Below are 72089 nucleotides of genomic sequence, written 5' to 3'. Positions count from 1 at the left end.
GTCTCCTCTCTCTCTTCCTTCTCCATTCTTCTGCCATTCATCTTCCAAGAAGCAAAGGAATCCATTGATGAAGAAGATCCTAGGCCTTCAAGCTCCAATGGAGCTTACATCAAATACCTTCTATTTTGTCATTTCCTTAAATTTCAAATGTTAGCAATTCAAATAAAGAAAGGCAAAAGTTAAATTCAAAAAGTGAGATCGTGCATTTCCTTTTATGACTAACATAGTCCTTTAGTACCTTGTTGGACGTCACTTCTGAGGATATAAAAAGTGTAAGTGATTTAAAGTCTAGTGGTTGTAACTAAGGAAAACTCAGTGTGAAGACACTGGTTTTCACAATAAGTGGTCGTGGTTGACTTAACAGTGCGTTAGACACTTAGTATATCTTAATAGAACTGTTTTCTATTTTAAGTATGGATGCAACTTAACTAGAGTTGTAGATGTGGATATAATAATGAGTAAGCTCTTGTACATATTTAGTCCTATGTAATTAACAACAATTCATTAGTTTATCAATAATTTATATTTTTATAAACATTAAAATCCAAGGTATGGTAGATCATCGAGTGGTTAGTGGATCATCCAGACCTAACAATCTCCCCGTTTTTTATGATGACAAACAATATAAATTTTGATTGAAATAAAACATAATCAATATAATATTGAATATAGTAGGACATGATTATGAGATATGTAGGAGTGCATATATATATATATATATATATATATATATATATATATATATATATATATATATATATATATATATATATGTAAAGCGTTTATAAACTCCGATTGAGTTCAACAACTTTAATGCATGATGATGTGATGAGAAAGAATGCTAACCATGCAAGCATATATTTGTAGCAATAGCGGAATAAGCAATAGATGCTTGAAAACTACAAAGACCACATTTCCATTAATAAAGAGTTATACTTTACAAAATCAAAAATTTTTAACCTTTTTCCCTATTTTTTCATAAACAAAAAGACTAAGGGTTCAAAGAAAGAAATGATGATAGCACATCATAGTCACTCTTGAACTTGAGGTGGTGGAGGATTCGTAGGTGGTGCTGAAGATGGTGGTGGTGGTGGTGGTGGTGGTGGTGGTGGTGGTGATGGTTCAACAAGTGGAGGTTGTTGCACGAGAGCAATGTAGGGAAGTAACAACATGTGCAAAAGCAACAATAGAACCCAACATTGGCATTTGGGCTTGTTACAAGTTTTGGAGCAGCACAACACCAAGGTTAGAGAATTGTGTGGTAATGGCATTTTACATGAAAGCCTGAATTGCTCATTCACCAGCCTTTGTCATTTAGCAAATGTGTCCATTGCTTGACCTATCATCTCCTAAAATTGATCACAAGTCACAATAGTGGGTGTTGGACAAATGGCCTCAGTTATCTTAAGAAGGGATGAATTAATTTTCCACTAATAAACTCTTAACCCCCTTCTAAAAGAGATAGGTTCAAAATGCAGAAGAAACAGCAATCAATTTAATAATTTTCTTTAAACATGCAAGACACAATTGATTGCAACAAAAATAAATAAGATAAGGGAAGAGAGAATGCAAACACAGTTTTATATTGGTTCGGCAAATTCCGTGCCTACGTCCAGTACTCAAGCAACCCACTTGAGATTTTCCACTCCCTTTGTAAAAACCCTTTACAAAGTCTGAACCACACAGGGACAACCCTTCCCTTGTGTTTAACATTCCTTACAACTTAAGAGACCCTCGGTCCCTTAATCAATCTCTTTGAATGAGAAGAAAGAAAGAAGAATTCTCTCTTGAAGAGAAGGATATTACAATTGAAGTCCATGGAGAAACTCTTAATGGATTTGCAAGTGTTTGCCCAAGAGTTTCTTTTGAGAGAGCATTTGGCAATGTAGTTCTCTTGGAATCTCTCTCATTTTCTTTTGAGAGGATAAGACATTCTGGACCATCAAAACTTTCTACCAATTTTGTCCCAAGTCACACATATATATAGGCCTTTGATGGCCATTCAAAATCCAAATGATAAGATGTGACTGTTGGCAATATTCCTTGAAAATTCTCTCTGGTAATCAATTACAGCATTAGTGTAATCAATTACATAGTTATTTTTCTTGAACAGTTGTGACTCTTTATTTAAAATTTGAATTCCCAACGTTCAGAGTCTCTGGTAATCGATTACATATGATGTGTAATCGATTACACACTTTCAAAACATTGGTAATCGATTACATGTGCCTTGGATGACTTGAAACCTTTCGTTTTGAGGCAATGCTTGATCTTGAAGAAATCTTGAATCAAGGCTTTGTTTGTTGAAATAATCTTGTATTAATCTTGAAGCAAATGAGCCTTGTTTGATTCTTCTTTTGACATTATCAAAATCATGTATACATACATTCACAGTGGGGGGGAGTATAATTTAAAGGATTAGGTCCTGAACTAGTGGAGTAGACAATGATAGCGTTAGGTGCATCCTTCTCCCTTGATGTAGCTTCATTTGAGGTTGTGGACTGCTTGGAAGTAGGTTTTGTTTTTCTTGGTGAATCACCTAATCAGTTGGAGCAGCTCTGAACATCTCTGGGGTTTCATCCATAACGCAAGTGTTAGTGAGATCAATGATGATTTCAATAACAATGTTATTTTCCACAACCTTGGTTGAAGCCTCGACTTGGGCTATAACAACTTGCTTCCTTGCGGCTTGAGTGGAAACTAGCTCTTCTTCCATCTTAGTTCTTCTTTCTTGTTAGGAAACATGGAGCTTAGTCACATGATCTATGAAGTCTTGTTTGTCCATCATAGAGAGATCGTAAGTAGTCTCATGGAATATGGTGGGTAGGTTCTTTAAGCAATTAATGGAAGGTGTGACGCCCTCTACCCCTCACATATATGTACTAATAATAAAAGGAATAAGAAATCAGAATTAATTAAAAGTTTTTAAAACATATTTAAATAAAATCCTTTCAAAAGGGTAAAAGGCTCACATTCAATTTTCTAACATCATAATAAAACTTGTCCAAATAAATAATAAGTCATCTCGGTTCAAAACAAGGTCATCCAAGATTTCATGCAAGGTTCGAGATCATCACAGGATCCAAACGCAAATAGCACACTGGGAGTGAGTTATCACTTTCCTAGCTAATAAAGAGAAATAGGACAACATAGATATACATATCATATAAATGAGATGCAACTTATTTAAACATTGCTCACATCATTCCACCACTTTGTCGCATAACATCACATCACAACACATGTCTCATTCATTTTTGCAACATTCACGTACTCAAAGATCAAAACACAATATTACTAAATCAATCAATATCGATCAATACACAAGCGTTATGCAAAAAATACACTAAGACTCAATCCTATATGCAATGTGGTACCATGTCAGTGAAAAACCTCATCGGCCACCTAGGAGTACATGACAAGACAAACCACACACTAGAAAGTCAGGTCACTCTCACTAGGTAAAATCATAGGGAGACCAGTCAGGGTCACACTGTTTTGCGAGAATGCTCCAACCATGTGGGATTGGCACATGCTTAAAGGAGCACTCAAACCGGGTGTATTTACCCCCAAGGCCTATACTCCGAAGAGTCTGTCAGGGCCTCTCTCTCTTGATTCAGGTTCAACCCAGAAAAATTTTAACACGCAGACTCTACCTATGAATTGTACAAAACACATGACTCCTCAATTGTTTTCAAATTAATTTTATCTCGTCACGCTTGTGATTAAACTCGTCGGGTCCCTTCAGTGGTTCCCATCACAATACTCATCGCGCATTAACTCGTTGCCTTTAAAGGGTCTTATAGTCATGTGATTGTACAATTCATAGCTTACAACTCAATGCACACAACATCTCAATGCACATATATATTATAAGTCAATACATACTCAATTTATCACATACACTCAGTCTCAATCACAATGGTACATCCCAATTTAACATGTTATCACACCTCATAAGTCATATACATTTTACCTATGAACTATGCAATACACACGACTCCTCAATTATTCTCAAAATAATTTTATCTCATCGCGCTTGTGATTAAACTCATCGAGTCCCCTCAGTGGTTTCCATCACAATACTCGTCGCGCAAAAACTCATCGCCCTTAAAGGGTCTTACAATTGTGTGATTGCATAGTTCAAAGCTCATAACTCAATACACACATCTCAATACACATGTATTTCACCATTCATCACAGGTTCAATTTGTCACTTACTCATAATTTGAATCACAATTTCATAATCTCAATGTAACAGTTTATACAAAATGCTTCTCACAACATGGGGAGTAAAACCCCTTAAACAATTCCACACAATCATATTAAAATCAATGAATCAAATCATAGGTCAAAAATATGAAAACACCAAGAGCACTCAAGTTTATCAACCAACTCACATTAGAACATCAATTGGTCCATCAATGCAACAATATTGTATTTATAATTGTAAAGGAAAATGATAATTCAATAAACATCCCAAAATAAACCTCAATTTGATCCCCTAAGGATTTCTACACATGTTCATTCTAACCCCAATTGCAATAAACTCATCTCGTACCTCTAAGTAGGCTCATGTGTGTATTCTGACAGCGATAGCAGGATCTCTAGCAATTTCCTGAGATTCCTCAAGCTTTTCCTCTGATTTGCTCTGATAGGGTTTCCAAGTGTTAGAGAGAAGGAGAAGAGATTAAAGCCTTCATTTTGTACTGTCTTCATGAGATTCACTTTTCTCTCTCCATCAACATTATCTCGCAAATCCCAATGGTTCAAGTGTGAAGAATTGCATTTCAAATCAGGTGTTTAAATTTCACGATGCTCCAATGGTTAACGAGTCTAGGAGCATAGTTTTACTAGACAAGTTTTGAGTCTCTGCGGGAAAGGAGAAAACTACGATGAGAATGGCATTTCTCTTAGCTCCGACATTTTATCGCAATTTTCAATGATGAGAATTTTCAAAAATGAGTTGCAAACCTGGTGCTGAAATATCACAATGATCCAACGGTTAAGGAGTATAAGATCGTCATTTTACTAAGACAAGATTGAGTGTATGCGGGAAAAAAAGAGGGTTTTGGGAGGGGAAAAGAGAAAACAAAATTGAGAGAAAGAGGAGGCGTAGAGTCTATGTTAGTCTGAAAATTGACCTAACATATCTCTATTTATAGCTAGCATACCCACAACCTATTATTTTTTCTATTTATTTATTTTTATTATTTTATAAAAAGGAACTCTATTTTTTTTCCTATCAAATGAATAAATCAAATATTTTTTTCCTTCAAACCATTATTTTAATATAGTTATTTCTCATTATTTATTTAACTATAAAAACCTCACCATTTTCTAAAACTCTATTCTTTTAACTAAAAACCTCTTTGATTTATTTATGAAAAAATGGGATGTTACAGAAGGAGTGGCTGTCAGCATCCTTGGTGAAGCACGCATAAGCATCATCGAAATGATACGTCCTAACCAGATTCAACACTTGAATGAAATCATGGTGTTGAAAATTGTCACTTCCATCATAACCGGATGAGGAGGCTTTCAATGTGTCAACCCACACAATCTGAATCCATAAGATTTTGGCGTCAAAGGCATCTAAAGCTTTAACCAGCTTTTTCCCACTAAAAAGGGAACTCCAATTTTTGGAATTGTTGACCACATCCACTTTCATCTATTTTGTGGGCATTTCTTTAGAAAAGAAGAGTTTGAATCCCTTTTTCTTGGCAGCATCCCAAATAGGTAGTCGAGGGCACACCTTGTCTACAACAACCTTGATAACATTGTCCTCTTCATCATCATCAGTTTCATTGAGGTCTTTCAACCTCTGAGGAGCTATCTTTTCTCTAGTTCGACAAGCAGGGTAGGACGCACCAGTCTACTCATGCTTCTTCTTCGTTCTATGCTCTCTAACAATCAATTCCTCCTCCTCCTTTTCCCTATGATTTCTTTCTTGTCTTTTTCTTCTTTTGTCGTTCACTAATGATTTTTTGCATCTTCTTCGCAATGTTAAAGTTATGTAGGCCCTTGCCTTCATCTGTGATAGCCTTAGCAAGCCTTTTTTTGTTTTCTTCTATTGATGGCCTCCTCGTCCACTTAGGGGTACTTGTTTAAGGGATTGATCTATTAAGGTTGGTTTTGTTGAACTTTTGTTGCTTAGCAAGAACCAAGCATTTGAATGTGATGGTATGCTTGGAGACATCGTCCATCCTATCAAATACATGCTAGACTCCTTGATCCTAGAGAATCTTGTTTATCAAGGCGGCATAGTATATGTCATCTAGTCCTCCCAAGCCCCTCAAATGGCGAAGGATGTTAATGTAAACAATATGTGACAATTCAAAAGGTAAATTTTCCATTAAATGGGAGAGAACAAACTTGTGTAAGTCTAAAAGACTTGTCTTTCACCCAACTTTGTGGAGAACACTTTTGTTGAGGATGTTGGCCTAAATCTTTGCTCTTTCTAAAATCAGGTTGTAGATAATGGTCTTTTTCTCAATAACCTTCTCAGTATTGTCTTTGTACAGAGCCCTGGTTATATGGGAGTCATAAGCCTTCTCCCATCCCTCATGATAAGTGTTTCCTTCATGAAGGTATCTAGTGGCCTTAGAAATGGAGTCATTGGACAAGGTTACCTGGACTCCTACAACCATGGATACTATCACTTTGTTGTTTCGCAACACAACATTCCTCAAGAACACTCTAATGGGTTTTGGGTAAAATGCCTTGTCCTGTAGAAGAGAAGTGCCTCGTTAAGTTTGAGACCAACTTTTTCAAGTTCTTGAATATCAAAGAAGTGCTCTACATGGATTGAAGGTTCATTATTAATGTGGATGATGGTTCTCTCCATGGTGGGAATGTTTTATATTATAGGTGAGCTCTAATATTAATCAAGGCTAGGGTTTGTGTTTCAAAGATTAAAAATGAAGTTTTTTTTATAGAAAGGTGAAATCTATTTAAGAGTTTCTGCATAGGGTTTTGTAAAGGCTTTTGAAAGGCAATCAATAGGACCGTCATTCAAAACATGATGTAGCACATACGCTACAACGTTTACTTACAAAAATGTTGTGTTTTACTTAATTAATGCAAATGTTAAGTGAATGTCCATATGTTGAACGATGTTGTGTGTGCTAACAGACATCAGATGATATGTCCTTTTATGCAACAGTGGATGACATATAAATACTAATCCATTCATTTATACAAACCATTCCAAGTTGATTTCTTAACAAGCTGATCATTAATGGGTACAAACTGTAGATCCATTGTCCTCCTCTAAACATCGTCTCTTATAAAATGATGCTTAATTTATGTGTTTTTCCCTTGAATGCAATGTTGGATATTTTTTTTTAAAAGACTAATGGAAACTTTGTTATCACAAATAGATTGGAATTTTACTCTCATAGATGTTGTAGTCCTCAAGTTGGTTCTTTATCCAAAGGAGTTAAGCACAACAGCTTGTGGCTGACATGTATTTTGCTTCAGCAGTGGACAATGCAATTGAACCTTGCTTCTTACATATCCATAAAACCAAGTTTCAACCAATGAAATGATAGCTTCCACTTCTGCTTTTCCTTTCGACTTTGTCTCTAGCATAGTCATCAATATTGGAACTTATGAGCCTGAAATCTTCCCTTCTTTTGAACCATAGACTAAGATTAGAAGTTCCAATTAAATATCTAAAAGTGCATTTAACTACAGATAAATGAACTTCCCTTGGTTATTGTTGAAATCGCATACATAAGCAAGCATTAAACATGATGTCGAGTCCATACATTGTGAGATATAGCAGTTATCCAATCATTGCTCTATATTGAGTCCCATGTATCTTTCTTAATTAAGAAAAATACTATTTTCTTCGCAGAACAATTGAAAATTTTCATTCTCAAATTTTCCCACATGATCACTTTTGATTGCAGTAATACATTCTCCTTTTTCATTTTAAAATCTTTTACAGAGTTTAAAGAAAACACTAAAAGACTCATCCTTGTGTGCTAGGAACATGACCCATGTCCATCTAGAGTAGTCATCCACTATGACAAATCCATCTTTCTTTCCACTGCTGGAAGTTATGATAGATGGACCAAACAAATCAAGATGTAACAGCTCCAAAGTTCTTGAGGTGGAAATAATGTTTTTACTAGAAAAAGAGATTTTAATTTGTTATCCCTTTTGGCATGCCTCAAAAAGTAAATAATCTTTCTATAAAATACTTAGCAATCCTTGTACAAGGTTATTGTTCAACAGTTTGGAGATTAACCTCCAACTAGCATGACCAAGTTTTTTATGCCATAACCAATGATTTTCTTTGACAAACAATAAGCATGATTCATTTTGATTTGATAGTTCTCCTAACTTAATCTTATAAAGGTTACCTTTTCTCTTGGCAGAGAAGAGTGGGGACATATCCATGTTTTGAAAGATACACACATCCTTGTTAAAGGAAACAACGTATCCACTGTCACATAATTCAACAGATTGTGTTTGAGCCCTTCAACAAACAAAACATTATCAATAAAGGGATATGGATGAATACCTATCTTACCTCCACTCCTGTTATTTTTCCTTTTTATTCACTCTGAAAGTGATGGTTCCACCATTATAGGGAGTCAGCCATTGGAACAGACATCTTTCTCCTATCATGTGACGTGAGTAACCACTGTCTAGGTACCATGATAGGCGTTTGCTTCCTGCTGTCAAAGACATCTACAATAGGAATTATCCTTTTCTTAGGTACACAAATTTCTTGGGTCCTCCCATGTTAGCTTTAAATGCATTGGACGCACCTATTCTAGGTTGATCCCTGCAATTGGACATCAAATGTCCAACTTTACCACAAAAATAACAAATAATAGTGTCTTCATCATGAACATAAATATTTCCTTCATATCTATTACTAGATTTGTTCGAGGAACATTTACTTTATCGTAACAGTTTGTCAAGATTTTCTATTCCACTAAAAATTTGGCCAATGTAGATTTTAAGGATTCAATTTCCTCATGAATTTTTACAGCATCCTCAAGTTGACCCTTAAATTTTTCATTTTTTAAAAGCTTTTCATTTAAGAATTTCATAAATCTTTTATGTTCTTCATATTCCACCCAAAGATTATGTTTACTTATTTTAAGGTCCTCATAAATCTTTGTGTGCTTGTGCATGTAACACCCAATTTTTCGTAAAATAAATAAAAAGAGTTTTATTTTAAAATAAATAGAGCTTTAGAAAAAAAATTTGTAGAGAGAGCAATGCTCCTCACACAGAGCTTGGAAACCCTAATAGAGCAACTAGAGGAAAAGCTTGAGGAATCTTAGGGAACCCCTAGAGACGCCACTATCGCTACCGGACTACACACGTGAGCCCACTTAGAGGTAAGGGATGGGTTTATCGCAATTGGGGTTAGAATGAACATGTGTAGGGATCCTTAGAGGATCAAATTGAAATTTATTTTGGGATGTTTATTGTATTGTAATTCTGCCTTTATGATTATAATCATGAGATTGTTATGTTTGATGGGCCAATTGATGCCCTTATGTGAATTGGTTCAAAAAATTGAGTGCTTTTGGTGTTTTCGTGTTTTTGAACCTATGATTTTGATTCCTTTGATTTTGATATGATTATGTGAAATTGTTTGAGGGGTTTAATCATATGAACATAACATATTAATATTATTACTATGTGACATGTATATGATGCATGAGGCGTGATAACATGTTGCCTTAGGATTATGGAAGTGTGATGAAATGTGTGTAAGTGACAAGTTGAGTATATGTTAAGTTGTGAAATCACATGTGTATTGAGATGTTGTATGCATTGAGTTATGAGCTATGAATTGTACAATCATACAACTATAAGACCCTTTAAGGGCGACGAGTTAATGCACGACGGGTTTTATGATGGGCTCTATTGTGGGAACCCAACAAGTCTAATCACTTTGAGGCACGATGAGTTAAAATCATTTTGAAAACAATTGCATAGTTGTGTGTATTGCATAGTTCATAGGTAAAGTCTATGTTTGTGTCATGTATATATTAATACTGTGTGATTTGTATATGATTCATGAGGTGTGATAACATGTTGCTTTAAGATTATAACATTGTGATTGAGATTAGGTGTATGTGATAAATTGAGATACATGTGTATTGAGATATTATATGAATTGAGTTGAGCTATGAACTGTACAATCACACAATTGTAAGATCCATTAAAGGCGATGCATTAATGCGCGACGAGTATGGTGATGGGATCCACTGTGGAAACCCGACGAGTTTAATCACTTTGAAGCGTGACGAGTAAAAATTATTTTGAGAATAATTAAGGAGTTGCGTGTTTTGTATAATTCATAGATAGATTCAGAGTCTAGGCTTTGGGGATAAATGCACCCGTTTTGAGTTCTCCTTTAAACCTGTGCTGATCCCACATGGTTGGAGTATTCTCACAAAACAGGATGACTCTGACTGGTCTCCCTATGATTTCACCTAGTGAGAATGACCTGACTTCCAGTGTGTGATCCGTCTTGTCATGTACTTCTAGGCACCCGATGAGGTTTTTCACTGACATGGTACCACATTGCATATAGGATTAAGTCTTAGTGTATCTGTTGCATAACGCCTGTGTAATGATCATTGTGACTTGTTACGTAATGGTGTGTAATGAATTGTGTGAGTGTGAGATGTTGTGTTATACTTGAGATGTGTTTTTTTGAACACGTGATTAATGTGAAGGTGTGGAATGTGATTTTGTGATTAAATCCTTGGGACAAGTAATGTTACATAATAAATGCTAAAATGATGTGAATTATGCTAAGTTGAGCTTGGTATACTTATATTATATGTGTGTGTGTGTGTGTGTGTGTGTGTGTACTTTCATTTATCTCTACCTATTTAGGAATGTGATAACTCACTCCCTGTGTGTTTTTTGTGTTTGGATCCTATGATGATCTTGAACCTTGTGTTTGTGGGAGTAGATGGTTAGGTGAATGACTTTAAAGAACCTCGTTCTAGAGGACACTGGGATGCAGCGCTCTAATAAGATGTGGCATTAGGCAAGGATTTCTATATTATTTGCATAATGTTCTGAACATGTTACTTTATGTTGTTCTACTACTTAACTTGCTTTTCTTTTGTAAAAAAAATGGACGGCCTTGTTTTTGGCCAGAGATGTTGTCATACCCTTATTTGATAAGTTTTTGATTTGATGATTAACGTGGATGTGAACCTTTTACCAATATGAACTCTTTTATGCTTAGAAAATAAAATATCTTTTTATGTAACTCCACCTTTCCATGCATTTTATTATATAAATATGTATATCAAGGTAGAGGGTGTCACACTTAGTGGTATCAGAGCAGGTCAAACCTTTTGACCAGTGTGTTATGTGCTTAGCATATTCTATTATGCACTCTGTGTGATTTCTTGTGATTATTCTATTGTTTATGTTAGAATTATTGCACGTTTTTCCTTTTCGCATGATTGCATGAGACTAATTGATGCTTGTGATATCCTTAATGTCCGTTGTACCAAAATTCAACTGTTGAGCCACGAGCTATGAGACCGGCCATCTCTATAACTCGTGAACTGCGGTAGGACATTATGGCAAGTCGTTAAGTGATGTAGGTAGTCTTGATATTGATTAATAATGCCTTAATGGGCCCTTATCTTCCTGCGTGTATGTTGTTAAAAAGCTTATTTCTCTCTTGATGTATATAGTGTTGTGAAAACCTTTTGAACTGTATATATGCCTTAGATGAGTGTGCCTCTCTTGAACGGTATATATTCAGATTTGAAGTGTTCAAGTTTCTTGCATGCATAGCATATTATGGAGTTTTGTCTTTATCTTTCCTTTCCTTGAGCACTCTTTTTGGGAGTTATTCCATCTAAATCCGCCTTTGTTTTTCCTCATCTTTCAAAACTTTTGTGAGATGAAGGCAAGTTCATCTTCATTAGACACTTCCTCATATTCTTCATTAGAAGAATTTTAACCTTTAAGGGTGTTAAACGAGCTTCTAAATGCTTGCTCTCAAGAAAATGAGACCTTCTTGGTCTTTTGATTGTTGAGAGCCAAATAATTTTCTTTCTTAAGTCCTTCATCCTGCTAAATTTCTTGTTCATGAACCTTGAGACTACCAATTAATTCTTCAATGAACATAGAGTCAAGATTCTTTAAAGCCTTTAGCATTGTTACCTGTGATCTCCATTTTCTAGACGAACTTCTAAAGATTTTTTCAATATGATCATAGTTATCATAAGTTCTATCTAGATATTTTTAATTCATTAAGAATGGTTTGAAAGCATACAAACATACTTTGTATGTTTTTGCCTTCTTCCATAGGGAAGAGTTCAAACTTACGAGTGAGTAGACTTAATGTTTTCCTTTATACTTGTGACATTCACAAGATTGCTTCCATATCATCATAGTTATCATAAGTTATGCCTAGAGATCTCAATTCATTAAGAATGGTTAGAATCCAAACATACTTTGTATGTTTTTGCCTTCTTCCATAGAGAAGAGTTCATACTTATAAGTGAGGACACTTAATTTTTTCCTTTATACCTATGACATTCCTTTGTAGGTTACAACTAGAGTGTCCCACATTTTTTTGGCACTCCTGAAGCTATGTACTTTGGAGTATTCTTCTGATAAGGTGCAAAAAACATCATTTTGAGTGTTCGAGTTGAGTAGAAATTTCTACATGAACAAAAAATAAATTCAAGCATAAAGGTAGTGTGAACATGTTTTCATCAGTGGCATGACAATCATTGTCTATTAAAATATTATTAAGTTATCATTTTATTACTTGAAACAATGTCTATCTCGACACTGAATAATAGCTCCAATTAATAGTTCTTTTTTATTTAAATAAATTGAGAAAGTCTCATTGTGCAAATTATATGAAGAGAATTTTAATTTTCACGTTGTTTGGATATGTGGGGTGAAAATAGTGTCTAAAGAAAAGCTACATATTAAAATCGATATCTATGGAAACCCAAACTCTAGTTTGTCATCAAGGTATAAAAAAACTTAAACCATAATGATGATGTAGCCATACATATTCACTACTTATTGCATAAAGAACATCTACCTAAATTACTTTACCTCAAAAAAATGAAAAAAAAAATGTCTTAAGAAGGAAGCAAACCATATTTTCCACATTAAGTAGATATTTAGGGACTGTAAGTAGATATTATATAACTAAAAAATATACAAAATATTTATCTTGTAGGGAATTGCAAACTCTTGTTTTCTGCGAGAGCAAAAACAATCCCCAAATGATGATATTGTTGTAAACACCAAATTTTGTACATAGATTATTTACCTAAAAGAAGTTGTTTTATCATCAGCATATAAAACAACAAAAAAACTATTTAGAAAATGTAGAATTGGAATATCAAAAAGGGCTAAGGATCCTACTAAATCCATTAATGTTGGTGAAGAACCCAATCAAGTTTTTCCTATAAGGCAAGAATGACTTTCGCTTATTGGTTTCCTTTCTCTTTTTATTCATCACATAAAACTTCTCGTGAGGTGACAAGGTTGTTTTGCATTTCCCATCTTTTCCTCTTTTTGAAACATTACTTTCTTCCTTTGCCTCAATGGACTTCATTGGCATTGACCCCAAAGGATTCAAGAGAACAAAAGTGTGTTTGCCATCACTGTTGCTTCGAAGCTTCGTGCTTTTGGGCAGTCTACATGTGTTTGAGAAACCCATGGATTTGCTCTTCTTGCATTTGTTGTTTGATGTCTCAACTTCAACTGTTGCCATTTTTTGTGAATTCCCATTGCACGATTCTTCCAATGTACCTTTTGATTGTGAGAAAAAATTGTTGAGTTGTTCACCAACAAAGAGCTTCTTCAATGGTGGTTGAAGAGCTAAGGTGTCATTGTCTTCTTCTATGGTAAAACCAACCGAATGGTCAGAAGTAGTAGATGCTAAACGGATCTTGCCATTGTCAAGTATCTCATCAGCAAATGTAAGTATTCCTTGAGTACTGAAGCATGCAAAAATGAACTCTTGTTGTTCTTCAAAATTTTCTTCGTTGTCAATTTGGATTTCATTTTCACCAATGAAATTTTGGTTGAGCTTCAAAGAAATGGGAGCAACGTCTTTAGACTTGTGAAATGAAGGGGGCATTCGGAGAATAGATAGAGCTTGCATTTTCAATTGCATAACGCTTGAGGTTTCATTTTGCATGTTGTTCATGCTTTTAATTAAAGTTATTGAATGTCCAATGAGGTGAAATGAAATGATAATAAAATTAGAAATGGGAGTTATTTATACATGTGCTATAATGTGAGGTTATTTTTTCTGTTAAAATGGCATTAAGATGGTTATCGGATTTCAAGGAGGTGGTTGGGAAGGGAAGGTGAGGAGAAGCATAGCGGCGGTTGGCGGGTTATCCTTTATGTTAGTTAGGTAGCATTATTTTAACATTAATTTTGTTTATATAAAAATAGATTAAAGTTTGTTGTAAATTATTTTCTTTGTTTTCCTCACTTTGCAATGGTTTTGCATGTTACTAACCCACACTTACAAATTACAACAACAACCTAACCAAAAGTATAACTTTCTATAATTTGTTAACTCCCTTGTTGCTTCTCACTAGGGATGTCCGTTGAAAGTTTTGTTCTCAATTATAATCTTTCACGTTAAATTTTCATATTAAAGATACGACTATAAGAAAAATGTAGGTTGAATTAACAATAAAAAAATAATAAAAAATTATATTTGTTCATAATATTAATGTGAAAATTTGCAAATTTATGGAAAATATATGTTTACAATATAAAATTGGATTTTTTTAATATAAATTGTTTAAAACTATGAGCAACATTAACTATTTATAATCAAGTTATCTGTGAAACTTTAACTAAATGTTAAAAGAAGTCATTCTTTCATTATATATTAACAGAAAAAAGAAATCCAGTAGTAACATAACTTGGTCCATTTGGCTTCTTGGTTGTTTCTCCTTAAGCATGCCCATTGCAATGTTTCCTATTTATATATCTACTCTAACATAGTGTTTAAAAATAAAAAATTAATGATATGCATATTCCACTAATAACATGAGGATAACATATTCTAGGTGATCAAATATTATAATCAGAACGCTTTTCAGAAAATTAAAATTGTATTTCGAAACAAAAAAGTTTGCAAAGTTTATCCAAAATAATTTAATATTTAAAAGGTTGAATATTTATATATAACCGATATGTATTTTTAAATTAATATTTTCAAAAAGTCATTATTGAATTCAAATTTCAAACCTATTGGAATTGGGTGAGTAGATTAATAAAAATAATTATAATAGTAACAATAATAAATAAAATTGTTTAAATTAGATTGAGTAAAGAAATCCAAAGAAAAAATTTATATTGAAATTGTTTTGCACATGAACAAAAAATAAATTCTAAGTATAAAGTTAGTGTGAACATGTTTTCACCAATGGCATGTCAATCATTGTCAATTCAAATTTAATTAAGTTATCGTTTTATTACTTGAAACAGTGTCTATCTCGACACTGAATAATAGCTCTATTTAATAGTTTGTGTTTCTTTAAATAAACTGAGAAAGTCTCATTGTACAAATTATATGAAAAGGCATTTTAATTTTCACGTTCTTTGGAAATGTGAGGTGTAAAATAGTGTCTAAAGAAAAGCTACACAGTAAAATTGATATTAATGGAAACCGAAACTCTAGTTTGTCATCAAGGTAAAAAAAACAAAACACTTAAACTATAATGATTATGTAACCACACATTCGCTACATAGCACATAGAGAACATCTACCTAAATTACTTTATATTTAAAAAATGAAAGAAAAAAAAATCTTACGAGGGAACCAAACCATATTTTCCACATTAAGTAGATATTTAGGGTATGTAAGTAGATATGATATAACAAAAATTATACAAAATATTTATCTTGTAGGCAATTGCAGGCTCTTGTTTTCTACAAGAGCAAAACGAATCCCCAAGCAATGATATTGTTGTAAAAACAAAAATTTGTACAAAGATTATTTACCTAAAAAAACTTGTTTTATCATGAGCATATAAAACAACAACAACAAAACTATAGAGAAAATGTAGAATAGGAATATTAAAAAGAACTAAGGATCCTACTAAATCCATTAACGATGACGAAGACCCCAATCAAGTTTTGCCTATAAGGTAAGAATGACTTTCTCTTACAGGTTTCCTTACTCTTTTTATTCATCATGTAAAGCTTCTCTTGAGGTGACAAAGTTGTTTTGCATTTCCCACTGTTTCCTCTTTTTGAAACATTACTTTCTTCCTTTGCCACAATGGACTTCATTGGCATTGACCCCAAAGGATTCAAGAGAACAAAAGTGTGTTTGCCATCAATGTTGCTTCGAAGCTTCATGCTTTTGTGCAGTCTTCATGTGTTTGAGAAATCCATGGATTTGCTCTTCTTGCATTTGTTGTTCAATGTCTCAACTTCAACCGTTGTCATTTTTTGTGAAGTCTCATTGTACGTTTCTTTCGATGTACCTTTTGATTGTGAGAAAAAATCATTGAGTTGCTCAACAACAAAAAGCTTCTTCAGTGGTGGTTAAAGAGGTAAATTGTCAGTCTTGTTCAGTGGTAAGCCCAAGAGAATGATCAAAAGTAGATGTTAGATGGATCTTGCCATTGTCAAGTATCTCATCGGCAAATGTAAGTGTTCCTCGAGCACCGAAGCATGCAAAACTGAACCCTTGTTGTTCTTCCAAATTTTCTTCGTTGTCAATTTGGATTTGATTTTCACCATTGAAATTTTGGTCAAGCCTCAAAGAAATGGAAGCAACATCATTAGATTTATGAAATGAAGGGGGCATTCGGATAATAGATAGAGCTTGCATTTTCAATTTATTAACGCTTGAGGTTTCATTTTGGATGTTGTTCATGCTTTTAATTAAAGTTCATGAATGTCCAATGAGGTGAAATGAAATGATAATAAAAGTAGAAATGGGAGTTATTTATACATGTGTTATAATGTGAGGTTATTTTTTGCTGTTAAAATGACATTAAGATGGTTATCGGATTTCAAGGAGGTGGTTGGGAAGGGAACGTGAGGAGAAGCATCGCAGCGGTTAGCGGGTTATCCTTTATGTTAGTTGGGTAGCATTATTTTAACTTTAATTTTGTTGATGTAAAAGTAGATCAAAGTTTGTTGTAAATTATTTTTCTATTTTTCTCACTTTTCAATGGTTTCACATGTTACTAACCCACACTTACAAATTACAACAACAACAACAAGCTAACCAAAAGTGCAACTTTCTATAATTTGTTAACTTCCTTGTTGCTTCTCACTAGGGATATCCGTTGAAATTTTTGTGCTCAATTATAAGCTTTGACATTAAATTTTCATATGAAAGATACCACTATAAGAAAAATGTAGGTTGAATTAACAATAAAAAAAATTATATTTGTTCATAATATTAATGTGAAAATTTTCAAATTTATGGAAAATATATGTTTACAACATAAAATTGGATTTTTTTAATATAAATTGTTTAAAACTATGAGCAACATTAACTATTTATAATCAAGTTATCTGTGAAACTTTAACTAAATGTTAAAAGAAGTCATTCTTTCATTATATATTAACAGGAAAAAAAATCCACAGGAAAAAAAAATCCAGTAGTAACATAACTTGATCTATTTGGCTTCTTGGTTGTTTCTCCTTAAGCATGCCCATTGGAATGTTCCTATTTATATATCTACTCTAACATAGTGTTTAAAAATAAAAATTAATAATATGCATATTCCACTAATAACATGAGGATAACATATTCCAGGTGGCCAAATATTATACTCCGCACTACTACATATATTACATTTTACGACACAGTAACTACCATAGTTACTGAGAAACGTCGTTGAAGAATACGCGGTGGCATTCCTGTAATTTTAATGATTGCATACGACGATGGTTGTTAAATAACCGTTTTAGAAAGTAAGTATGAATGATTTCAGTGACGTGTTGAGAAAGACCGTTGTAGTTATATGAAGTTACAAAGACGGGTTTATCCTTTTGATCGTCTTTGAATATTCTACTTTTTAATTTCCCACAAATATTAATATTTAATTAGCACAGCATCCACCACCGCAAAAATCACACGCTCCCTTGGCCCCTCCCCTCTCTCACATCACATCCAATGCCGCCAGCAATCCTAGGGTTCCGGTGACAATGCTCCCCTACACTTCCATCTCGAAGGTCGCGGCGGTGTTGGGCTGCAACATCACCTTCGCGGAGACCCTCTGATTCAACTACTTTGCCGCCAAGTCCGATTACTTCCTCTAGTGCCACAAAATTTTGTTCCTCTTCCTCATCTTATCCCTCATCCCCCTCCCCCTCGTCTTCCGTGAATTCAAGCACTTCTTCTTCGTCTCTTGCCACAAGATCCAACCAAAAGTCCGCTCATCGCTTGCCGAAACCTTCAAGTGCTACAAAGCCGTCATGCACATGTTCGTTCCCCTCACCGTCACCATCATCGTGCTCATCGAGGGAAGAGATTTTTTAATCACTATCTTTTTTCTCACAGAGGATTACACCAATTATTGGTTCCACAGGTTTTTACACAAAAATTGGGGGGACGAGAAGATTCACGGCGTCCACCACGAGTAGCATGCGCCCATTGGATTCGCCGCGCCCTATGCCCACTGGGTTGAGATCTTAATCCTCGGGATTCCCTCCTTTCTTGGACCTACACACCATGGTTCCTGGCCACATTATCACCTTCTCGCTCTGGATAGCCCTGCACAAGATTGAAGGCATTGACACGCACAGCGGGTAACCAAAATCTACTTTCGATCTCTAACAGTGCCTTCCTTGCTTTATTTTTCTTTGATTGTGAACCCCCCATGGGTCCTAGCATCTTTTTCTCACCTTTTTACTCCCTTTTTCTTTTCAAACCTTCATAGCTTTATTCTAATTTTCCGCTGATAAAATGCTTTCCAACTTTAATAGAAATCTTTTAGCTAATGTGCTACATTTTTTAGGAAGAAATGTGGATTCTCTGCATTCAATTATGTCCATTGCAAGCCCAAACCATTGTTCTATAGGCAACATAAATCTTCTACAATTAGTTCAAATACATAAGAATTGAAAGCATATCTAACTTGCATCTAATTGCTAGTACTTCAAAGATAGTGAATGATCTGCTCTATAATTTATGTGCTCTTAAGTCCTGACTCCTATTACTGATAATCCCTCATACATTGGAAGCAATTTTATTATGTTCTTGATCTGCCATTTATTGTATCTCTTTACAATCCATATTTGCAGAACTTGGTCCATCCGTACACTCTGGATTAACTTCAAGTATGCTCAGTCCTAGTTGAGCTCTCTATGTGGGGTTTTACTTTTACTAATAAATTTCTTAATACTTTTTATATTTCAGAACATTGTTTGATTTTTTTCTTCTCCAGGGTGATGTTCATCACGACATCTTTAGATGGTCAAGCAAGTCTGTTAGAGACCTCATGTAAGTAACTTGCATTAGGAATTTTTCACATAAAGTAAATGTGTTTCCTCAACTGAAATTATTCAATTGATTAACTGCAGGTATCTTTGTCCTCAAAGGGGTTGCAGAGAAATCAATGGCTATCCTAGAGATTGTTCGTAAGTAAATTCTTAACTCTTGGTTAATGATTTGTGCCTATATATCCTTGCTTTCATCTTAGTTTTAACTGCATGTTCATTGTTCAATATGAGAAAATATTCATTCCAGGTAAAGCTGCAAGTTACATACACTCACTTGAGTTTTTTTTTCTTGATTCATAACCAGATTTGGACAAAATAGCAGCTAGACAACGCAAAATAGTATACTTTGCTTCTTTATCGAATGTTTAGAGATATGTGAATAGCTTTGTGAACAGCTGAAATATGGGCTTTTGGTCCAAAACAATTTATCCTACTTTTGTTTTTGCTTGTCTTTTTTTAGTGCATTTTTTTGGATTGGACTCAATTGGCATGTTTTCATTTTTCTTCTTATTTTTTTTTCTTTCATGCATATGTATTTACTCATTTTAGTTACTGCATAGTATACTAATTACGCATTGGTAAAAATATTAATTGTGGGGAGCTATGCTTAACTTTCTGTGTGTATTATGACATTTAGTTGGGATGCAAGTCGAATGGCTTTGAATTGAAATGGCTTTGAATTGCTTTGGAGGTTAGAATCTTATTGTATACTATATAGTTCTCACTTACAACATATCACTTTAATAAGCACCATTATTTATGCTATTTAAATTTATTTGTATAACCATGAGATAAATTTATTTTAAGGCAGTGATTAAGTTAACAAATTCTTGTGCTATTTAAATTTTTCTTTGAACCATACTCCTGTTCTTTCCCTTATTTTGCTCTCGTGGCCTTTGAGGCTGGTGGAATTCTTAGGCTTTTGTTCTATGTCTTGGCTTCCCCTATTGTTGTCTTGCTCTATTACTTCATCTCTGAGTCCGCAGGCATTCAAGGACAGGTTCTCATCTTTTTCTTTTCTGTTGATGATTTTTAGATGATTTCTTTTTTCCCGTAAATACTTATCAGAGAACAAAATTAGAAGATAAACTATATTGAGTTTTTCATGATAAAATCAACTCATATAATTTTATTTTTGAAGATACAGAAAGAATGGACAAGCCAGCGTACATGACGTGCGAGCAAGGGTTCAAGCTCGTGACTTACTTGTTAGTTACGTGAAGTACTCTGCAGATTTATATATATATATATATATATATATATATATATATATATATATATATATATATATATATAGTGTTTATTTAGCCGAAATAGAAAATTTATGCTAGTTTTTAACACAAACTTTTATTAAGTGGGATATCAAAATACAATATCTAATTAGAGCCAACATTAATTAAAAATACTTAATTACAAAATTATTTCAATTTTATCTAGTTTCAATTGAATTTCTCCTTTTATTATTGATCAGGATTTTTTAATTTTTGGACTTTGGATAATTTTGTTATTGTGTAGTTGGATGAGCTGAGGCAAATATATGAGGAACAGCCGGAATTTTTGGAAGAGGTGACTTTTGGTGTAAATATTAATTGAGTAGAAAAATTATATATATTTTCTTCATGATACATCTTTTGCAGGTTTCATCATTGCAACTTTCTTATACATTAAGCCATGGGAGTATTATAAATACTTTGTTTTATAGAAAATGCTCCTTTTTAATTGGTATACTACCATTGGATCTTACGTTTAGTTCTAATATCTCTTGCATAGTTTGTGGAAATTTCAAATTTGCATGGCATAGTTTGTTAGCTGGATAGTACTTCAAGCCTTTTTCTTCACTTCGCTGCATGCAGACCTTTTTATCTTAAATTCATATACATTGTTAATATACTAATGATTGATGACATTGTAAGCCCATGCTAACCGTAAGTTCATAAGCCCACTTAACTTAATATTTCTAAAATAAATATCCAAGCAAGTTTTTATTTTCATTTTCCCATCTCTTTCACTATTTTTTGTTTTCTCACCACAAACTTTTTACATTCATTCGTATATGACTAGATGTGGAATGCATGTGGCATATACTCATATCACATGACTTGTCCAGTTCTCCTTTTGCCTCTGTATTATGTTTTGTTCATCTCTTTCTCTCTAATTCTTTTTTTTTCTTCTTATTTTCTATTTTAAAAATTAACATCTTTGAGTTTCTAATGTCCAGCTTCCATGAGTAAAACATATGCATGATTCTATTTGATTAAAGCTTCTTTTTTATGAATTATGACTAACAGAAACTGCACAAGGCTGGAAATACCAAAGTTCTTTGTATTCTTATTGTGGTTTCACTAACAGAAACTTATTGAACCTGTAGTACTATATTTCCCGCCAGAGTTCTTTGTATTATTATTGTGATTTCACATAGCATCATTGTTTCTCCTAACTAGTAAATTACTTGATACAGGGCCTTCCAGGAGCATATACTGAGGATGCAGTTTTGAACGCATATCCAAAATGTGAGACAGTGTCATGTGAAGACTGAGACTTCATTCAAGGTTTCATATGAAATTTATATTCTTTTATCTTAGTTTCTTATAATAGGATATCATAATTAGTAATTATAAATACTGATTTTAATATTAGATAATAATATTTATTGATTATACATTAGCAATATTGATAATATTGTAATTATAAATACTAATTTTAATATTACATAATAATATTTATTGATTATTATCAATATTAATAATATTGAAAATATAAATTTTGATTATTAATTAACCTACATTTTAATTGTAGGTTATTTAACATTTAACATGGGTTGTGACGTAAGCACGATGTTAAAACACACCTTTTTTGCATCGTTTACGACTACAACACCGATGTAGAAGGTCTAATTTCAACAACGGTTATGATATCAGCAACGATGTAGAAGGTCTAATTTCTACATCGGTGGTCAGGACAACACCGATGTAGAAAACATTGTATTTCTATAATGGTCAATTGAGGACCGATGCTGAAATTTTTAACTTTCAACGACATCATATTCAAAAACGGTTGACCACCGATGTTGAATGTCGTTTTCGACCGATGTAAAAAGTGTGATTTCTAGCAATGTTGAATGCTTTTAAGGAAATTAAAATTGTATTTTTAAACAAAAAGTTTGCAAAGTTAATCCAAAATAATTTTATATTTATAAGGTTAAATATTTATATATAATCGGTATGTATTTTTAAATTTATATTTTTTAAAAGTCATCATTGTATTCAAATTTCAAACCTATTTTGAAAAAGGAATTGGGTGAGTAGATTAAATAATAATAATTATAATAATTACAATAATAAATAAAATTGTTTAAATTAGATTGAGTAACGAAATCCTAAGAAAAAATTTATGCTTAAATTATTTTGCACATGAACAACAAATATATTCAAGTATAAAGTTAGTTTGGACAGGTTTTCAGTGATGGCATATCAATAATTTTCAATTAAATTATTATTAGGTTTTCCGTTCTTTACTTGAAACAATGTCTATCATGACACTAAACAATAGCTCCAATTAATTGTTCTTTTTTCTTTAAATAAACTGAAAATGTCTCATTGAGAAAATTATATGAAAGGCATTTTAATTTTCACGTTGTTTGGATATGTGGGGTGAAAAATAGTGTCTAAAGGAAAGCTACAGAGTAAAATCGATATGTATGGAAACTCACTCTAGTTTGTCATCAAGGTAAAAAAAAAAAAAAAAAAAAAAAACTTAAACTACAATGATGATGTAACCACACATACCTTTCAAATAATCCGTTAATTTTACTTTAAACAAAGAGGTATACTCATTTATTATTAATGTTAACTCAAATATTAAAAAAGGTAGTGGAAATTTTTGTTGAAAATAAAAAGTTTTAAGTTAAATTCAAAGGAAATTATTTGATCTTTAAATCGTGCGAGTTAAAACGTAGTATCTGTTTAACGCATTAAAACTTGAGGCAACAAGTAAATAGGAATAGAAATAAATCATACATGCTTAGAGAAGAAATAGATTAAGATAAACCAGTGAACCTCCATGGTCACAAAATATAATAATAGCAATAAGTATTATATGGCAAAAAAGTTAACAGAAAATGTATCTCTCAATTGGACCAGGGAGTGACATTTGAAAAAGAGGATGGTACTCACAAACCAAGATGGGGGGTGAATTAGTTTTCAAAACAAAATGAACTTTTAAAATCGGAGTTACAAAAATTTATTTTGCACAGATCATATCACAAAACTTTCATAAATTGAACTTAATTAATATTGAATCAATCCACCATTTACACAAGATCCTTGTTAAAAATGAGAAAGAAAGATAAGATCAAGAGAAGTACACAACCTTTTTGGTTCACTCTCTATCGCTAAAGAAGCTAATCCAATTATCTAATACAAACCCAAATTAGATTTCCACTATGCATATAGAATTCTTATAGGCAATCTCAGTTCTCACCGAGAAAAAGAGACTTAGGCACCCATCACTAGGGTCCTCTGTGAATAAGAGCCTAAGAGAAACCTACCCTTAGCCTAAACTAGAAACACCTATTCTAGTATGCCTTCAGAAATTCATGCACAAACAAGAAATGTGTAAAACCATACATGAAAAACTAGAGTTAAAGATAAACACAACCTGATCAATCCATTATGCAAAACCTTGCTTGACTAAATAAGGTGGCTTCTTGAACTCAAAAAAAGTAACATAACTCACTTATCACAAAAGATCTTCACAATCAAAAGATTTGAAGTTGTGAGTTACTATTTATACGCACTTTTCTTCTCTTCTTTCCTTAACTAATAACAACACATGATCCTAGCTCACGCATAAGCTTATTTCGTTGTGTTTTTGTAGTGTTTAGGAGAGAACACAAGGTGGTTATTTATAGAGAAAATAGTTATAACTGTCTGTAATCGATTAAATCTATAAGGTAATCAATTAATTCAATGAAGTAATCGATTAGATTATCTTTTTAATCGATTAAAGTGTTATTCCCAAAAACTGGAAACAACTCAAGAACAATGTAATCGATTAGATACTCAAAGTAATTGATTAAAGTGTTCTTGTTCACTTCTAAAACACTTATAGAAAGAGAAGTAATCGATTATATCTCATGATAACCGAGTAAAGCAGAGACTCCTAAATAAATCAATCATTGTCTAAAAAAAAACTATGTAATCGATTACGATAAGGCTATAATCAATTAAACCGATACGAGACATAACTTTGCAAGCTTGAAACAACTTGTGTAACCGATTACGATAAGGTTGTAATCGATTAAAATAAAGAGTTTTGCCTTCTGAAGAAATTTTCTTCTCACTCACACATGGTGATGCATAATGCACAAAAGATATAATATGGATTGAGATGCAACACTCAAAATAACAACCAATACAAATGCCACTCAAGAGAGTTGGGCATGTAAAAGACGACAAAACTTCTTCAAGCTTCAAGCTTAAGTCTTCATGTTGCTCCCCCTATCTCTAACAACATTAACAACCCAAAATAATAATGTAAATAGTAATGATTGATAATTACAAAAGGTCTGAGCCTAGGTCTACCCATCTCCAAAATACATATATAAGGGTAAAACCTAAAAACTCAGAGCAATCATCTATACCGAAGTCCTAAAGTTAGCCATATCCACAAAAAAAAATCAATCAAATCAGATGCAAGAAGGCCTCCTAGTAAGACTCCTCAAATGAATCCTGCAAGGAATCCTCCTCCATGATCTCAGGCTCTGTGGCAGGGTCCTCCTTGTCCATAAATGGATCCTCCTCGTATGATGTATCCTCCTCTGAATCCTCTCCCTCGTTCTCTGACACAAGATCCACCTCAGGTAGTACCCAAGCCTCAGGCAACATCGAATGAGGATACATTAGAGTGGGAGAGGCGGTATCAGTATCCTTGGATGAGGAGTCAAAATCAGCAAAAGACATTGCAATGTCAGTAGACGACAAAAGGGACTCGAATGGAATGACCACCTCCAACACGGGTGTTGCAAAGCGATAGTAGGACGGTGTAGGCTGGGTCCATGAAAAGAAAAATTCAATAATATGAATCTCATCTCCTGGTACATTTGGCATATGACGACAACGTTATAATCCAGAGAAGTGATCCACATAGAGCATGTCACTGTGTTCCTACTTGGTCTCCATAGCATCAATGTAGAATAAGGGAGGCGGCGCCAGGCTCGTCATCTGGTCTTGAAAATGGTAATAAAGGAATGAGTACTCCATCGATTTCGGAACCAAAAACACAGATGTTAAATTCCACATGTAACCTAACAACCATCATGTGCGGTCAACTAGCAAGTAACACTCACGACATCCTATTCCGCATTCTACGACCACACTGTTCTTACCTTGGGCCCAACACTACCACTAAGCCCCCAGGCCTTCGTGATCTTATGCAACATATGGATGACAATTGGGAGGACACATCACATGCGGTTACATGACATGACACTCTCACTAGCAATGGATACAGCTCCACTATAGTCCGGAATGCCAACTATGGCTGGTGAGTCCCCCATACTAACTGAGAATAAGACCCTTAGTCGGGTTATCACCACTCAACAATTCCTCAGGTTCCTTTGGACCAATTGAACCATCCCCTAGTGTACCTACTATGTGTCATCCATCCTCACTTAACGAATCCTCACTCATTCTTTATGATGAGCAATGTGAACGACGGTTGCGTTGGTACTTGTGACTAGACATTAAAGGATGTATTTCCACTAAGTTAAGGGTCATGCCCCACTCTCGACACAACATTCACTCTAGTTCTAACACAATTATCCGGCTTTGTTTTCCATCCTTTCCTTGTAATGCATGTTGATCCTTATGTAGTTCCCGATTGCAAGTATCCTCAATCGTGCACACACACAAACATAGTAAGAGAGGAAGGGAATTAATCCTCTTCCCTTTCTAGGGTCATCATCAAAATGTCCACTTAAGTGGACATTACCACTTGTACATCCATCACTATCAAACCAATAGTTAATCCATCACAAGACATCCAAGTACAATTTGTTGAGGGTCAAACACCCTTGGACCCAATCCTAAAGCACAAAAATTCAAGATCAATATCATAATAATCAATATCATGCAACATGCCTTGCCAAGTGGTCACACTCACTTGGTCTCACATATTTAATCATAGAAATTCCACATAATAATAATCAATCAAAGCAAACAATTAATTCCAAAAGCTATATCATGATTTTCATACAATTCTACACATACAAACACTTTCTCATTTGGAATTGTGCCTAATCACCCACTTTTAAAAACATTTCAATTGATGAAGAAATCCAATTAAGGCAAACCATATAAGTTTTTCAAGGTTTTAGGATGTAAGGAATTTAATTTTGGACTCAATCCTCCAATTCCACTCCCATTTGGTCAGATTTTGAAAATGCTCTGCACTTGGCCTCGAAAGTTCACAAACTTGTTTCCTAAATTCCAAGAGTTGTAGAAATCCATTTCATACAAATTTTATATCAAACCCTGTGTTTTTAAATATGAGTAACTCTATTACATGGTCAAAATCTATAGAAAACAAGCCCATATGCACACATCGTTCAAAACAGTGAAGGTGCTAAAAGAGCACAAAACTTGAAATCATGGTTCCATAGACTATACTAACTCAAATGGGGTGTACTTTATGTCTAGCCCTAGGTTCTTGTACCTAATAAGGTCAATTATGAGGTCCATTTCAACAGATTCGAACCCCAAATTCAAAAGCTACAAAAACAGAGCATGAAAATCATATATATTGCCCTAACTTGAAAATTAATTTCCCAAGGCTACACAAATCCAAATGAGGCATATCATATATGATTTCCTAGGTTTTAGGGATTAAGGAACTCAAATTTGAACCCATAATTCATAAATTCAATTCGTAGCATTCACAGTACCACAATTACAAAGTTACGGGATTTGTGTTAAACATACAAAATCATCATATAAATGAAGTTCTAGTGCCTAGCAACATAGTATGGGTCCTAAGAAATGAAATACTCCTCTCTTACCTCTTTTTTGACTCAATGAAGCAAAGAAAAGAGTGTGGATTGAGCTAGAAACTTAAATCCTTCCCAGTCATGAAAATGGAGGATGAAAGAGAAGGAGATGTGCAATCAAGCTTCAAGGGAAGAAGAAAATGGAGATGGGCATGAGAAGAGGGACTCATCTATACCTCCAAGGACTTGAGCTTCCAACAATGGATGAAGAGAAGAAATAAAAAGCAAAGTACTCCCTCTCTCACTCTCCTTGGACAACCAACACACAACAAGAGAGGGGGTTGGGTTGCTTTCTCTTTAATAGAGGGAGAGTTAGGTTTAGAGGAGGTCCTACATATGGGTCTCCTAGGTTTTTTCCTCTCTTTTTCCTATTCAAACTAACTACACTTAACAACGACTTAAACTCTCAATTAATCCCTAATTAATTCTCACTTCTAAATTAATTCTAGAATGATAAGTTCATTTATTAATCTCTTTTATTAATCTTGACAAAAATAATTGAAGTGAATGAGAAATTAATTCTCATCCTCCTCAATCATTTAAACTAATTGTTTATCACATCTAGACATATTCAAGTTCTAAACTTCCATGAATCAGTCTAAATCTCTCACATTAGCCTAAAAGACTTTAATTAGTAAATTGTCATTAATGAAGAATTCCCTTACTTTGACTTTCTAAATTGCAGTTGACTTTTGCTAATTGATGGTTTGACCAAGGGTTTTTACGTGTAAACTACTTATTTCTAGACTTAGAACTTAAATCTAAGTCACTTAATTATCTAATGACGGTTCTGTCTCTTATATGCATAATTTGGTCACCAAGAATAATCCTAACACACTACATATCAAACAAACACAATTTACTTCTACACAAAACCTCCCAATCTAAGAAAATTGGGATGTTATAACATCTACATAAATTACTTTGCTTTAAAAAAAATGGAAAAAAATGTCTTACATATTTTCCACATTAAGTAGATATTTAGGGTTTGTAAGTAGATATGATATAACTAAAAATTACACAAAATATTTATCTCCTAGGGAATTGCAAACTCTTGTTTTCTTCTAAAGCAAAAAAAAATCCTCAAACAATGATATTGTTGTAAACACCAAATTTTGTACATGGATTATTTACCAAAAAAATTGTTTTATCATGAGCAAATAAAACCATCCAAAACTAGTGAAAAAATGTAGAATTGGGATATCAAAAAGTACTAAGGATCCTACTAAATCCATTAATATTGACGCAGATCCCAATCAACTTTTTCCTATAAGGCAAGAATGTCTTTCCTTTCTCTTTTTATTCATCATGTAAAGCTTCTCCTGAGGTGACAAAGTTGTTTTGCATTTCCCACCCTTTATTCTTTTTGAAACAACAATTTTTACTTTGCCTCATTGGACTTAATTGGCATTGACCCCAAAGGATTCAAGAGAACAAAAGCGTCCTTGCCATTACTATTTCTTCAAAGCTTCGTGTTTTTCCATAGTCTCCATGTGTTTGAGAAATCCATGAATTTTCTCTTCTTGCATTTATTGTTCAATGTCTCAACTTCAACCATTTTCATTTTTTGTGAAGTCTCGTTGCATGATTCTTTCAATGTACCTTTTGATTGTGAGGAAAAGTGGTTGAGTTGATCAACAACAAAGAGCTTCTTCGGTGATAGTTGAAGAGGCAAGGTGTTTTTGTCCTGTGCAGTGGATTTTTTTTATATAAATTGTTTAAAACTGAGGAAAATTAATTATATATAATCAACTTATATGTGAAACTTTGATTAAATGTTAAAAGAAGTGATTCATTATTTACTAGCACAAAAAAATAGTAGTAATAGTGTAAGAAGGGCAACAGTGTAACGTGATCCATTTGACTTCGTGGTTACTTGTTTTTAAGCATGTTAATTGGAATGTTTCCTTTTTTTCACCAAATGTATTCTATTTATATACTATTTGAACATACTAAATGAAAAGAAAAATTACTATTATGGTATTCCACTAATAACTTAAGGTTAATATATTTCAAGTGGTCAAACATTATAATCTCATTGCTTTCAAGAAATTAAAATTGTATTTAGAATGAAAATGTTTGAAATTTTTATCCAAAATATTAACATAGTTTTTTTAGTGAAATATTTAAATAGTTAAAAGGTTATTTATATATAACCTAAAATCGTTGTTTAAATGAAATTAATAGAACTTGCTGTACAAATTAGTCGCACCATTATTTTCATGTTATCTATAAATTCAATAAGAATTTGTGGCTTTTCCTCATTATTTATTTATTTTTAAGTGTGATTATGGATATGTCTCTACACAGAGCAAGAATGAATCTTTTTAAATTTTCTCCATTATGCAATTGGTAATGGAACCTCCCTTGGCATCTGAAACAATTATCTATTTTTGACATCAATGACACATTAGTAGAACTCTAATTAGATAGTAGTAGTCGTCTTTCTGGTTATATTTTTTTTTCTTTTGACCAACTCCAGCGAGGTAGTGTCGCATCCCTTTGCCACCGCCGCCATCGATGTGACCCTATGGTAGTCTTGCACCGCCAAGCCCTGCGCCCGATGGTGTTAGGAGCCGCGCCTCTTCCATGGACGTGTCTCTCCTTTGTTGCGCTGTGAAGGTACTACTAATGCACCTAGGGTTTTATAGTAAAATTTATATTATTTTGTCCAATACATAAACACATCAAATAAGATATAACACAAAATTACTTGTATGCGTATTCTAAAAAAGTTATTCTGTAACTCAGCTACTTATTCAGTATTGTTGTGTCTGTCTTATCTTTTTAACAAATGAAACATACTCTAAAGTTTATAAAACATGTTACATATCTCATTATTGACGGGCACACTATTTGCTTTCACAAAAAAAGTACACATAAATTGTACCGTGCAAGCAATTCAACAACAATATATGTACCCAAATATTCTTGTTGAAAACAGAAATAAATGTATAAAATCCCAAAAGTAAAGTTTTTTTTAACACACCCAAAAGATAAAGATATGCATGTATTAATCCTAGCAAATCAAACATATATGTTCTGGAATGAAATTTAATTTTTCTCAGAGTGAAAGAGCTCAAATTTGGAAAATCTGAAGAATAAATTAGACAACAATTGATTGATATAGCTAGTAGCAAGTAGCAATGAAAAAATTAGGAGAAGTTGAATTTTTGTTCAAAGAAGAAAAACTACTACACGCATTCACAGTGTAAATGTCTTTAATGCTGTTATCCAATTATAAAACTAACAAAAAAAATTATTTTTAGTTGTATTAAGTACCTTCAAATCATACCAATACTTTTTTATTGACTAATAATGTATACAATAAATGGCAAATTTCCCCAGATGGGGTGCTTTTAAAAAGTATTTCCCCAAATGGGGTTCTTTTGAAATATTTTACATGGGGGGGGGGGGGTTGTTTTCTACGTAAACTGCATGGGAAACATAACAAACCGTCATTGCCAATGGCGAGTTTGCAGAGCATCTCCCACGTGGCAAGGAAAACGCCAGTGGTGATGGCGATTTCGTACCAGCTGCAAGTCGCCAGCTCTTCTGGCGAGTCTGTGCTTCGTTTCGGAAATCGCTAGTTTGACTAGTGGGTTGGCTTTGCAGGAGGAGGTTCAGGCGTAGGCTAGGCGATGCAGCTACGGTGCAGGTGCAGTTGCAGCAGGCGCAGAGAAATTGCCAGTCATGGTGGCGATTTGGCTGTTTTCAAAAAAAATTTCTGGCCTATAAAGCAATGCAGGAGGTGCTCCCTTAGTCTGCTTCATTTTTTAATCTTCACTCTTCACTGCATTGCTTCTTCTGCCATTGCTGTTTGCTTCCAGTGCTCCCTTATTTTCTTGCTACGTTTTTTTTCCAGAGTGAAGATTCAAAAATGAAGCAGACTAAGGGAGCACCTCCTGCATTGCTTTATAGGCCAGAAATTTTTTTTGAAAACAGCCAAATCGCCACCATGACTGGCGATTTCTCTGCACCTGCACCGTAGCTGCACCGCCTAGCCTACGCCTGAACCTCCCCCTGCAAAGCCAACCCGCTAGTCAAACTAGCGATTTCCAAAACGAAGCACAGACTCGCCAGAAGAGCTGGCGACTTGCAGCTAGTACGAAATCGCTATCACCACTGGCGTTTTCCTTGTCACGTGGGAGATGCTCAGCAAACTCGCCATTGGCAATGGCGGTTTGCTATGTTTCCCATGCAGTTTACGTAGAAAACAACCCCCCATGTAAAATATTTCAAAAGAACCCCATTTGGGGAAATACTTTGTAAAAGCACCCCATCTGGGGAAATTTGCCTACAATAAATAGTACATCCCTATTAAACTTTTCAAAGAATTGTGTTTCGAAATATTTATGGTGTGGAGAAAAGAAAATGATATATAAAATGTGACCCCACACGAAATAGTCAAAGAAGAGAAAAGGAAAAAAAATACAAATAAAAGGAATCTAATGATTGTGCAGTCATGGGTTGCTTTCAAAGCAACGTGTTAAAAATGGTTATTTTGTATTATTAATGGTCACGGTTAGTTAGTCAAAAACAGCTTCTGCCTCTAATTCACTGGCAGGTACAAAGATTCCCAGTGTCAGAGATATGCCACTGATGAGAATGATACACCATTCCGTAGTAGTAATTGCTATAAGGACTTTCCGTGTACCGTGTGCTTCATCAATTCGGGAAAACTGTTATAAATTGAAGGGTACGTGAAAATCAAATGAAATGAAGTGGTCCATGTAGAAAAAAGCATACGCATACGCAAAAGTTTTAAGTCTCCAAAACCGAAGTTGCAGTTTTAGGAGGGCACGAATGAGTGGTTAGGGTGTGGTAGATTGGCATAGAACCCTTGTTAAGACCAGTGCTTGGGATTATGTAGTTGTTTGGAAATATGGGGATGACCCAACAAGGTACTAGTACTACTATTACAAATAGCCATTTTTTTCTTTTTTCTTTTACTATTTTTTCATTTATTGGGGAATCAGGGTTTAGCGCATTTTGATCACTGTGTAGGTTTATTGAGTGGGTAGGTTGCTGTTGTAGTGGGAGTTGCATTGATGTGGTGAAGCCTGAAGAGGAAAAGGCTGAAGTGTGCAACATGGCTCCCATTTGCAGGGATGACCATTTTCATTTTCAGCATCCAGTTAGAACAAAGGCTTGTGAGGCTCTTGCTCAGCTTCCTTTTGCATTGTCTCTGTATTCTGGGTCTCTCTCTCTCATTCTGACTTATGTTTGTGTGTGTTTAAATATTTACTATACATGTATGTAATTTTTTTTTTTGTAAATTTGGCCAAAGAAAGGACTAATGATAGTTAATTATCTGGCTCAGTGTGCATGGAGGTTGCCATATCACAACAATCAAGATGGATTACCCAGGTGGTAATTTCTATGGACTAAAATATCAGACAAATTACTGTTTATTTTCTTAAACTAGTCCTTCTCCATATGCTGGCTTTTTATTTTAAATAAAAAGGCTATTTCTGGGATGAAAATTAGGGAAGGTCCACTGAAGTTTGAATCTTGTCCCAGATAGATAACCTATTTGATCCAAATACCAAGTGACTATGTTACAATTATTCTTTTGAGTGATTCTTTTGTTTTTCAGCTGATACAAGTTTAATGCAATGAAGGGATTTTTTTTTTCCCTCTTGTTCTTTTGATAAAGGGGTCACATACTTACTCTCCATTCTAGCAAGAAACTTGCCATTTGTTGCTAGAAACTTTCTTACATTGGTTAAGTGCTAGTAAAGGCACAACTAGTACCTCCTTGGGTTCTTTGATGGCTATTGCAAATTACTTTCTTCCCTTAATCTGATTAATTAGCTTTAGCTATGACCTTTGTGTAAATTTTAATACACGAACATCCAAAATCAGTGGCAACCCTGATAACATTTCAGGCTGAAGCAATTACCTTCTCAAAGTAACTCAAAAGTTACATAAAAAAATTAATATTGCACAACAGTTGTCAATTTGTCATGGATACAGGAAAATATTTTACATTTTAACTGTGATTATTAATGGTAGCTCACCATGTTTAATAGGATTATAATTTATAAACTAAAATTCTCACTGTTTTGGCAGGAATCAATTGGAACCCAAGTTTTGGTCCCTATTTTTGGTGGTCTTATTGAGCTCTTCACTGAATTTGGTAGAATATAAATCTTGATACTTGTTAACAACACCTCTGATTGAAAACTCTTATGTTAATGAAGTGCTCATCTTTCTCAGATTCCAATGGATATGAATATCATAGAGCTCATAACAGCACATGGTTGTGTCTCTTCAGAGCAAGAAACCATATCTGCACAGAGCTACACCAGTCTGAACATCAATGAACATCTGCCATTAAGGGAACAATACTCACAGTGGTGTTCACCACACATGTAAACTTTAACTCCTAGGGTCCATCAGCCTGCAACAAAACAATGCAGCTCCCATCCTAGCATTGAAGGACCCTCCAATGGGTCTAATCCTTCAACTGAAGAACCATCATTTGATTCAAAGTTTGTTGTTTTGATTCCCAATGAGTATCTGAAACCACAAGTTAAAATATCTCTCCTATCCCCAAAACTAAAATGCCCAAGTACAACAAAACTTCAGGGAAACGGCAGAGAGGTTTGACATCCCATTGTAGCAATGATGATGATGATAAATCAAAATCGGTCAAGGAGTCTCAGAAGGAAGTTTACCAGGCTAAAAATCTTGTCACAGAGAGGAATAGGAGGAACAAGATAAAGAAAGGGCTTTTTACTCTGCGGTATCTAGTCCCAAGGATAACCAAGGTAGATAAACGGCATAACTTAGAAGCATATTTATAATGCTTGGCCTTCTTAATTCTGACTAATATCTGATAGGCTAAATTTTGGCAGATGGATAGAGCTGCAATTCTTGCCGACGCGGTTGACCATATAAAGGAATTGCAAATGCAAGTAAGAGAACTTAAAGATGAGGTCAGGGAATTGGAAGAACAGGAATGCGAGAAGAACACACCACAATTGAGGATAACAAAAGCCAAAAAACAAGAAGGAACCGGAAGTAACCCTCCTCTTAATCAAAGTTCTTCTGGTTGCACTAAAAAGATGCAAATGGAGGTACAAGAGTTTGCATAACCTCCTCACTGTTCTCTCTAAATCATAGATGAAACTAAATTTCAATACATCCTGTCTTTGTGACTCTAAGTAATCTTTAACACGTTAGCAGGTGCAAGTAGAACTGCATCACATTAGCAAGACAGACCACATTTGATGGCAGAGTCCTTAACATTCTGACGGTTAAGGTAAGAATATAAGAATTCATAGCAAAGTGCATTAATTTGCTGAATATAAGGAGCACCATAAAAATACATGAGCTAATTTGCGGTAATTTGGCTCAGGACTCCAAGTCCAATACAAAACACTTATCACATTCCAGTTTGGGTTTATAAATTAGATATGGCTCCACTACTCTCTTCCCTTCCAAGAGGGATTACACAATTTTGGGAGAGACCAAAAAAGTAGGAAAGATTTTATTCATGGGAAAAAAATGTAACCTGCATCATTTAAAAAGTTAGGTGGATTAGAACTTTTTTTGGAAAGCATTCATTTCATCCTTCTGTCTCACCACCTCTCTCACAGTCCCCCTTCACGATATTAGTTCATAGGATCCCCTTTCTGATGCAATGACATTAAATTTTGACCTCAACAAACTTATCTTTTTACACGCTGCCAACATACAGGCCATAGTTCTAATCCATGTAAAACCAGAAACATTTATGGCTTGTGGTATGATGATCATGCAATGTTGTCATGGTCCATTAGAAGAATTTGGGGAATCTAATTGGGTTAAAAGCAGCAGCCTCTAACGCCATGCGTCTATACTCATTGGTCTCTGTTGCGCTGCTATGTGTGCTTTCCCTCAATCCCTGTTTTCATTCAATACTGCTCCTATGCATGTTGATATCTCTAGAATCAAACTCGCCACTAGAACTATGCTGTATCAATTCTTGTTGGGATCCTCTTGAGGTCATTGAGGTGTCTCTTGACAAACTGTATTCTCTACTTACCATATCAAAATCAGAATCATCAAAGTTGCCATTGGCCATCCTCCTGAATAGCATAATTGCTTTATCATATTGGCCAGAATCATAAACCGTGCTATGACCATATTTCATCCCATTAGATATATCAGAACTTTCGTCTCCACAGTCCAAGGCTCTTACCACCTGATATCAACCACAAGATGCATTAGTAAATATTATCGATGTATCAAATGAAAAAAAAAAAAAAAAAACACTGATGTTATTAACTCCACTGAAAATCTTTTCATGTAGCTGTTATATACAGGTTACATTACAACAGAAACGTTTCCTTCCAAATACAACTGTCATAACAGATTGCCAGATATATAACTAACTAACTAACCCCTAGGTGTAGTATCTAATAATATATGGCTTAAATGAGTTGAGATAGAATTATTAGAAAGATAGTCATGAAAAATGAAAAGAAGCACAAGCTTAAATAGTAGGTGGATGTTTTGATGCACAACATCATAGCTCTTTGGTATTGTTATCACCTGAACCATACGAGGCCGTCTAAGAGCAGAGTGGCGAACACAAGCTGCAGCTGCCTCAATCATTCTGAACATTTCACTCTCCACAAAGTGTTTTTTGAGTCTTGGATCTGTTAGATCACTAAAATCACGTGTCTCAATTGCACGAAGGAGAAGTGGACGAGCCTGTAGGCACAGGACAATCTCATAAGAGTTAGAATAACCAGAGTCATCAGTTGAACATGTTAACTTGTGACACATAGTTTGATTATTGTAAAGTGAACTATTAAAATTAGTAATTTTATTCATAAACTTGATTTCTATTTTTATACTATTGTCTCTAGTACTCATCAAAAGGAAAGTGAAGAGATAAGGGAAGGAAAAAAGAGAAATGGGTGTTTTATACTTTCCTGGGGATACACCTATTTCCATTGGCTTGTATATGTACATGTTTGAGAACAATTAGTTTTGTGGAAATAATAATTTTTTCTAAGGCTTTTAAAGAAATTAATAAAAATTAGCGAATTTTTTAAATAACTGAATCAAATGTTTCAAATGAGTTGTACTACAAAACCATAATGGGACTTGTGATGATGGAAGGGAAGAGAGAAAGAGAGGTGAGAAGTGAGTGTGGAAATTTAAAGAAATGGGCATTTAAATATCATTAATTCACAAAAGTTCTATTATAAAGGCACCATGGGGAGAAATTTTTATATGGTTTAGTATCACCACAAGTTTCAACCAATCTCCCCATGATATATAGCCGAGTTTTATTAACTCTTTCTCCTAAATTAAGAAGTTGACTACATATCAACCTGGAGATTGGTCGATACCATAGACACGTGATGATTCCTGATCATTCAATATTGTCTTCCCGATAGGACATGCAGAAATGGGATACAAAGGGAAGAGAGTGAAAGATGTATAAACACTTTTTGCAAAAAGGAGAGTAAGTATCACATTTCAAAATATGTAGAAGGTATATTCTTACCCACTCAACCAAACTCTCATCTCCCAAAGGCTGAGTTTGATCAACGGGTTTCCTTCCCGTTACAAGCTCAAGGAGGACAACCCCAAATGAGAAAACATCTGATCTGTCTGTTAATTTTCCACTTGTTGCATATTCTGGAGCCATGTACCTGTAATTGAAGCCAGAAATGAGTTTCTGTAGTAATTTAATTGGGCATTATTGAAAAAGGTTTTCCGGCCGGCAAATGCATCTACATTATTAAAATATTTTGATGGATCCCCGCAGATACGACATGTGGTAGTAGAATCAAACCTTAAAATTTTAATAAGACCTTTTCAAAACAAAACTTAAGCCACCCTCATTAAAGTTGAATTTATTTTCATTCACTGCAAGTCCCAATCCCCCATGATAATCTATATACATTAGTATCCTTTCTTTATGTTCAGGAAAAGGAAACATACCCAAAGGTTCCCATGACCCTAGTTGATACATGGGTATTGGCAGCATCAGCTAACCTCGCAAGTCCAAAGTCAGCAACCTGTGCTAAAACAAGGGTGAATTACCATCCAGACTTCGTATTTAGAGAAAACTAATGTGCCTAGATTGAAAAATAAATTTCACCATAGTACATGAACAAAACAAAATGTATGCATACCTGTGCCTCATAAGCATTATCCAAAAGTATGTTTGCGGACTTTATATCTCTGTGAATAATCTTTTGGCTGCCTAGAGATAGATAAAATACTTTAGTTATTCATAGAAATGAAAAATTAACATTGACATAAGAAATTTTGAAATAAAATAAGAAATATAAAAATCCAGAAGTTTGTTGCAGGCAGTTGTCTTCCTAATAAATAAAAAAATCATGCGCTATGTAATTCCTTAGTTAGGTCCTCAAAAAGGTTGAAAATATGCTTCCTCTTCTAAATGTCTACTTTGTATTTGTGATAGTTGGAATAGTTGCTAACCTCCTACCCAAAATTTACTTCTGTTTGTTGTTACAAACACACTGGTGTTCGGAGAAATGTTCAAAAGAGCGAAGCATAGTCAATAATTATGTGATCTCCTTAAGATACAATGAAACATAAACAGATAAAGTGACTCAAAAGTAACAACGATCTTTCTTAAAGCGTGAAATGAACTTCATAACACTATTGAGATCTAAGAGGTATTCATATTGTAACTTGTAAGATCTTCTAGGCTTTAGGATAGTTCTCTGCTTCAGAAAAAATTTATACATCAGTGCATAATCTTCTCGTAACTTCCATCAAACATCAAGCAAAGTTAAGGGATGAGAGGATAACAAATTAAGAATTATTGAATTGTTGGCCCATAATTCATGGAGAAAGGGTAGCTAGGAGTGTCTTCAGATAACAGAAAATTATGACTCACTCGACAAGGATAAAAGGAGTATTTCAACACATCACTTGAAAAACACATCATATAATGAGTTTAACTGAACCCACTTAAACCATCCGGGTTCCGCCTAATATTTGTCAGAAATTAAAATTAAATTGTGCAGTTCAGATTTTCTACACAACATTTGCACACTCATTTCCCCAGTTGTCAAAAGATTTTTAAAATGTTGCATTCCACTTGAAGAATATAGAGGTTCTGTTTAGATAAACTTTTTTTATAAGCACTTATGGGAGAAGAAAATAAATACAGATATGCTTACAGTCCTCATGCAGATATGCTAGGCCCTTTGCAGCACCTATTGCAATCTTTAGCCTCTTGGCCCAATCTAACACCGGCATTCCACTTTCTGTAATAATACACATATGATCATGAGAACCAAATGAAATACAGAGAAAACATGAACTCCATTATCATTTTCGAAGAAAAAATCAAGGGAAACTCACGTTACCATGCAAGTGATGATGGAGTGTTCCATTAGGAACATACTCATAGATAAGAATTCTTTGCTGCTCACATATGCAATAACCAACTAATGCCACCAAATGTCGATGATGAACACGGCTGATGATCTCCACTTCAGCCTTGAATTCCCTTTCTCCCTGTCCACTGCCAGCCTTAAGCTGCTTTACTGCAACTGTTTTTCCATCTGGCAGCCAACCTTTGTAAACACACCCAAACCCTCCTTCCCCAATAACATTTTGAGTAGAAAATGCATTGGTCATTTCCATAACCATTTCATAGGTAAAAACTATCTGAACACTTTTGAACTGAGCTGAGTCGAAAGAAGCGCCTAAATGTTGCATGCTCATATTCCCATTTCCATAGTTGTTTGCAAGGGGAGGCGATGGGATAGGCTGCTGTACATAGTAATGCCCATTAGCACCTGGTGGCCATCACAATTAGACAAGAAAATCAAATGTAGCAAGGCAATGAATAAGTAAAGAGAAATGCTGATTGGTATGAAAACTTAGTGAAAGACATGTATGAAAGTGAAATTTCTCTCTCTCAACAATAATTTCTCTCCCAGGATAAAAAATTATTTGTTATAAATTTCCAGAAAAAAAACTCATTCATACCAAATAGTATTGCTGAGAGCTAAAATGACAACTTTATATAATGGTAGTTGATATTATTCTTTAATCAAAACCTGCATTTTTCAACCACTGGAGTTATCTTAAAAAAAAGAAATTATTAGGTAATCTCAAAGCATCGTGCGTTTATGATCCTAGACAATCTCTATTCGACGTATTCAAGTTTTTCAAGTTATTAGAAAGAATTAACAACACTTCATTAGGTGTCACCCAGAGATTAGTTAGGACTATGATGGTTCTTGCTTGACCACCTTTTTATAGAAGCACAACAATCTAGGTTTTATACTTTTATCCTAAGTACGAAAAATGACTACAAATGATTTACCTGATTTTACATGAATTTTAAAGGGTGGCATATAGGGTGTAGTATAGGCATCCCTTCTTGATTTTTTCTTCTTAAACACGAAAACAAGAGCTACAGCTACAGCAACCAAGGCAACAGCAAAAATCCCAGCGAGTGTGTAACCAACATATTTTCCTGAATTATCACCAGAAGAGGTTTGATTGGGAGAAGAACCTGTTGAGTTTGTATGGGAAGCAACACCATGCTTATGGTGACCTGATCGTGACTTCTCAGAGGTTCCCTGGGTTGAATCATTGGAGGGTGCATTACGCCGCGAAGAAGGTCTATCAGGGGGAGGTGGAGCACGGAATTGTGGTGGCGACGATAATGGTTGCAACGGTGGTGGCCACTGTTTACGTGGATAATAAGGAGGAGGAGGAGGAGGAGAAGGATTGCCATTGCGCAACGGCACTGATTGTGATTGTGGCGGTGGTGGCGATGAAGGTGGTGGCAATGAGGGTGGTGGTGGTGATGGCGGCAATGGTGAGGGTGGTCGCAGTGATGGTGATGGTAATGGTAGAGGTGGCGGTCGCGGTGATGGTGGTGGACTTAAATATTTAGATGGTGGTGGCGACATAAACGGTGGGGGAAGTTTTAGCCAAGGCGGTGATAATATTGATGGTTTCAACTGAGGCGGCAGTGGCAGTGGTGATGGCCGTGGGGACTTGGACGGAGCACTCTCCCGAGAATCTGAATCAGGAGGCTTTGGAGATGGAGCCGAATCCTTGTCATCATGAGAACTCTTCTGTTTCCTTCTATCTTTGTTAGGTATAATTAGATGAGAAGAATCATCGTCCTCTTCGGTATGTTTTGTACTCATCTTAATATATATATATATATATATATATATATATATATATATATATATATAAATTCTCAGAATGGCAAGAAAATTGAAACCCCTTCACCTCCCGTCTTTAAACGGAGGTAAAGTGTATGGAAATGTAACAGGTTCCGGAAAACCAAACCTAGGTTTTGAGAAAAGGAATAAAACAAAGCAAGAACATGGATTGTTGTTGTAGTATGTTCCAGCATGGATTCGTCGATCCGCGCAAGTTGACGAACAGAATTGGCAGCTCGATGATGCAACGCGTTGATGGATGAGAGAGAGAGAGAGTGTGTGTCTCGATTGAACGAAAGGGAAACCAAAAGAGAAAAACAAAAATGTTGGCCATTGGAAAATCATCCATCACGAGCCCTACAATCTCTCTGTGCTGGATGGTGTTTTTTTAGGGGAAGAGGCACGTAGATTGTGCTGTTTCGTATTTTCTTAGATTCTTGTTTTGCTTCTTCGGTTATGTTTTGGTGCCGCCGTGTTCTTCTTCTCCATGAATCTCGGGTTACCGCGCAACTGGGTTATTGACATATATCTGTTTGACCCGACCGAGTCCATGAGCTTCTAAGTTTTAACAATGGTCTGCTCCATAATAAATGAGCTTTAAAAAAAAATTTATATGATGGTTAAACGGACTGCTCCATTTAATCCATCATTTTATACAAATCAAATTAGGGGTTTCAATTAGGAATGAAAACAGGATGAGGCAGGTATGGGTAAAAGTCACCCGCTACCTACCCTACTTCTTGTACGGTACCATTAAATAGATACTCCGGATATTTTTAACTGGCGGATATTCACATGTATTCATGAATATTTTAAAAAAAAATTAAAACACTTATTATAATTTTTTATTTATTCTAATTCTTTTAGTAAGATAAGTTTGTTGATTTTTCAAATTAAAAACACTTCTATTTAATTGTTTAACCATGACATATCATGTATGATAAATTTATTAATTTTTAAAATAATTATCTTAAAATAATTTAAAAGTCAACAAACTAACTCGATAAATTATACATTTTTATTTAATCAAATTATTATTTAAATTATTTTAAGATAATTATTATAAAAGTTAATAAATTTATCATATATATTTTATATTTTATATTGTAATTGTATAGACATTAAATTTTTTAATTTAAAAATAATTTTATTAGTTACAAATAAAATAAATACATAAACCTTGGATTATTCTTGTTTTGGTTCCATAGCTGCCGTTTGCACCAACCCCTTTTTTATTTATTTCGAAATTGCTCAATCAGGATGTGCTTTACATTTACAGTATATCGTCACTAGTGTCCAACTATTAGTATTAAGAATTAGCCTACAAGTTGAGATCGATACGTATACTTTTGAATTCACATAATGCCTAATTCTATAGTATATACCATTAATATTAAGAATCAACACATTTTGCATTAACCCATATTTTATTATTCTTTATAAAAACATGACTTTTATAATTTAATTTGTTTCTTAAAAGTTTAAAATAAAATGTAGAATTTAATTGGAATATACTACCTTTTGTCCTATCTATAAGAAATAAGTTGCGGTTTAAAATAAACTACTTGTTTCTTATAAAAAGAAACGAGGTAGTATTAATTATATTTTTATAATTTCATCTCATAATACAACTTTTTTTAAAAACACTATATTTAAGTATTTAAATATTTTATCGTGGATATAGGTACTATGATATCCTTTCCTACTCGATTAACAAATGGATAGTAAAAATAATCATACTTGTTACCCACGGATACCCATTTAAGATATTCATTTACTATCTGTTGGGCATATTATCTGCAGTTACCTAAGGATAAGGATGTGGATTTTTTTGTGGTCTCTATATCCAACTCAACTCATTTTGGTCTACCCCATTTTGACCTGCCCAAAAACAAACTCACAACAAGCCAACCTTTTCAGTCACCAATTCTTATTATTTTAAGGTTAATTATCCATTTCATTCCTATAGTTTTTAAATTTATTTATTTTAATTTTTATAGTTAATATTAATTAGTGAATGTTTTAGTTCTTAAAGTTTAGTGAGTGGATTTTTTAGTTCCTAAAGTTTACATTTTAATTTCCAAAAGATCATTGTCATTAAAAATTTTTAACTCCGTTAGTTTAAGAATTTTAATGGCAAGAACCTTTTGGGAATTAAAATGCAAACTTCAAGGATTAAAAAATCCACTATAGGAACTAAAAGGAATAAATTTAAAAATTATAGAGACTAAATGAGTAATTAAACCTCATTTTAATTAAAACGACTAGGCAGACCCGTTTCACCATCCTACTAAGGAATTTTTGTATTGTGGATCATCATATGTTCATGGTTTTGGCTTAAAATCATGTGACATGTAATTAAATTTTTTTAAGTTTCTTATAAATTGAAACTTTTAGTTACATTTCTCGTAATGGCTGAAATTATAAATATATGGATCATATAATAATTTCTCTCTATTGTCAATACAAATTTAATTTTTGTAACACAAAAAATCTTTTCACTAAGTTTATAAGCATTCATATTTTTAGTAAATGTTGCCCTTACATCAGTTTATAAATATGCACAAGAAAGGATAAAGGGGCTAATAGATATTTAACTTTTGAATATGTCATTACAACAAATGTCTTATAGTTCGTGAAGCTCATTAATATTAATTGTTTTTTTTTTCAAATTGGTCTACATTTTTAAAGGCAACACTACTAAAAAAAGAGCTTTCTACATCGGTCATTCAACGACGGTTGTATATAACCGTCTTAAATTGTGCGTCGATGGCATATTCATAATTAAGTGGGAAGAAACGACGTTGTTTCTGCATGACCGTCGTAGAATTCAAACGTAATGGCAAAGTTGTAATTATGTGATTATGATACAACAACGGTCTTGTCTAAAGACCCGTCTTTGTATCCTGTGGTTTAACACATGGTTGACACGTGATTGAAGTGTTACGATACAAAGACAGTCTTGACTGAGACCCGTCTTTGTATCCTAAAGTTGGTTTCACGTGGTGGGCACGTGATGTTCCTCGCTAACATACAACGAAGGTCTTGCCTAGAGACCCGTCTTTGTATCATGTGGTTTAACACGTGGCTGACACGTGATTGAAGTGGTTACGATACAAAGACGGTCATCACTGAGACTCATCTTTGTATAGTTACACGTGGCGAACACGTGATTTTCGTCGCCACCGTACAAAGACGGTCTCGACTAGGACCCATCTTCGTATCTTAATTGGTTTAATTCTGTATCTTTGGCGCCTGCAGGTCGAAACACTACGCCCCCCCCCCCTTTTCCTTTGCCCTACCTCACTACGCGCTTACCCCTTCTCCGACATCGTAACCCCGTTCTCCTATGCCATACCTTACTGCGCACTTAGCTAGCAACCCCAGCTTCTCTCTTTGTCGTAACCCCCTTCTCCTTTGCCGTAACCGCGTCAAAGTTAAGGCCGTATTTAGGTAATGTTTGCCGTAAGCCCTTCTCCTTTGCATTGGTTGATGGAATGTTCATTCATTCAGTTTTGTCTCCTCTCAGGGCGTGTCAACAGTGGTTGTGGGTCTTCTACTACTCCGCAACACATTTCGGTGAAGCTGAGCCCCATTATAGGTAATGTTACTTCCTATAAAACCTCAATAAATTTTTAAGCAGTGGGTGAAATATAAAAGGGTAATGGCAGGAATAAAATAGCACATCGATCGTATTTGTTTTTGTTGTTATCCTGCTTTTGAAAGGAACAAAAGTAATTGGTCACCTTGTTTTTGTTGATTTGAGAATTTTCTTTCATTTGTATTCGTGATTTATGTGGAGATATATTAGCTAAATTTGAAGGTCAAAGAATTTGACCTGATGTTATGGTAATGTTTGTCCAAGTTATTGTTATTTGATAGCATACTTTTTAGACTTCATAGCTGAAGGCTCATTTTGAAAGCAATTCAAGGACTTACTAAGGTCAATGTATGTACCTCTGTGTTATCCGTTTTCCATCATGTTTTTGTAGAAGCAAGCTTCATGATGATGAATCAAGTTGATTCAAGTAGTTTTGATAATGACAAAGATGATGACAAAAAGCCCTAAGAATGATTTCAAAATTGAGTCAACAAGTTCAAGATCAAGATTAATTTCAAATTTCATGAGAAGAAATCAAGAAGATTCAAGAATCAAGAGAAGTTTGATTTCAAGATTCAAGAGAAGAAATCAAGAAGACTTCACAAGGGAAGTATTGAAAAGATTTTTCAAAAAACAAACATAGCACAGTTTTGTTTTTCAAAAGAATTTTTCTCAAAATTTTCTAAGTTACCAGAGTTTTTACTCTCTGGTAATCGATTACCAGTTTCCTGTAATCGATTACCAGTGGTAAAGTTTGATTTCAAAAGCTTTTAACTAAATTTGCAACGTTCCAATTGTTTTTTAAATGGTGTAATCGATTACAATATATTGGTAATCGATTACCAGTGTATCTGAAAGTTGAAATTCAAATTCAATTGTGAAGAGTCACATCTTTTCATAAAATGCTTTGTGTAATCGATTACATGGTTTTGGTAATCGATTACCAGTGACAAGTTTTGAATAAAAATCAAGAGATGTAACTCTTCCAATGGTTTTCTCAAGATTTTCTCAAGGTTATAACTCTTCCAATGGTTTTCTTGACCAGACATAAAGAGTCTATAAAAGGAAGACCTTGACTTGCATTTTATGTACTTGATATAACTTTTTACACAACTTTTTGAACATCTTCTTGAACTTCTTCTTCTTCTTCTTTTGCCAAAAGCTTTCTAAGTTTTCTGGTTTCCAAACCTTGTTCTTTCACAGAAAACAAAAGTGTGTTATTCATCTTTTTCATTCTCTTCTCCCTTTGCCAAAAAGAATTCGACAAGGACTAACCGCCTGAATTCTTTTTGTGTCTCTCTTCTCCCTTTTCCAAAAGAACAAAGGACTAACCGCCTGAATTATTTTGTGTCTCTCTTCTCCCATTTCAAAGAATTCAAAATGACACAGTCTGGGAATTCTTTTGATTCTTCCCTTTCCCTTAAACAAAAGATTTCAAAGGACTAACCGCCTGAGATATCTTTTGTTTCCCCTTCACAAAGTTTCAAAGGACTAACCGCCTGAGAACTTTGTCTTAACACATTGGAGGGTACATCTACTTGGGTTGTTGTAACTGAGAACAAGAAAGGGTACATCTCTTGTGGATCAGTTCAAGTGGAGGGTACATCCACTTGGTTGTTCAAAGAGAACAAGGGATGGTACATCCCTTGTGGATCTTTGCTTGTAAAGGCTTTTACAAGGTTGAAAAGAAATCTCAAGGACCGCAGGTCGCTTGGGGACTAGATGTAGGCACGAGTTGTTGCCGAACCAGTATAAAATTCTTGTGTTTGTCTTCTTCTTCCCTACACTCTTTAATTTCCGTTGTGCACTTTAATTATCGCTTTTACTTTTGGTTGAGTTTCTATTTTTGTTCTTTACTTTCTTAACATTATAGTAAAAGCCTAATTGTATCTAGTAACATTAAGAAGGATAGATTTTTAATTAGTAAAGGTTCATTAATAATTAATTCAACCCCCCTTCTTAATTATTCTGAGGCCACTTGATCCAATAGTTTTGATTTGAATCATATCCATGGATATTTGTTAGTTTGTATACGAACATGTATTTGCAATATGTTGTATAGATTTTATTTGCAATATTTGCAATATGTTGTATAGATTTTATTCGAGTCTTCAATGGAAGTCTAAGATTGTGTTTAAATGAAGCTAATAGAAATGATGTGAAGACTTTATTTAGAGTGGAAAGGGAGAATTTTATTAAATCCTAGTTCAAACTATTTCAGCATATGTGATGAGTTGATTTCGAACTCTAAATCATATTTGTTCCAAAATTATAGGAATGATCATTAAATTTTATTGGAACGGTGGTGCGAAAAAATGGAAATTACATTGGATGAATTGGGAAAAGGTAGTTAGTTATGCCAAAAATAGAAGAGAGAGTAGGCTTTAAATCACTTAAGGCTTTTAATGGAGCACTATTAGCCAAACAATATATGGTTATTATGGAGGCAACTCATAGAAACAAGAAAATCCTTCATGGATAAGGTTATTAAGGCCTATTATTTTCCAAAGTCAAATATTTTCAAACAACTAAGGGGTATAGACCCAGCTATGCATGCTGAAGTAATTTGATATCATAGAAACTTTTTGAGAAAGAGAGTCATTGTAGGGTTGGCCATGGAAGAAAACATCACCATCTGAGAGAAAATTAGATTCCAATTTTTAGTGATTTAGACCCAAAAGCGGGCCACGACATGCCATGACTGCAGTATTTGGCATGCAAAATACAGTCCTTTTCAAGAATGTCTTCAGGCAACAAAATCTGCTATGTAAATTATCATCTTTTTTGCCTCTTTGGTGCTTACTACACTGTCTCTCTGTGAGGGTTTTGTTAAACTTGTTTTCTTCATTTCTCTTAGGCTTCTTAAATTATATTTGCATCCAATATTTTTGTGTTACAATATAAAGCTGTTGGACATCTATGACAGCCAATTCCTAGGTTACATAGGCACACAAAGACAGCATCAAATACTAACTTCAAACCACTTTAAAAGTTCCCCACACTAGTAACCCATGTAAACAGTGATAAGATGGAAATTGTCCTTAAAAACATTGTTATCAGTTATCACTTTGTCACTCTATCATTTACAACCTATCAAAATGACATTTAGTATTAGGTAGTCTACCAATTGATTTACAACCCTGGCTAGATAATATCAAGTTCAATCTGCTTTGCCCATTTGTCCGGTCTCTCATTCTTATCAACACTCTTTGAGCTTTAATAGCATAAGCAAAAGGCCATGTGGAGGCATAGGAATGCACTTGATTTTACAAATCAAAGTTTGGTGTGGGATGTAGACAAAGGATCAAGCTGAATGTTTTGATGATGCCAAAGGTTCACATGCGTCTCAAAGCTTTATTCAAGACAAAGAAATTAAAGATATTCAAGATGGATGATCAAGACAGTCTCTAGAGTCTTAGAAAGGGTATATTAAATAGGAGGGGAATTCCAATTGAAGTAGCAAAAGGTTTGGCCAAGAAATTTAAGTTAAAAAGTTTTTTTCAAGAAATTTACTCTCTAGTAATCGATTACCAGAGGATGTAATCGATTACCAGTGGCCAAAACTGATTTACAACAGCTATTAAAATTTGAATTCAAAATTTGCATTGTGTAATCGATTACACATATATGGTAATCGATTACCAACGGTTTCTGAACGTTTTAATTCAAATTTTAAAGCTTGTAATCGATTACACACATACTGTAATCGATTACCAGAGGAGTTTTTCAGAAAACATTCTCAACAGTCACATCTTTTTATCTGTTTCTTAAATGGCCATCAAAGGCTTATATATATGTGACTTGAGACATGAATTTGAAAAGAGTTTTCAAGAACAAAAAGGTCTTATCCTCTTAAAAAGCAAAATAGTTTTATCCTCTTACAAATTCCTTGGCCAATACACTTGTGATTCAATAAGGAATTATTTGAGTGCTCAAATTGTTCAATCTATCTCTTTCAAGAGAGATTTCTTCTTCTCTTCTTCTTTATTCTGAAAAGGGATTAAGAGACCGAGGGTCTCTTGTTGTGAAAAGAATTCTAAACACAAAGGAAGGATTGTCCTTGTGTGTTTAGAACTTGTAAAAGGAATTTACAAGATAGTGGAACTCTCAAGCGGGTTGCTTGGGGACTGGACGTAGGCACAAGGGTGTGGCCGAACCAGTATAAATCTGAGTTTGCACTTTCTCTTCCCTTAAACTCCTTTATTTATTATTGTTTTATATTCATATTCAAATTGTTCTATTTGAATCAATATTTAAGAAATTCATTATTAAGGGAATTTATAACTTGAATAGAAAGTTAAATAGAATTTTTAATTGGGAAAATAATTTGTAATATCTTAATTCAACCCCCCCTTCTTAAGATATCTGAGGCCACTTGTCTAACAAGTGGTATCAGAGCTTCATTCTTGTATAAAGTTTAGAAGCTTCAAGAACTATGGCCTCATCAAACTACTTGTTTCCCGAGGGAAATTCTATAAATAGACCTCCCATCTTTAATGGAGTGGGTTACCACTACTGGAAAACCTGCATGCAAATCTTTATAGAGGCAATAGATTTAAATATTTGGGAAGCCATAGAACAAGGACCTTATGTTCCCTCTATAGTGGCCAAAAGTGCAACAATAGAAAAACCTAGAGCAGATTGGACTGAGGAAGAAAGAAGATTAGTACAATATAATTTAAAGGCCAAAAATATTATTACATCTTCCCTAGGAATAGATGAATACTTTAGGGTTTCAAATTGTAAAAGTGCTAAGGATATGTGGGATACACTACAAGTAACACATGAAGGCACAACAGATGTTAAAAGATCTAGGATAAACACTTCAACTCGTGAATATGAACTTTTTAGGATGAATGTAAATGAAAGTATACAAGACATGCAAAAGAGGTTCACACACATAGTTAATCATCTTGCATCTCTAGGAAAAACTTTTCAAAATGAAGATCTAGTAAATAAAGTCTTAAGATGTCTTAATAGAGAATGGCAACCAAAGGTAACAGCCATCACAGAATCTAAAGATTTGTCTAGTATGTCTCTTGCTACGTTATTTGGAAAATTGTAGGAGCATGAAATGGAATTACTGAGATTAAATCAGCATGAAGAAACTGATAAGAAGAAGAAGGGAATCGCTCTTAAAGCCTCATCTGCAATCCAAGAAGACAGTGATAAAGAAGATTCAATTGACTTGGATAATGATGAAGATATTAGTCTTTTTGTAAAAAGATTCAACAAGTTCCTGAGAGTCAGAGGAAATCAAAAGCGACCCAATTTTAAACCTAAAAGAAGGACAGAAACTTCATCCTCTACTCTAAAATGCTTTGAGTGCAATCAACCTGGACATCTGAGGGTTGATTGTCCCATCTTCAAGAAAAAGATGGAGAAGTCTGAAAAGAAAAATATTAATGAAAAGAAATTGAAGAAAGCATACATTACATGGGATGAAAACGATATGGAATCTTCTGAAGATTCAGAAAATGAAGAAATAAACCTCTGCCTTATGACAAAAAGTTATGAAAGTGATGAAGAGGTAACATCTTCAAACAATTTATCTATTTCTTTTGATGAATTGCAAGATGCATTTGTTGATCTGCATAAAGAGTCAATTAAACTTGCAAAGTTAGTTTCATCTTCAAAGAAAAAAATTTCAAATTTAGAAAATGAAATTTCAAAATTAAACAAAGAATTAGATCATCTTAGAAATGAAGTCTCAATTTCTAAACCAAATGAAAAAGTTCATATCTCTACTATTTCTGACAAGAAAATGTCAGATTCTTGTAGTTGTTGTGAAAAGTATGAAAAAGAAATCAAAGAGTTGAAAAACTCACTTGCAAAATTTTCTTATAGTAAAAATAATTTAGATGTCATATTAGGAAAACAAAGACATGCCTCCAATAAGGCTGGACTAGGATATAAATATGAAAAACAACAAAAATTTCATAAAAACTTCTCTACTTCCACACAAAAATATAATTCTAGTTTTATCACATGTTTTTACTGTGGAAGAAAAGGGCATGACACATCTACATGCTATTTTAGAAGAAATTGTAACAATATTAAAATGATTTGGGTCCCAAAAGGATCTGTTATTCATACTAACACACAAGGACCCAATAAAGTTTGGGTACCTAAGTTACAACCTTGATTTTGTAGGAACCCTTGAGGAAAAAGTGGTACATAGATAGCGGATGCTCAAAACATATGACGGGAGACGAATCAAAATTCATACATATCTCTCCCAAGAAAAGCGGACATGTAACTTATGGTGACAACAACAAAGGTAGAATTCTTGGAGTTGGAAAAATAGGTACAAATTCTTCAACCTCCATTGAAAATGTTCTACTTGTTGAAGGTCTTAAACATAGTTTGCTTAGTGTGAGTCAATTATGTGACAAAGGCTATCTGGTATCATTTGATTCTCAAAAGTGTGTCATTGAACATAAACATGATACGAATATAAAGCATATAGGGTTTAGAGTCAACAATGTTTACATGATAGACTTAAGTCAAAAGCTAGATAATAATCAATGTTTTCTTAGTAAAGATGATGATCCATGGTTATGGCATAAACGGATTGCACATATAAACATGGAACACTTAAATAGATTAATATCAAAAGATTTAGTTGTTGGTTTGCCAAAACTAAGATTTGAAAAAGATAGGCTATGTGATGCTTGTCAAAAGGGAAAACAAACTAGGGTTTCTTTCAAATCTAAAAACATTGTTTCAACTACTCAACCCTTACAATTACTACATATGGATTTGTTTGGTCCTTCCAGAATCATGAGTTTTGGAGGAAGTTACTATACTCTTGTTATAGTTGATGATTATTCTAGATACACATGGACTCTTTTTATCACTCATAAGAATGATGCATTTCAAGCATTTAGAAAACTTGCAAAAATCATTCAAAATAAGAAAAATCTCAAGATTATATCTATTAGGAGTGATCATGGGGGTGAGTTTGAAAATAAAGAATTTGAACTATTTTGTGATAAGCATGGGATTGAGCATAACTTTTATGCACCAAGAACCCCTCAACAAAATGGTATTGTTGAAAGGAAAAATAGATCTTTGGAACAGATTGCTAGAACTTTATTAAATGATACTCCTCTTCCAAAATACTTTTGGGCTGAAGCCGTTAACACTGCATGCTACACTTTAAATAGGGCTTTAATAAGACCCATTTTAAAGAAAACTCCATATGAATTATTCAATGGCAGAAAACCAAACATCTCACATCTTCATATCTTTGGTTGTAAATGTTTTGTATTGAATAATGGAAAAGATAACTTAGGAAAATTTGATGCTAAGTCAGATGAAGGTATTTTCCTTGGATATTCTCTGCATAGTAAAGCTTATAGAATATATAATAAAAGAAAAATGACAATTGAAGAGTCCATACATGTTTCCTTTGATGAGTCTAATGCCATTCTTCCGAGGAAGGATTTTTTAGATGATATTTCAGATTCCTTAGAATATACACATATTCATGGAAATGACTCTAAAGAAAAAGATGAAGGAAGCAATGAGGATTCTCAAGATAATGGAGTTAGAGGAAATAATGAACTTCCAAGAGAATGGAAAGCCTCAAGAGATCATCCCCTCGACAACATTATTGGTGATATATCAAAAGGGGTAACAACTAGACATTCTCTTAAAGATTTATGCAATAATATGGCTTTTGTATCTATGATTGAACCTAAAAATATAAAAGAAGCCATAGTAGATGATAACTGGATCATTGCCATGCAAGAAGAACTGAATCAATTTGAAAGAAACAATGTGTGGAAACTAGTAGAAAAACCTGAAAATTATCCTGTCATAGGAACAAAATGGGTTTTTAGAAATAAATTAGATGAACATGGCATAATTATTAGAAATAAGGCTAGGTTAGTAGCAAAAGGGTATAATCAAGAAGAAGGAATAGACTGTGAAGAAACATATGCTCCAGTTGCAAGATTAGAAGCCATTAGAATGCTCTTAGCATATGCATCCATAATGAATTTTAAGCTCTATCAAATGGATGTTAAAAGTGCTTTTCTAAATGGCTTAATTCAAGAAGCAGTATATGTTGAACAACCCCCAGGTTTTGAAATCCCAGATAAACCAAATCATGTTTATAAATTGCAAAAGGCTCTTTATGGTTTGAAACAAGCCCCTAGGGCGTGGTATGAACGTTTAAGTAATTTTCTCCTAGAAAAAGAATTTTCTAGAGGAAAAGTGGATACCACGTTGTTCATAAGGAGAAAGCATAATGATATTTTGTTGGTTCAAATATATGTTCATGATATAATTTTTGGATCTACTAATGATTCATTGTGCAAGGAGTTTTCCCTTGATATGTAAAGTGAATTTGAAATGTCAATGATGGGAGAACTAAAGTACTTCCTGGGATTACAAATCAAGCAAACTCAAGAAGGAATATTCATCAATCAAGCCAAGTACTGCAAGGAATTGATCAAAAGATTTGGGATGGAAAGTGCAAAGCACATGGCTACACCGATGAGCACTAGCTGTTACTTAGATAAAGATGAATATGGTCAATCTATAGACATGAAACAGTATCGAGGTATGATCGGATCTCTTCTCTATTTATCTGCTAGTAGACCTGATATTATGTTTAGTGTATGCATGTGTGCTAGGTTTCAATCCAACCCCAAACAATCACATTTGAGTGCAGTTAAAAGAATCATGAGATATCTATTAGGTACAATAAATTTAGGATTATGGTATCCTAAGAACTCAACATGTAACTTAATAGGATATTCTGATTCTGACTTTGCCGGATCTAAAACTGATAGAAAAAGCACAAGTGGAACTTGTCAATTCATTGGATCCGCTCTTGTCTCATGGCATAGTAAGAAACAAAACAGTGTTGCTTTATCCACTGCTGAAGCGGAATATATTTCTGTCGGCAGTTGTTGTGCACAGATTTTATGGATGAAGTAACAATTATCTGATTATGGTATCCTTCTTGATCGAATACGTATTAGGTGTGATAACACTAGTGCCATAAATCTATCCAAAAACCCTGTTCAACACTCTAGAACCAAACATATAGAAATTAGGCACCATTTTCTTAGAGATCATGTCCTAAAGGGAGATTGTGTATTAGAGTTTGTTGATACAAAGAATCAGCTTGCTGATATCTTTACAAAACCTCTCCCAAAAGATATATTCTTTTCAATAAGAAGAGAATTAGGCCTTTTAGACCTTAGTGATTTGGATAGTTAAAGTTTAGGATTGATTGATTAATTTATTCTTATGATTGATTGTTTATATGTTACTTTGATTTTTTTTATTCTTGTTATTATGATAGAATTTATGTATTCATGTGTGTTTTATAGTTGAATGATTGAATTGAGTGCATTAGTAGTAATGATTAATCATATTAGATGTGTTTAGCATAGACATAGGTATTTTTTTTAGAAACTAGCCTAGGTCATGCTCTGGTAATTGATTACCATCCATTGTAATCGATTACACAAGAACAAGAAGCCTGTAATCGATTACAACATCCTATAATCGATTACCAGAAGGCTCATTACTCATGTAATCGATTACCAAACCTTGTAATTGATTACAACTCGTCCTCGTCTATAAATACTCACGAAATCAGAGTTGTTGCGCAGCCACGGCCTCCCCTCACGCCTCCTCCATACCTAAAACTTCAAATCTTCGTATCTCACTCAATTCTTCACCAAATCACGTCCCGTAAAGCCCAATATTCCTCTTTTTCACTCCTTTTTCACTTTCACCGATTAAAATCCACTAAAACTTCATCAAATGGCAGAGCCATCGAAGAAGAGAAAGGGATCATCCTCCACCGCCGCTGCTGCTGCCCATTGCCGCCACGGACCATCTGAAGCATCCACAACACCTATTCATCCATCTTTATCATCTCTAAGATCATCCACATTGTTTTCTTCCGATGATCAGCGTCTACGGTACCTCTCTCAATTTTCTTCTAGGATCATCTTAGACCCTAAGTACCTAGACGTAGAGTTCTTTAATGATGAAACGTTTGATTGCTATCAAGTGTTTCAAAATTCTGGGCTTGTTGATTTCATGTCATTAAAACTGCCACATTATCCTGAACTTGTAAAGGTCTTCTACTGCAATTTGAAAATTCAGGATGGCATTATTTCCTCTGAGGTGCATGGTATTCCTATGATCATTGATAAGTCCTTATTCTTTTCTTTAACTCATTTACCCAGTCAAGGTGCACCTTTTGAGGGCACCATTGTCGATGACTGGAAATTTGATTATTCTAGTCATGATGCTCGCCGCATGGTCTGCAATGATCAGGCTGAAATGACCGGTAGATTGCTGGTCAGATCATTAACTTTTGATAATCGCATCATGCACTATACAAATGTTAGAATTTTGCTTCCCCAGTCTTCAAATTTAGCACAAGCCTCTGAGGAGGATTTGATTCTGATGTGGGCTTTTCTCACCGGTCGCCAGATCGACTGGGCCCATTTGGTTCGGTACCGAATGCATAAGGCATTACGGGCCAATGCACCTCTACCTTACCCACAGTTGATAACTTTGTTTCTGCGTCATTTTCAAATTCCGCTTGATGATGAGCCATTTGTTCAAGTCAAGTGTTCGTTTGCAATTGGTGCTGGTGTCGTGACTTCCTTTGGTTACCGTAAGGATCGGAATGGTCAATGGCTGAAGAAAGACGCACTCCCTCCTCAAGATGAGCGTACTCCTTCACCTCCTCCTTAGCGTGAAGATTCAGCACTCCTGAATGAAGTCCTTACCAAATTACGAGGTCTTCGTTCTTATGTTGGTGAAAGTTTCGACTCATTGGATACACGCTTTGCCGGCATGGATATTCGCCTCACACAAGTTGAAGAAGATGTCTCCTTCATCCGTACTTGCTTTGATCCACCACCACCGCCTCCATCGTCCTCTTAGCTTAATTGTTATTATTATGACTAAGTCTTATTAGTAATAAGTATTATTATTACTTTGTTTTATCGCCGTGTATTTGGCTTTTTGTTGCTCTAGTTATCGTACACTTGCACTATTATTATATTTCTGGACTTTGCTTTGGTTGGTTATGACAATGTATGGATTTATTTTGGTTTAATGTTTGGCTCTGTTTAGCTATTGATTGTCTTGCTTAGTTCTTTTTGATGTTGCCAAAGGGGGAGAGAACTTGGGTTAGAAATCAATTAAAATCAATTAGAAATCTATCATTAAAAATCAATCCTTAAAGTTAGGCATACATGCCAAAAGATAGGGGGAGTAAGGGCTGTGTGAACGTGCTATCATCTTGTATATAGCTTGTCTTGATTTCAGGGATTGTCATCATCAAAAAGGGGGAGATTGTAGACAAAGGATCAAGCTGAATGTTTTGATGATGCCAAAGGTTCACATGCATCTCAAAGCTTTATTCAAGACAAAGAAATTAAAGATATTCAAGATGGATGATCAAGACAGTCTCTAGAGTCTTAGAAAGGGTATATTAAATAGGAAGGGAATTCCAATTGAAGTAGCAAAAGGTTTGGCCAAGAAATTTAAGTTAAAAAGTTTTTTTCAAGAAATTTACTCTCTGGTAATCGATTACCAGAGGATGTAATCGATTACCAGTGGCCAAAACTGATTTACGACAGCTATTAACATTTGAATTCAAAATTTGCATTGTGTAATCGATTACACATATATGGTAATCGATTACCAGCAGTTTCTAAACGTTTTAATTCAAATTTTAAAGCTTTTAATCGATTACACACATACTGTAATCGATTACCAGAGGAGTTTTTCAGAAAGTATTCTCAACAGTCACATCTTTTTATCTGTTTCTTAAATGGCCATCAAAGGCTTATATATATGTGACTTGAGACACGAATTTGAAAAGAGTTTTCAAGAACAAAAAGGTCTTATCCTCTTAAAAAGCAAAATAGTTTTATCCTCTTACAAATTCCTTGGCCAATACACTTGTGATTCAATAAGGAATTATTTGAGTGCTCAAATTGTTCAATCTATCTCTTTCAAGAGAGATTTCTTCTTCTCTTCTTCTTTATTCTGAAAAGGGATTAAGAGACCGAGGGTCTCTTGTTGTGAAAAGAATTCTAAACACAAAGGAAGGATTTTCCTTGTGTGTTTAGAACTTGTAAAAGGAATTTACAAGATAGTGGAACTCTCAAGCGGGTTGCTTGGGGACTGGACGTAGGCACAAGGGTGTAGCCGAACCAGTATAAATCTGAGTTTGTACTTTCTCTTCCCTTAAACTCCTTTATTTATTATTGTTTTATATTCATATTCAAATTGTTCTATTTGAATCAATATTTAAGAAATTCATTATTAAGGGAATTTATAACTTGAATAGAAAGTTAAATAGAATTTTTAATTCGGAAAATAATTTGTAATATCTTAATTCAACCCCCCCCCCTTTCTTAAGATATCTGAGGCCACTTGTCTAACATGGGAGACTATATTGCAAGGCATCATATTCTTGTCTTGGGGCTGGTTGGAGAGCTTAACATAGGACATTGACCACCCCTATGCGCAATGTAATTGTTTTGTTTGAAGATGTGTAGATACTACATATGCCCACAATGTTTAAGTGTGGTATTTAAATCCGCGATAACAATGGTGGCATTTTCTTTAATGCCTTAAACACTGGAAGTCAAAGTTTCTTTCCCTGAATTTTATTCCTGATATTACATTCCGATTTTTGACTCTATGACTTGTTAGACATTAAACTGTCTTTGTTACATGTAATACAAAAGCCTATAAACAGTACCACGTCAGTTATCTCCTCAACTCCTTTCCAAGTTCCATAATGCATGTTTCATTGTGGCTCACAATACTGAAATGCTTTTGCTGCCTGCTCATGTTTGTGTAAGTCAACATTAAAGATAGTTTTTCCCCCTGATTTGTTCGTTAAACGAACATAATAAGCTCCATCTCATTTCATTGAAGCTGCCATTGTCGTAGTCATTTATATTCTTAAAAGCATCTATCTTGGTATGTGAGTTAATCCCACTTTTATTTGTAACTTTGTTGTTCATATATAACTATTATTGTTCATTATAAATATGTGCATTTTGAGTGAACCCTAGTTTCCCGTTTGAGATTCCATACCATGATTAATACGGATAGTTTGGATTAGTTGTGGTATGGAATCTTGAATTGTCCATTTGGACAGTTTGGGAACTATCCTTTTTTAGTTCATTCATATTTATAGGTTACGTATGGTGTGTTATATTTGATAAAATTTCGGTTGATTGCGTATTGCATTGTTTTTCAGGTGCATACTTGATTGTGGTCCATTGATTTGAGCGCTTTTATTTTGTGTACTTGGAGACCAATGCGAAATGCTGCCGAAATTTCGCTAAATTTCACATACCATACTTAACTTGTACATATGAATGAACCAAAAAAGGTTGTTCCTGAATGGGATAGGACCTCACCTTGATTTGAAAAAAGTGAGAATATCATGCATACGGCATAACATATGCACTTTCATATAACAAAAACCATGAATAGAAGTTGGATTCAAGCACCGCGCATAACTGAAGAGTATGAAAAGGGGGTACATGATTTCTTGGAATTTGCAAAACAGCATGCACCAGTGTTGGATGGTTTGTATTTCTGCCCATGTGTCAACTGTGTTAATGGAAGGCGTCAGTCATTAGATAACATTAAGTCACATCTCATTTGTGACGGCTTCAGTTGGAGTTATGCAAATTGGATATGGCACAGTGAATTGCCAAACATGTCCAGAGATGCCGAGACTGAGGTGGTACATGTTGAAACCGGCGATCGAATGGAAGACATGATACGTGATCTTGGCCAAGAGGGATTTTTGGAAGCGCATGCACCCTATCATGATGACTTAAAAACTAATTCAAAGTTGTCGTTGTACGAAGGGTGCGTAAATTTTACTTGGTTATCGGCAGTGCTAGCTTTGGTCAATTTGAAGGCTAGATTTGGGTGGAGTGACAAAAGTCTGACTGACTTGCTTGTGTTGTTGAAGACGATGCTTCCTAAAAATAACAAGTTACCCAAGAGTTACTACGAAGCTAAAAAGATATTATGTCCTGCGGAAATGGAGTACCGAAAAATTCATGCATGCCGACATGATTGTGTGTTGTATAGAAAACAATTTGCTAACTTGCAGAATTGCCCGACATGTGGGGTATCACGATACAAACTAAACGACGGGGAAAGCACTAATGATGATGGCACAAGCAACCCTCGTCTAGTAAAGGTTTGTTGGTACCTTCCAATTATACCAAGGTTTAAGCGATTGTTTGCTAGTGCACACGATGCTTCAAACCTCACATGGCATTCAGTTAGCAGAATCAATGATGGGTTACTCCGACATCCCACTGATTCACCACAGTGGAAGACAATTGATCACTTGTATCCTGAATTTGGAGCAGAACCTAGAAACCTAAGACTTGGTCTTGCTTTAGATGACATCAATCCATTTGGTAACTTGACCATTACTCACAGTTCGTGGCCCGTGTTGCTAATGATTTACAACCTTCCTCCTTGGTTATGCATGAAGGTAAATACATTATGTTGTCTATGATGATATCGGGTCCAAGACAACCAGGAAACGATATTGATGTCTACCTGACTCCGTTGATTGAAGACTTGCGGAAATTGTGGGTGGACGAGGTTGATGTGTATGATGCCAATCAGGGTGACACCTTTAGCTTGCGTTCGATGATATTTTGCACTGTCAATGACTTTCCTGCTTATGGAAATTTGAGCGGGTATAGTGTGAAAGGACACCACACATGTCCAATTTGTGAGCAGAATATGAGTTTCATCCAACTTAAACATAGCAAGAAGACAGTCTATACAAGACATCGGAGATTTTTGAAACATTATCACCCTTATCGCTGATTGAAGAAAGCATTTAATGGAACCAATGAGCCTGAAGGTGCCCCAGAACCTTTAGCTGGCCATCAAGTGTATGAACAGGTGAAAGACATTGTTACTGTATTTGGTAAGACACAATGGAAGGATCATGTAGAAAAGAACATTTGGAACAAAAGGTCAGTATTCTCTAATCTTCTTTATTGGACCAAACTACATGTTCAACATTGTCTCGACGTAATGCATGTGGAGAAGAATGTGTGTGATAGCTTAATAGGCACCCTTCTTAACATCAAAGGCAAGACAAAGGATGGTCTTCAATCTCGTCAGGAATTGGTGGACAGGGGTATACGACAGCAATTGCATCCTCAACCACAAGGTCGCCAAACCTATTTGCCCCCAGCATGTTACACAATATCAACAAAGGAGAAAAAAAAATTTGTCACTGTCTAAAAAATGTTAAGGTACCACAAGGATACTCTTCCAATATCAAGAGCCTTGTGTCAGTTAATGATTTGAAGTTGGTTGGGTTGAAATCTCATTATTGTCACGTCTTAATGCAACAGTTGCTAGCAGTAGCCGTTCGTGGTATCTTGCCTGACAAAGTTAGGTTTGCCATAACCCGGTTGTGTTTTTTCTTTAATGAGGTCTGTAGCAAGGTTATTGACCCAAATAAACTTGATGATTTGGAGAATCTTGCCGCCATTATCTTGTGTGAATTAGAGATGTATTTTCCTCCATCCTTTTCTGACATTATGATTCACCTAATTGTTCATCTTGTACGTGAGATCCGGTTGTGTGGGCCAGTATTTTTACGGTGGATGTATCCTGTTGAACGTTACATGAAGGTGCTGAAAGGATATACAAAAAATAGAAATCGACCAAAGGCTAGCATTGTAGAAAGATACATTGCTGAGGAAGCAATTGAGTTTTGTTCAGAATATATAACACTGCGACAGCAGTAGGAGTTCCTCAAAGTTGTCATGACACAACCATTCAAGGTCGGGGCAAACGAGGATTCAATGTTGCAACCATTGATCGACAACAACTGTCACAAGCTCATCTATATGTATTACACAACACAGCTAAGGTCATCCCATACATAGATGCTCACAAAAAACATCTTAGTTGTATCAACCCTAAAATGAACATGATGAGGTTGTTGCACGAGCACAATAGAAGTTTCCTGCATTGGTTTTGACAAACAATCTTCATTGATGTGAGTGCTTCCAAGACATTAAGATTGCTAGCAGTTGGCCCAAATTTAAATGTGCCAACCTGGAAGGGATATGATATCAATCATTATTCTTTCTACACAAAGTCGCAGATGATAAAAGTACTATTCAGAACAGTGGGGTCACTGTTGATGGTCAATCGGATCATTTTTCTAGTGCTTCTGATAAAAATCCCATTGAAGCATGCATGCCTTACTACGAAGTAATTCAAGAAATATGGGAGCTTAATTACGGTGAATTTAGAGTACCTCTCTTTAAATGTCAGTGGGTAAATGGAAAGACCGGTGTGCGTCAAGACAAAATGGGCTTTACTTTAGTAGACCTGCAAAAGATTGGTTACAAGGACGACCCGTTCATCATGGCAGTGCAAGTGCGGCAGGTATTTTATGTAGAAAATCCAAGCAACTGTAGATGGTCAGTTGTTTTGCAAGGAAGAAGTTTTTCTAACAGTGAACAAAATGATGGGTCAACATTTGATGTCACTGACATGCCGCCTTTCTCGAAAAACATGCCTTCGATCATTGATGACCAACAAGAAGACGATGTATATGCAAATCGGACTGATCATGACAAGGGTTTATGGGAGAACATTCTTACGTAACTACGTAAGCATTCTACACGTCAAAAGGGACCCTTTATTCGTGGAAGGTGATGGATACTTCATACATCTCAATGATGAATTAGTGATTTCGCTAGTGTTTATTTTGTAAATTATTTAATTGTATAAAAATAATTAGATTTTAAAATTAAATTTATGTCATTTACAAAACTTGATATAATAATTAATAGATATTTTAATATTTTAAATATACTTACTAGATTCCAAATTATATGTATGAAAAAGTTTTATTTGATCGAGATAAAATTAATTTCAATAAGTTTACTCTTTTTACAAAAGACTATTTTTTAATTATGAGTTGGAAAATATCCACTCTATGTAAAAAATTAATTTTAAATCAAATAAATTATACTTTTTAAATATATTTTTAAAATTTGATAAGAGATATATTAATTTTTTAACTAAAAGAATTTTTAGGCAGTCAAACGTGAATTAAATAGTTAGGGATTACTTTTAAACCTTTTTTTTAAAACGCACTAGGACTTGTCTCTTAAAGTTTTTAAGTTATTCATTATCATAGTCCATATTAATATTTAAAGCATTGCTTATAAATTACTAAGAAAGTACTAATGATAAAAAAAAATGCACATATACTAATTTGCAAGATTGTATAGAATCAAACTCTTTGTCATCATTTTTTTATGATGTAATAAAAATTTTCTTCTAAAGTCTTGAGAATATGAGTGTCTCTAGCCCACTTCATCTTGCTCATATAAGGTGTTGTATGTGATTATTATTGATCTAAAAATATAAACTTTTTTACTAAATAAATCATTCTCAATTCTCAATTGTATGTAATCATTTGGGTTATTCTGATGTCATACATGAATTTTTATATATTACATTAATGAAATTATTGACTTAGTCATGTAGTTAACGGAAATTACATTAATATTTTTGTTCTAACGTTATTTGTTTTATATCCACAGCATCTTGGCAACACCTCCACCGTCCCCGCCACATTCAGATAATCCCGCAAAGGTTCCTTCTAGGAAGAGTAGGCAATCCACCAGGCTAAGATGGTTGACAACTAGGAGCTTAGATCATCCACGACCAGTTGTGAACGTGAATCCTACCACTGGAAGAGGATTAGGCCCCCATAAAGAGAAATTTCACAGTTATCTGGGGGTCGTCGCACGTGAGAAAGTTCCAATTGCCCACTAAAACTGGATTGTTGTCCCCGACGACCTTAAGAAGCTAATATGAGAAGATATTTTGGTATGCGGTTATAATTATATTGTTTTTCTTTTATGATTGTGTATATAACTAACTTCTTTGATGAGTCATTCACTTACTTTGACATAGCGTGTTGCATGTGCAGCGCAAGTTTGACATTCCTGAAGGTGACAATGCGAAAAATAAGGTCATGTCAACAGTTGCAACTAGATGGAGGCAATTTAAGTCTTCGTTGACTTCTAAATTTGTGTATGCTGACAATGAGGGTAAGGAAATAATTGATCCTACACTGAAGTATGGTCTTTGATGCAATCCTACCCCGCAAGGGCATTGGATAGAAAAATCCAAGTAGATTGGGCCAGATATGCAAGAGAAGGCCCTAGGGTTCTTATGAGCCTTAGGGTAGATTTCGGGTCCATGGGCTAAGTACGAGCCCACTTATCTTTGTAAATATTAAATTAAGGTTTCATTATTTTTGGGCCTTGTATTTAGGGCTCCATAATGTAGGTAGGGTACCCTAGAAATATAGGATTTTTCAGCCCTTGTATTTTAGGGCACCTAGACTAGTTTTTGTATTAGGGGTAGTTTTGTAATTTCACATGCACTAAGTGGATATTTGATGTGTGTGGTTGGAAATAAATTTAATTGAATTGGTAGAAGCCCAATCCAATTAAATTTTAGAGGCGGAGGTGAGCATTTGCTTACTACACCCCATTGCCACATCATATAGTCACACTTTGTGCATGTCCTTCATGCTTTTCATGCCTCATGACACCTAAGCACACTTAGTGGAGAATCTTGGAATTGATCTTGGATTAGTGGGCTGAACCATAACTAAAATTCACTAATCATAATTAGTGAAATTTTGGCTCTAAAGTTTGGCTCCACAAATTCAATTTCAAATTCAAGTGAAATTTGCATTTCCCTCCAATTTTGTGTGACACTTAGGCTATAAATAGAGGTCATGTGTGTGCATTTTTTTTCAACTTTGATCATTTGAATATTAACTTCAGATTTCAGAGCTCCTTTTGAGCACAAAATTTCGTGCTCTTCTCTCCCTCTCCCTTCATTCATCTCCTTCTTCCTCCAAGCTCTTATCCATGGCCTCCTATGGTGGTGAGCTTCTTCTAGACTCATCTTCTCCTTGAAGTGGCGTCTCCACTCTCTCTTCCTTCTCCACTCCGCTGCCATTTATCTTCCAAGAAGCAAAGGAATCAATTGATGAAGAAGATCCTAGGCCTACAAGCTCCAATGGAGCTTGCATCATGTGGTATCAAGAGCATCTTCATCTAGGTTGGCAACTTTTTGTGTTGTCCCCACGACAAAATACTGGGGTTTGGTTTTGTTCATTACGAAAAAGGCATGATGTTCACATCAAGGCTGCAATTAATAGGTAATTCGCAAGCTTCACCAACTTTTTATTTTACGACTTCTTTTGTACGAATTGAACAAAGTGGTTTATATGTTATTTTTGTTTTTGTTATTTTCTAATTCAGTGCAATGAAGAAAATATTTTATTCATTGGAAGACACTTATAATGGCTCTGCGCCTCTATGGATTGAAGCAAAGGTATGTTATTCTGTTAATGAATACTTATTTGAAAATTGCAGTACAAATTGCCAGACAAAAGGTGAGGCAGCTTAATTCCTAATTTTCATATTTTCATGTAGAGTCATGTTCAAGTAGGAGGATATGAGTGTGGATACTATGTCATGCATTGGATGTGGTGCATAGTCAGCGCCAGTTTGGAGAACAACTGGAATGAGGTAAGCATAATATCATGATAATCGTACCTCAATGGGTGAGGGACAAAACTAATTTAATATATAACATTTTGTAGTGGTTTGCTGACGAAACACCATTAGACAAGGAGACCATGACGACACTACAAAAGAAATGGGCAACCTATTTTCTAGAACTGTGGAAGATGAATGATTGTACACAAATTTCCCTGACATAGGAACATTGTTGTTTGGAACATAATTTTTTCATTGTTTATGTCTTTTATATTTCTATGCTCATGGATGACATTTAATTCAGCTTTCTTATATAAGTGTTTCTTAATAAATTGTTTAGCCTGTATAATTTGAGTTTGCTATGTATTTGGGTTACCATCTGTACTTATCCGTATAGGATAAGTGTTTTTGTTGTCGCACACTGTTTAAGTGCAGCTGAGTGGTATCCGCATTATGGCAGAATCTTTGAAGGATTGTGTAATTGACAACAATGAATATAAGGTACGTATACTGGGCTGCCACCACTCACATATTTTGTTTCACTGCAAGCATTATGGTTCATATTTTTACAATTAATAGTAGTCATTCAATCTTTTCCTAGTAATTAATGTCTAGTCTACTAGTGCCGATATGTATTTTATCCTTTCAGCTGATGCACTGGTATCAACGGGGTTGGCTGATTTAGGTTATGGGTATGTCAACATAGGTACTCTTCTTGTGTGTTCAAAATGAACATTCTAAGTTCTAACAGTCTGTCATGTATTTATACTTTTTTGATAGGATATTTTATCATTTTTTGTTATGTGGAATATGAATGAATTAAACACTGACACAGAGATTAGAGGGTATAGCAAGTAGCCTCAGGGTGAGTGTTGTCGCTATATCAGCATATAATTCCTTCCTCCACATTTTGTTATTCTTGATTCATTAGCATCATATCTAATTTTTGACATTCTTTCTGGTCATTTATTTTCTTTTCCCCATCCATCAGGTTGGTAATGAAGAAAGGATCCATGTATATTATGCAAATGGCCACGGTAACCCAAATTTTGTCCGAACATGTTATTGGCTGCTTGATAAGTATGCATTTCACCTATTTCTTAAAGCTTCAATTCGAAAATTTTATGCATGCTCATACTGCTGAATTATGTTATAGTATGGTGCTTCTGTTATTCTCGTATATATTGGTTAAAGTATAAATTAAAACAAGTTTGCTAGTGGACACAAATGATCATAACGCTTGTACTGTGCCTAATGGAGGTAAATGGTAGTTGATTAAAGCACAATGAGTCACTTGTCTGGATTGCACCATATATTTTATTATAATTTAAAATTAACTTTTTGCAGGCACAGTTCCATATTTTGATCAACAAGATCAAATTTTACTGAATGGCAGTTTCGACAATGTAAGATAATACTATCTTTCTGAAGATGGACAGTTAGTTTTTTTTCCTTTTTTTTACCTAGGAAAAAAATTTTATTAGAGAGAAAATGAGTGAAGCACTGGAGAATAACTAGGGGGAGTATGTGAGATATCCTCTTTTCTAATTTCTAATATTAATAATGGAAAGCTCAAGAAAGGAGAAACATTCAAAGATGCAGCAAGGCTATTTAATCTGTTTGCATGTTGATAGTGAAAACTATCATGAAATAGCCATGAGCTAATCACCAAAGAGAAGCCAAAAGTACAAACCTATCCTAAAGCAAACCTAGGGGCCAAGAGATCCTAAAATTGCAGTATCACAAAACTTTTGCCTCTTGATTGTTGGTCCTTTGAAATTTATCATAAGACCATTTCATCCTCTTTAAAGTATATGTAATAGAGATTTTATTATATTTCCAAGACAACATGTTTTATACATGTTCAGTCATTCAGCATCCAGGACATTGGCATTTAAAGTGTCTTTTTGACTATTATTTCATCGGCCATTCAATATGCATGCCTAGGAGTTAAGATGCCATTTTACCTTTGTGATACTATTTTTTCAAATCACGTGTAATCAAATAAAAAAGGCCACAACCATTTTCAAGAATAGGCCTTGAAATTATAGTGAAGCAAATGTGGGATTTTTACTTATTATACTTGACTTATATCATTTCCTTTACTTCCTCTTCCTTCTTCTTCCTCTTTTTTTTGTTCTTTTTTCTGAAGATACTTGCATTCTGATAGTTGCTGCTTTGTAATACTTGCTTTGTCACCAGGTAGCCAACAATGTATCTGCAGAAATTGCTTCTTTTGGTAATGTTACTCAGCCAATTGCTGGGAGAAACAAAGTTCCTTACAAAATTTCTGAAAGTGTTACTCTTCAAACGATGGACAATCAAGCAAATCCACATGAGCAGAAGAATAATACAGTTTCCTTAAGTGGTGTTGATTCCTTGGACAGTTTGTTCAATGATAGATTGCAAAGTCAAAACAGCTTTGGAATGTGGGTGAACCACATCATGTCTGATTCTCCATGTTCAGTACATACCCAGCTCTTGAATCACCAGTTTCATCCATTCATGAACCATATTCATCTCTGGTAGTGGATAGTCAACAATCTTCTCTGCCAGAACAAGTATTTACTATCACTGATGTATCCCCTACATGCGTATCTTCCACCGAGAAATCAAAGGTTTCCTTTGCCCTTCTTATAGATCTACTTACTAGCAAATATTATCTGCTTTAAGCATATTTGTCTTTAACAGTTAACTCTAATGTTTTATTTGGTTTCTTACTTGTCAGTTGATTCCTTAGTCTTTTTTTTCAATGTTGATTTACTTCCTGTTGAATTCCATAGCTGTAAAATGTAAAAATATAAACTCCAACGATTATGAATTGTTAGTTCTTTTCAATTTTTCCAAAATCAGTTTTAATTGGTGTTATGAGTTGCTCTTTGGCTACAACCATGCACATCTTCATGTATACAAATTGTAAAAGAATTTAATTGAGTACATACTTGCTGCTTGATGAATTCATATGTTTGCTACCTATTATTTTGACTTTCTGAATTCCTTTACTTGCAGGTCGTGGTGACTGGATTTTTTCTTAAGGACTATATGCACCTTTCAAATTCTAATCTATTATGTGTCTGTGGTGATGTTAGTGTTCCTGCAGAAATTGTTCAGGTTGGGGTCTACCGTTGTTGGGTATCACCACACTCTCCAGGATTTGTGAATCTCTACTTCAGCATTGATGGCCATAAGCCTATTAGCCAAGTTGTTAATTTTGTATATCGTACTCCTGCTTTGCATGATCATGCAGTTTGAATGGAAGAGAGTGACAATTGGGACGAGTTTCGACTACAAATGAGGCTACAGAATTCGCCCTGAAAACATCATTTATTTCCAATAGTTGGCAATACTTAATGAAGTCAACTCAAGACAACCAAATTCCATTTTCACAAGCAAAACATGCCCTGTTCGGAATTGAAAAACAGACTAAAGGAATGGCTTTTCGAAAGAATTGTTTTAGGCTGCAAGACTACTGAATATGATGGTCATTGCCAAAGTGTAATCCATTTGGGTGCAATTTTGGGATATAATTGGGTTGTTTCCTTATTTTGATGGTCAGGCTTGTCATTGGATTTCCGTGATAGGTGTGGATGGACAGCTCTTCATTGGGCAACATATTGTGGAAGGTATAATACACAAACATCCCACTTGTTTAAACCATTAGCCCTTCTATAACTACATTGACCTAACAATCATTTTTTGACATGGTTTCACCATTCATGTTCTTTTCTGTTTCTCTTTTCCCTACATAAAGGTGCACATTAACATAATCAATGTGGATTTAGCATGATTTTGGGAAAAGTAGACTGTTTGAACTTTGAATTAAAATTTTCTTATACATTTGATTTAATATTTGTATCTTCAGGGAGAAAGTGGTTGCAACTCTATTGTTTGCTGGGGCGAAGCCAAATTTGGTCCACAAAATCCTGATGAATGCACTACTACTGATCTTGCTTATATGAGGGGTCATGATGGCTTAGAAGCTTATCTTTCAGAAAAATCTCTGGTTCAACACTTCAATGGTTGGAAATATCAGTGGCTCACTGGAAACTAGCACGACTGATCCAGTATATCCTGCAAACCTTATCGAGGACCAACAGAACCTGAAGGATACGTTGATAGCTTACCGAACCGCTGCTGAGGCAGCTTCCCGCATACATGCTGCATTTAGGGAACACTCTCTAAAACTAAGAACTAAGGCAGTATCCTACTCTATAGAGTAGCTCATATACCTCACACACCTATGACTATGTTTTAGTTTTGGTCCATCTGCGTAGAAAGTGAACCTCTGCGTGTTTTAGCTTATTTTCTCGAGTCTCAAATCATGTGCCTCACTTGCACATTAGACTTAAAATGATGCCATAAGTAATGCATGTTTTTGATATATAACTCATTTTAGTGTTGTCTGCAACTTGTATACTTTGGTCATTTAATTGTTCATATTGACTGTTGTTACAAGGCTGTGAACACTTTGTAATTTTTGGATTAGTTATTTGAAGTTGTTCCTTTTAGTACATTTTTTTTTTACATTTTAGTAGTGTACAAAAATTATAAAATAAATTAAATATAAAATAAATGTCTATTGATTTACATTTTCTATTTATGAATCATGGTTCATTTGATTTACATTTTATGAATTATATTTAATCAGAAATAATGCTTGATTTCAACATTGTGAATGAATGTACCAAAACAATTTGCTCCGTTTTGGAAAAAAAATTAACTTTCTACGCCAGTTTTCAGAAAACCGACGTAGTCTGGTGAAAATACAACGACGATCGTCTACCTAAGACCGACGTAGAAATGATAAAGTACTATGACGGTCGTTACACATAAACGGCGTAGAATTGAGCAAATTCAATGACGGTCGTTACACATAAATGATGTAGAATTGAGCAAATTCAACGACGGTCTCTGCAGATGACCGTCGTAGAAATGAGCAGGTACTACGACGGTCTTTCTTGCTAAACGACGTAGTACTTTCTCATTTCTACAACGGTCTCTGCACATGACCGTCGTAGAATTAAATACCTAGCTACGGCGGTCATCCAGAGTAACCGTCGTAGATTGATAAGCTTTTTAAAACGGTCTTCACGACCATCGTAGAATAGACCAAATCTTTTTACGACACCATCTACAACGACGGTCGTAAACCAATGTTGTTAGCCTCAAATAACCGATGTAGAACGTTGTTATTCTAGAAGTGCAATCTTTTGTAAGTGAGATTCAAACTTTGATTTATCATGTTGTGAAGACTAACTCTTTCTAGATATAATTCTCATCAATTAGTTATGTTGTTTGTTATCTTAATTATAATTTCTCTTTGTTGACAAAAAAATATAAGCAAAACAACAATAATTGAGTTCAATAAGCACAATTGATGAGCATTTCATAATATATAATTTGTGAAATGATAATTAGTACATTTTTTGTGTACAATAATGACAATGAGATTTAAACCTAAAATTATCCAAACTTCACCATCACTGAACCTATTAGGTTAATTATTACATATTCATATTTCATCACTTACAATACCATCAATTCTTAAATACTTAACATGACCATTACAAGTGATTAACATACAATGGTGACATAGGCAAACACATTGAATATAAACCAACAAACATGAAGGAGTAAACATATAAACTAGGTTTCATCCTCTTTGCTTATGACTTTGAGCTCCATTAGTAAGCATCTTTGCTGGGATATATCCTGAAAAATATCATGTCTTAGAGGATGCTCTGAAGACTCTATGGATAGGCTTGACTCTTTCTATCGGAACAATCATCTTATACATTCATCATGGTTTTACCCTTACTGAAGCCTCTAATGGATCATTCATGCCTATGGTCGAATATACACCTCTTGTTAACCACCACCTAAAACACTTTAAACCCCTCCCTGTAACCAATTATTACCCACCACAGTCTAGCAAGCCTTATGAAGCCATTCCCCAAGTCAAGCCCGACACTATAGCATTATAATGAAGTGCCATCAAAGAGCATGGTATCACTCCTAGTGCCAAACCTGACCCTACATCAATGGCTTACTTCCCATCCAAATTGCGTAGACAAAGACTAGCGTTATTGAGCCATTCAAAATATGAGTAGTGAAAGCCAATAATTCTATTATGCAAGCACTCCCAGGTTTTATATCTTAGCATAGATGATAGATTACTATGTAACTAAAGTTAGCTTAGAGTTAGTTTAGTTGGTTGATCTTTATGTAACTAAGAGTTAATTCAGTTAGTTGTGAGTTAGTTACTCTTGTAACTAACTATATAACCAACTGATGTAACTAACTTTGTAAGTTGATTCATTCTATGCAATTCATGGCTTCCTTCATCTCTTTTTCTCTTTAACTTCCTCTGCAAGCTTCTTTTGCAAGCTTTGCATTCATTCATGGCAGGCATGAGAATTATGATGGTATTAGAGCTCTTCCATTGAAGAGCTCTGCTGCATAACTCTCTACTCTTGCTTCTTTTCTAAGTTTCCTTTTGATTTCTTCATCATGAATAACTATTTACCTCTACAAGATCAATCACTAAATATACACAGTCCATACTACCTTTATCCATGAGAAAATCCTACAACTGCATTGGTTTCTCCAGTGCTCAATTCGACAAATTACAACTTGTGGAGTCGATTAATGCTCACTGCATTAAGTGCGAAAAATAAGGTTGAATTTGTTGATGGATCAATTCAAGGTTATCTATAGAATCATACACTTCATACAGATTGGAAAAAGTGTACCAACATGGTGGTTTCTTAGCATGTCCACTCAATCTCACCTTCGATTAGACAGAGCCTCATTTGGATGGATGATTCATGAGACATATGGAAAGATTTGAAGTCAAGATATTCACATGGGAATTTGCTGAGAATTTCAAAATTTTTGTAGGACATGGCTTCTATAAGATAAGGTGATCAAACCATAACTAATTATTTTACGAAATTGTGTGTTATTTAAGATGAATTGGAAAGTTGATCCAGTGTGTTCATGTGATCCAAAGTGTATGTGTAATGCTCTTACTAGTGTTATGGAAAGGAAGAAACAAGATCGGGTTATGCAGTTTCTTAGAGGCTTATATAACCAATTTAACATTGTTAGATCTAATGTATTGATGATGGATCCATTACCTAGCATAGCTAAGGTTTTCTCATATGTTGTTCAAGAAGAAAGACAGCTTAATAGTAATGATGTATTGGGAAACACAAGTCTAATTAATGCAGTCAATACCAGTTCATCAAACTCAGGAAATTTGTGCACCTACTATGGTAAAGATAATCACATTGTTGATAGGTGTTTTAAGAAGAATGGTTTTCCTCAAAACTATGCTTCTAGAGGAGGAAGATGAAATCAAGTTGGCTTTGGCAGAAGTAACTTAGCAAGAAAGTTGATCCAGTGTGTTCATGTGATCCAAAGTGTATGTGTGATGCTCTTACTAGTGCTATGGAAAGGAAGAAACAAGATTGGGTTATGCAGTTTCTTAGAGGCTTATATGACCAATTTAACATTGTTAGATCCAATGTATTGATGATGGATCCATTACCTAGCATAGCTAAGGTTTTCTCATATGTTGTTCAAGAAGAAAGACAGCTTAATAGTAATGATGTATTGGGGAAAAACAAGTATGATTAATGCAGTCAATACCAGTTCATCAAACTCAGGAAATTCATGCACCTACTGTGGTAAAGATAATCACATTGTTGATAGGTGTTTTAAGAAGAATGGTTTTCCTCATAACTATGCTTCTAGAGGACGAAGACAAAATCAAGCTGACTTTGGCATAAGGCACTTAGCAGGAAGAGGAAGCAAGTTGTGCATACATTATGGTCTCACTAGCCACACTATAGATGAGTGTTATAGAAGCATGGTTATCCTCCTAGACAAAAGCTTAACAAGTATTGGAGTTCAAACATCAACAATATCAGTAATGTTAAAGAAGAAGGTGATAGCTCAGCTCAAGAAAGAAATCAAGAAACACAAAATGAGGATGTGAAGCTAACCACTCAACAGTATAAAGCTTTGATGGCACTGCTGCAACAGCAAAACACATTTCACAACATCTCACATGTGAATCAAATTGGTGCAGTCAACAATAAAGGTAGTCTATTGTCCATTACTTATAGTGTAAGCAAGACCAATCAAGATGAGTGGAT

At 34.6% G+C, this 72089-nt stretch overlaps 3 protein-coding genes and 2 pseudogenes across 4 annotated transcripts; 3 read left to right on the top strand and 2 right to left on the bottom strand.

The window, feature by feature from the left end:
• Positions 1 to 13381: 13381 nt before the first annotated feature.
• LOC102666461 (uncharacterized) lies at positions 13382 to 14194 on the bottom strand. The gene has a single exon (XM_006603256.1). The coding sequence runs from the start codon at positions 14192 to 14194 to the stop codon at positions 13382 to 13384; it is 813 nt and encodes a 270-aa protein (XP_006603319.1).
• Positions 14195 to 18183: 3989 nt separating this feature from the next.
• LOC113000111 (methylsterol monooxygenase 1-1-like) lies at positions 18184 to 18934 on the top strand (annotated as a pseudogene).
• A 12056-nt stretch (positions 18935 to 30990) lies between these two features.
• On the top strand, positions 30991 to 34849 carry LOC102666322 (uncharacterized). Its single transcript, XM_041011784.1, has 9 exons — positions 30991 to 31052; positions 31139 to 31274; positions 31469 to 31705; positions 32342 to 32427; positions 32531 to 32722; positions 32847 to 32896; positions 34118 to 34299; positions 34387 to 34608; positions 34718 to 34849. Exons 1-9 carry the CDS (start codon positions 30991 to 30993, stop codon positions 34760 to 34762), a joined length of 1212 nt encoding a protein of 403 aa, XP_040867718.1. The 3' UTR covers positions 34763 to 34849.
• Positions 34740 to 41368, bottom strand: LOC100797563 (proline-rich receptor-like protein kinase PERK13). Of its 2 annotated transcripts, none has more exons than XM_006602320.4 (8): positions 40041 to 41368; positions 38881 to 39315; positions 38692 to 38778; positions 37669 to 37739; positions 37475 to 37551; positions 37035 to 37182; positions 36068 to 36229; positions 34740 to 35717 (listed from the first exon to the last, which is right to left on the bottom strand). In XM_006602320.4, exons 1-8 carry the CDS (start codon positions 40684 to 40686, stop codon positions 35424 to 35426), a joined length of 1920 nt encoding a protein of 639 aa, XP_006602383.2. In that variant the 5' UTR covers positions 40687 to 41368; the 3' UTR covers positions 34740 to 35423. The 2 variants fall into 2 exon arrangements, with proteins under 2 accessions (XP_006602383.2, XP_006602382.2); XM_006602319.4 differs by having other exon boundaries at positions 39849 to 41367.
• A 22323-nt stretch (positions 41369 to 63691) lies between these two features.
• LOC113000176 (calmodulin-binding transcription activator 5-like) lies at positions 63692 to 68387 on the top strand (annotated as a pseudogene).
• The last annotated feature ends 3702 nt before the right edge of the window (positions 68388 to 72089 follow it).

Source organism: Glycine max, chromosome 18, assembly GCF_000004515.6.
Source record: "Glycine max cultivar Williams 82 chromosome 18, Glycine_max_v4.0, whole genome shotgun sequence".
NCBI lineage: Eukaryota > Viridiplantae > Streptophyta > Magnoliopsida > Fabales > Fabaceae > Glycine > Glycine max.
Note: the sequence above shows the minus strand (reverse complement) of the source record. Positions and strands in the feature narration are given on the sequence as shown.

Coding starts and splice junctions, on each gene's coding strand:
- LOC102666461 (XM_006603256.1), bottom strand. CDS start 14,194: ATGAACAACATGCAAAATGAAACCTCAAGCGTTATGCAATTGAAAATG.
- LOC102666322 (XM_041011784.1), top strand. CDS start 30,991: ATGGCGAGTTTGCAGAGCATCTCCCACGTGGCAAGGAAAACGCCAGTG. Junction 32,723..32,846: donor GCATTGTCTCTGTATTCTGG/GTCTCTCTCTCT, acceptor TATCTGGCTCAG/TGTGCATGGAGGTTGCCATA. Junction 34,609..34,717: donor CTAAAAAGATGCAAATGGAG/GTACAAGAGTTT, acceptor ACACGTTAGCAG/GTGCAAGTAGAACTGCATCA.
- LOC100797563 (XM_006602319.4), bottom strand. CDS start 40,686: ATGAGTACAAAACATACCGAAGAGGACGATGATTCTTCTCATCTAATT. Junction 37,740..38,691: donor AGCATATCTGCATGAGGACT/GTAAGCATATCT, acceptor ATCTATCTCTAG/GCAGCCAAAAGATTATTCAC. Junction 37,552..37,668: donor ATAATGCTTATGAGGCACAG/GTATGCATACAT, acceptor GTTTTAGCACAG/GTTGCTGACTTTGGACTTGC.